At 39.7% G+C, this 72,089-nt stretch overlaps 1 protein-coding gene across 8 annotated transcripts; it reads left to right on the top strand.

The window, feature by feature from the left end:
- Window positions 1-2,306: 2,306 nt before the first annotated feature.
- Window positions 2,307-58,764, top strand: Cdc27 (cell division cycle 27). 8 transcript variants are annotated; one of them, XM_038327614.2, is made up of 19 exons: window positions 2,307-2,463; window positions 17,425-17,500; window positions 19,123-19,270; window positions 19,967-20,092; window positions 23,821-23,918; window positions 24,777-24,931; window positions 25,034-25,245; window positions 26,318-26,432; window positions 27,015-27,148; window positions 33,412-33,511; window positions 34,575-34,782; window positions 35,744-35,916; window positions 38,816-38,968; window positions 39,447-39,655; window positions 49,523-49,640; window positions 51,650-51,778; window positions 53,949-54,023; window positions 54,639-54,795; window positions 55,866-58,764. In XM_038327614.2, the coding sequence occupies exons 1-19, from the start codon at window positions 2,437-2,439 to the stop codon at window positions 55,946-55,948; spliced, it is 2,496 nt and encodes an 831-aa protein (XP_038183542.1). In that variant the 5' UTR covers window positions 2,307-2,436; the 3' UTR covers window positions 55,949-58,764. The 8 variants fall into 8 exon arrangements, with proteins under 8 accessions (XP_038183542.1, XP_038183543.1, XP_038183544.1 ...); XM_038327615.2 differs by having other exon boundaries at window positions 35,747-35,916; XM_038327616.2 differs by having other exon boundaries at window positions 27,033-27,148.
- Window positions 58,765-72,089: the final 13,325 nt, after the last annotated feature.

Below are 72,089 nucleotides of genomic sequence, written 5' to 3' on the forward strand. Positions count from 1 at the left end.
AATGCTCTTAACCTCTGAGCCATCTCTCCAGCCCCCAGACTCTTTCATCTTATACCTGATATGGCAGACCATTTCCAAGGATGGCCTGAGCTGAGGATGTACCTCAGTGGTAGTGCTTGCCTTATATTTGCAAAGCTATGAGTCTGAACCAGGATCTGGGGAAGAAGTCAAAGATGACCCAACAACCCCTCCCATAGAGCGAACCTTTTGCCACTCCCTCCCTAAGAGATGGAGCTTGTTTTCCTCCTAGTGAATCAGGCTGATCCTGTGTCTTAAAGTGACCAACAAGAAACAATAGATTTGACTTATATACATCTAGGCTTGAAGGGGCCTGACAGCTTCTATTTTCGTGGTCTTGCTTGACAGCCACAAAATCAAACTAGAATAGCCCACCAACTGGTGAGCGATCACTGTATGAGAGAAAGGTTTTGTAGGGGAGAATTGAGAGGCTCAGATACAGCGAGACCAAGGCCTTAGACCCACGGGTAAAGTTGTCCTCCAGCTCTAGCTATGTCAGTCATGATTTTGGGATGTGACTATTATCTGAAGAATTTCATGTGATTTAAACTGAACTTTAAATAGCTAGAGACTATTCTATAGGTCAGCACAGATGTCTATTCCCACTCTAATTCATCCAACACAATCCCACTAAAATAACAGTGCATGGCCGGGCAGTGATAGCGCACGCCTTTTATCCCAGCACTTGGGAGGCAGAGACAGGCAGATCTTTGTGAGTTTGAGGCCAACTGGTCTACAGAGCAAGTTCCAAGTTCCAGGACAGGCTCCAAAGGTACAGAGAAACCCTGTCTCGAAAAACATAAACAAAAGAACAGGACATGGGGCAGCTGAAAATTGACTTAGCACCTGTCTCCATGGGACTCCAAGTATGTAGGCAATGTCTAGAGATGGTTGGTGGAGAAGGATAAAGATCTATTAGAAGGAAAGGAGGAAGAGGAAAAAGATGATGGCACCATTAGATGACTTCCCTCCAGCATCACCCAAAGGACAAGAGGAACACATGCTAATAACTTCATCATCAGTACACAATGTAGAAATGAAGGGTTGGGGGATTGAGATTGATTGATTTTCAGAGCTAGGCCTGGTGCCAGCAGTAGTCTGAGAGGCTAAGGCAGGATTTAAAAGTTTAAAAACAGCCTGGGTATCTCCAATACTTTAAAAGAAAAAGAAAAAAAGGTACAAAGAGGCCTGGGGATGTAGCTCAGTGGTTGATCACTTGCTCAGTATGCACCGCAGTGAGAGGTTAGAGCCCCAGTTATCAAGGGGAGAAAGGAGATTTCCAGTTTCACATCCAACTTAAAGAATTCCAAACAGAAAGTTAACTTTCAAAAGTTTTTCTTGTCTGATGAAAAGTGAGATTTTAATAGTTCCTTATTTTATTCTGAGGATGTGGCAAAAAGGTAGACGTTAAACGCATTAAGCCTTTGTGTCTGTATCTACATCCGTAATTTTAATCCCTACTTATTTCCCTCTTCTCTGAGGTTGAAGGTTTACATCATCCATAACAGATAACACATAACGTAGCTCTCAGTTACACAGATTTTTTTTTCCTTTAGGAGCCAGGGTGTCATGTAGCCCAGGCTTGCCTCGAACTCGCTATCTAGTTTGTTAATTATCCTGTACTCTAGATCCTTCTGCATCCACCTCCCAAGGCAGGCGTGTAATGTCAAAACATGTCGGATTTAGGTGGTACTGGCGATCCACCCCTACGGCTTCGTGCACGCTAGGCAAGTGCGCAGCCTAGTCGTTTTTCTTTGCAGCACACCGTAATCTCTGTACAGGAGTCCTATGTGTTTGGGGAATGGCAATGTTCCAAATATCCCTCTATTTTCCTCAGAGGCTTGAGTAGAAATTTCCAGGAGTGGATAATGATCAAAACTCCAAAGACTTTATTAAATTCAACCCCAAACTAGTATTTTACCCTTCGCTTAATCTACCATGCACAAGGCAGAAGGACAGAAGCGCGAAGCCAGACCTCAGCTCCGTCCGTGTAACGCGGGGCTCCCGGATCCCTCCCTCCAGACCCAGCCTACTGGATGCTCTTTGGGCGTGGCCCAGTTAGCGTGGCTGACTGGGCGTGGCGTCTGTGAGCGAAGGCGTGGCTGAGAAGAGGAACTTCCGATTGGATCCAACCCAACAATTTCCGGTAGCACTCGACAATTTCCGGCCACGGGCTCCGCCTCCGCCGACGCACCTCGGGTATTTCCGCCCTCTCTCGGGTTTTTCCGTCTCTCCCTCGTTTAGCACTCTCCACTTCGGCTATTTCCGTGTCGCGCTCGGAGGAACTCGGCAGCCACTCGGCCTCCCCCGTCCCCCGGTAACGGTCGCTGGTGAGTTTAAATGAGCCGGGGCTGGCCGGGCCGGAGCCGCTACGGGGGGGGCCTGAGGCACTGCAGAAAGTGGGCCTGAGCCTCAAGGATGACGGTGCTGCAGGAACCTGTCCAGGTAATGCTAGCGCCTGCTCCGAGGCCTGGCGCCATGCCTGGGTCGCAGGCAGCGAACAGCCACTTCGCGGCCTGCTGAGGCCTAGGCCCGGCTTCTCCCGCCTCCCTTTCGGCGAGCCCTACCTGTCTTTCGTCAGTGCCGAGGCCTGGCCCGCGGCCTCAGCCGAGGTTTGCCCCGGTCCCGCACTACTTCTCGCCTCTTGTGCGAGCGCGGTTCGGCGGGAATCACTCGTTTTCCGTCGGCCCTGGCGTCCGGCCATTCCCCTCCTGGTAGTCGGGGGCCCTGCCAGCGGTGGGAGACGAGGGGCCGGGATGGTGCCCCGGGTGCTCGGCGCCCCGGGGGCCGACACAGGAGCGCTTTTGAACCGAGCTGGTGGGATTTCACACTGGTGGGGCAAGTTTCCTGGTGTTTTCTTTTACGTGAGCTGGTCGAGGGAAGAAGGTAAAATTAACCGTATTTTTGATACTAGTTTTTGTTTCGGTGGCGGACTTTCCTGTCCACGTTACCGTTCTCGCTCAGTGGATTTCCCACCGGACAATGACGGTCCGAGGAGGGAACTCTCAGGCCCGGTGCTGCGGTGCAAACACTCAGCCAAGCAGGGGAGTGGGCGACAGGGCAGGACTGCGTTTTTCCATGACCTAGCATTGGGTATCGAGAGGCATTTTATCGTGCATATTTAGAAGGTGTTTAAGAAATTAGAGATAATTGCTTTCCCGTCCATTTCACTCTTCGTCCATTCCTTAACCACACCAAGGTATGCTTTGACGCACACGCTGCTGTTGTCGAAGTGTGATGCCTTTGCCAAGTCATTTCCCCCCCTGCCACATCTGAAACCTTTTGTCCCTTGGTGATGGACCAGGTTTGGGAGATTTGTTGTTCCTCCGTGTGATCTTTGACATGACCAGAGTTGGCCTCCATTAAATTATTGCCATTAAGCCATAAACTTTATTTTGAAGTTATAAAGCAAACCGATTTTAGAAATTGCTGCGAATTGCCTGAGCTCAGACTGACAACAAATGGCAAATATTTTAATGCGTCAGAAAGGCATTTCCTTACCTTCCCATCGCAGCAGCAGTTTTCATGGTTAGCCTCATCGCCTGCGTTTACATGGTGACAGCTATTAGTATTTGAATTATTGTAATTCTGGGTTATATCTTTGCAACTGTACGTGTCGCCGTACGTTGTATCAGTTCTTCCAAAGCTGCGTTTCTTACCAAATTTCTCTTCCTAGTGTAGAGTCCCTTGTAAGACCCTTTTGAGGCCTAACATGCAGTTAATTCGGATAATTAATTTTTTTAATTTTATACTGTAGTTTTGCTGATCCTTTTGCTTTTCTGGACCCAAAAGGCTTCTAAAGTGATATGGTAGTTGCATTGATAGCAATTTTAATTTATATTAAAGTGTACAAGAGTAGACTATATTGTTTATGGGAGACAGAATCCAGCAGGTTTCCAGTTCGTCTTTAAAGTCCTGCTAGCAATAGTACACTTACATCCCATTATTTTCCTCCATAACTTTGTTCATTAGAGTGTAGGATAATGGGAAGAAGTTTTAGGGGGTGAGAGGGTGAGAATTTGGGTTTTCATTTATAGATATAGAGGCAGGAGGTCAGGAGTTCAAGGTTATCCTCAGCTACTGAGTAAATTCAAGGCCAACATGGGCTGCCTGAGACAGTCTAAAAAAAAAAACAAACAAAACCCCAAGCTAACAACAAAAGGGCAGTTAAAGGGGGTCTCAGACAGAGGGAAAAATGAGCTAACTTGGAGCAGGAATGCTGTTAAGATGAGAAAGGCCTGGTATCAAAGAATGAAGGGAAGCAATATTAAGATAAGCGTTTTAAAAATTACTCATTCCATATATTGGGATAAAAATAGTGTTGAAAACATTTTCTTTGTTTTGCTCCTGGTGATCTAGGCACAGGACAAAGTTGACACAAATAATGTTCAACTGTTTGTTCCTACTTTTCCCCCCTTTTTAAAGATTTTACATGGACTACTGAGCAGAATGTGCCAAATAGACTTAAATATAAGCCCCTCCCCAAGTTAATGCTCATAGAAAAAGTATTACTTTGTATTTGAGTCCTTACCAAAAAAAAAAAAAAAAACTTTTCATATTTCAAAGCAAAATTTTCTTTTGTGGCAGGTCTCACTGTATAGCGTGACTGGGATTAAAGGCATTCACCACAGTATTAATTTGGATGCTTGTTAAAAGTTCACTTGATAAAATTGGTGGGTTTTTGTCGGTAGGGTGTTTTGTTTGTGTCAGTCTTGGTGGCAAGAATCTTTACCCTCTGAGCCTTCTCACTACTCTGTGTGGCTTTAAGAGGGAGGCATTTTATATAATGTATCAATTGATAAAGCTGTATCAATTGTTTCTGTAAGTGAAGCTTCACAGAAGTATCGGATGAAATTGTCAACAAGCCTTTTGAAAATGATGTTAATATAAAATAGAGTAACTGGATATAAAAACCCTGCATATTAGCCTGCTTCTGAAACTCCAACTAGAAGCAGTAAGATGCTGAGTTCAAGTTCAGCCTGAGCTACATAAGACCGTCTTAAAAAACAAAACAAAATAAAGTAATTTGGGTACTATTTATATACATATTCTTTTGGAGTTTTATTAAATAGTAAAGAAGTACTTTGGGGGCTGGAGAGATGGCTCAGAGGTTAAGAGCATTGCCTGCTCTTCCAAAGGTCCTGAGTTCAATTCCCGGCAACCACATGGTGGCTCACAACCATCTATAATGGGGTCTGGTGCCCTCTTCTGGCCTGCAGAAGAGTATTGTATACATAATAAATAAATAAATATTATAAAAACAACAACAAAAACCTTTTGGCTTGGGGTAAGATGTCCCCAAGTGTTATCTAAGATTGATTGAAAGAGTACCCTATTCTGTCTCCTCTGTGAGAGGTACTGTGATCAGGAGTAAGCCAGCAGTCTTAGAGTCAGAGGGATCTAAAGTAGCAGTGGAGCGGGAAAGTAGGTAAAGGGCTGTAGAGGTAGAAACACATTGAGGAAATAACCTGGGAAGTAGAACCGTTGAAACATGGGGTTGGGGCTTCCTGGAGTTGGTATAAAAAAATGACTGCCTGAATTTTATTTTGGTGATACTATTTTAACAATGAAAAATCCAGCTGGATGTTGTGGCTCATGCCTTTGATCTCAGCATTTGTGAAACTTGTGAGATCGAGGCAAGTAAATCTCTGTTAGTTGAAGGCCAGCCTGGTCTACATAGTCAGGGCTGCATCATGAGACTCTTTCTCAAACAAAACACAATTCAAAACTTCCCAAAGCTAAAACTAATCCCTTAGGGGGAAAATGCTTTTCTGCCTCTTAGGATTGGGGGAGGATTCAAAAGGACATTTAAGAATTTGATTAGAAGAGAAGTCAGAGATAATTTGTGAGACTACTGACTATAAAGACGTAATCCCTAATCTCAGGTTCCAGTCCTATGAACGTGAAGAATGAAGCAGGAAAAATTGGATGTTAAGTATCCATTTGATTATACAGATACTAATACAGGAATTCAGGAAAGAGAGATCTTTGTAGGTCGGGGGGAAAAAAAGCAAATACTTGCTTTTAAGCAAGTAGAATTTGAAACCTAAGAAATTGGAAAGGAGGAGGAGTATTCTTGGCATGAAATGGCATGAGCAAAAGCCCAAAGATGAGAGTGTTATTTAGGGAGAAACAGTAAAATATTGTATTCTTAAATAGAATAGAAGCTGAAAACAGAAGGGTTTGAATAGCCAGAATCAGATTACAGGAGACTTCGCATTTAAGTTGAAAGGTTTAGATTTAGTGTATTAATAGTGAATCTTGGACTGACTTTGTACCCTCTTTGTAGCCCAGGCTGGCCTATAACTTACTATGCTCTTCTCTTTGCCTCTGGAGTGCTGGGATTATGAACTTGTACCACTACCCCTGGCTCCAAGACAGCTTTAATAGAGCTGTGTAATGAGAGCAGTGTGTTGGGACCAGGAGGAAAAGACAAGTTAGATACATAGACTGGAAGGACGGCCCACTACCTGGTAATGTGGACCAGGGTTTTTAATTTTGGCAGGATTGACATTTTGGAGAAAGTAGAGTGGGTTATGTGTGTGTTAAGGAGTGTTTTACTGCATCTCTGTTTATTTACCAGATGCCACCTCCGTTTTGAGGCCAAAAATGCCCCTCCCCCCACCAGACATGGCTAAATGTGGGGTCAGAAAACCACCTAGATACAGAACCATTTTACAGAGCTGGGTATGATGGCAACGTGCCTGTAATCCCAGCACTTGGGAGGTAGAGGCAAAAGGATCAAGGGATTCAAGGCCTGCCTTAGCTGTGTCGTTAAGTGTGAGACCAGCCTGGGCAAAATGAGACCCTGTCTCAAAGCAGAAACATAAAAAATAACCTATCGGATAGGTAAAAACTAGAGTTACAGAAATTAGATTCTAATGTATGAGATAAATTCTACAATTTGTGACTTTTTTTGTTAGGGTTTTTCCCTTTCTTCCTCCCTCCCATCCCCTCTCCCTTCTTTTCTCATACCTTACTTTTTATGAAGCTTTTCTTGTTGTTTTTCTGGCCTTAAAACAACTTTTTCTTTTGTCAAATATAAGACCAAACAATTCATAGCAGTCACATTTAAATCTAAGTACAGTTTACATTTAAGATACTTGAGCTGGGTGTGGTGGTGCATTTTTGGAATCTCAGGACTTGGAAAATGGATGCAGGACCATGAATTTAAAGCTAGCCTAAGTTACATAGTGAAAACCTTTCTTAAACTATACAAATAAAATTTTATTTCAGCGAGTTGTGACAATGTAAGCCTGTAATCCTAGCACTTGAGACACAAAGGCAAGCAAATAAGGAGTTCAAAGGCATTCTCTATTACATAACAACTTAGAGGAAAGTTTGTGCAATGGGGCTCCGTTTTTCTTTTGTTTTTCAACAAAAAACTCACTTTTGGGTTTCTTCCTTAGCTTACTAGCCCACTTTTATTCTTGGGAATGCTTTTTCTTCTCTCTCTCTCTCTTTTTTTTTTTTTTTTTTTTTTTTTTGGTTTTTCAAGACAAGATTTTTCTGTAGCTTTGGAGCCTGTTCTGGATCTCGCTCAATAGACCAGGCTAGCCTTGAATTCACAGAGACCAGCCTAACTCTGCCTCCTGAGTGCTGGGATTAAAGGTGTGTGCCACCACCATCCAGCTGCTTTTCCTTTTCTTAGGGTTTGTGTGTTTATATATGAACATGCCCCTACATGCTTGCAGGTGCCCTTGGAAGCCAGAAGAGAGCCTTGGATTACATGTAACTTAATCCAAAAGGTAGTTGTGATTAAGTAGTGTGCGACTCCATGTGGGCCTTGTAAACTAAACTCAGTTCCTTAGGAAGAGCAGCAAGCCATCTCTCCAGCTTCCCTGTTCTTTCCTTAGTAAGTTATCTATTTCTTTTTTTAAAGATTTATTTAGTTTACAGTATTCTGTCTGCATGTATGCCTACAGGCCAGAAGAGGGCACCAATTTCATTACAGGTGGTTGTGAGCCACCATGTGGTTGCTGGGATTTGAACTCAGGACCTCTGGAAGAACAATCAGTGCTCTTAATCTCTGAGCCATCTCTCTAGCCCAAGTTGTCTATTTCTGTTCCATACTTAACATAGAAGACACAACATTTCTCCATCTCTCCTTGTGGTAGCTGTGAGAATCTTCACCTAACCTGTACTTTTTTTTTTTTTCTTAAACTGCTTAGTACAAGTTATCCTCAAGCTTCAGAAACAAGACCCCTCCCCTCCAAAAAGAACCCAGTTTGATATTATCAGAATAGATGGTAGGACTAGGAGAGGCCTCAGTCAGCAGAGGATTGCTGCACAAGCGCGGACCTGAGATTGGATTGCTAGCAAACATGCAGAAAGTCATTTGGCTTAGCTACCTACCTCAGCCTCAACAAGTTCCAGGCTTATCAGAGGGACTCTGTCTCAAAAGGATAAGGCAGAACAGGATGGAGATGGACACCAGATGTCTTCCTCTGGCCTCTGCACACGTGTGCGCATGTGTATACAGTGTACAGCTAAAAGTTACTCATTTTTTTTTGTTTGTTTGTTTTGTTTTTCGAGACAGGGTTTCCCTGTAGTTTCTAGAGCCTGTCCTGGAACTAGCTCTTGTAGACCAGGCTGGCCTCGAACTCAGAGATCCGCCTGTCTCTGCCTCCCGAGTGCTGGGATTAAAGGCGTGCGCCACCACTGCCTGGCAAAGTTACTCGTTTTTAAAGGTGAAGAACAAATGAGGAAGACACCTGATATCAACCTCTGGCAATGCTCAAGCACATGAATGCATGTACATACAGTGTACACAAAGAATACATAGCAAATAAGGATTTACACCTTTATGCTGTTGGTTCATCTTTTATCTGAATATACCCAGGACTAGATAGTTAATTTCCTCAGTGGAATGTCTCCTACACATTTTGTTGGAAAGGAAGGAAAGAACGCTGCTCTGTTTGGCTTCCTAACTTTGTTTAGCAACTTCTCACCCATCTGGCTTTTAATCTGTAAAAATGGTGCCCTGGGTGCTGTTTTAGGAGAGGCCTACACCATCTGTCGGACAGGGTGCTGAGTTTAGCTCTTGATTCATCATCAGCTCTTAATTTGTAATGCTAGAGAACAGTCCATTCCACATCCCCTTCCCTCAGTGAGTGGCTTATCACCCAGGCATCAATACCTGAGCACAGATTTGGAGTGGCCCATCTCTTGATGCTAAGAAAGGATTGATGTTCTGAGTAAATCTTCATTTTTTTTTTTTTATTTCTTTATTTTGGGACAAGATCTTACTATTCGCCCAAGGCTTTCCTGGTTCTATTTAGCCCATGTACTTAAGGCTCAGAAGTGATTTGTTCTGATTAATGTCAGAGGAATCATCTTTATCTACCTGAATTTGGCTATGAGATTGTAGTAAACATTAAGAAATAATTGCTAAGTTGAGTTAGAATTAATTTCTTCTGTCTTGTTGTTTTCTTTTTTTTTTTTTTTGGTTTTTCGAGACAGGGTTTCTCTGTGGCTTTGGAGCCTGTCCTGGAACTACTGGAACTAACTCTTGTAGACCAGGCTGGTCTCGAACTCACAGAGATCCGCCTGCCTCTGCCTCCCTGTCTTGTTGTTTTCTGAGTGACTCTTTGGTAGATTGTTACAGAATCCAAAATACTGAAGTTCTCAAAGGAGAATATCTGAAGTGTATCACATATTTTAATCTTAGTATCAGATATATTTTATATTATGTTCTGTTTACCCCCAAACCCAAAAACTCCATGACAGAATTAGTAATTAGAAAAAAAATTGCTTCTTGTCCTCTCATAACTAGTATCCATTGCCCGCTTTCAGCCCTTCCTCATCTCCTTACATTTTGCCTATTGTTCTTTTCTTCATATAATGCTATAACTACATGAACATTTGTTTATGTGCATACATGTATTGTTGACTAGAAAAGATTTTTTCTGAGATTGTGTAAACTCAGTATTATATATTTTAGAATAATGTTAGGTAAATAAATAGTGATAGTTTAGAATAATACTTAGGTCCATCCATTTTCCTGCAATTTAAAAAAAATTTAGAGTGGAGTAGTATTCCATGTTTTATATATACCAGATTTTCATTATCTGTTCATTCATTGATGGACAACCAGGTTGGTTCTAGTAATTTTTTTATATTGAATAAAGCAACAGTAAACTGGGCTGCAAATATCCCTGTGGAAGGAAGGGTATAGGGCTCTCTGGGCATAGCCCAGGAGTGAGGTAGCTGAGTCTACAGTGACTATTAATTTGCGGCTCCACCAACAGTGGATAAAGGTTCCTTTCTCGCCACATCTCCCTGACATTTGTTGTCAAGGTTTGTCAGTGATGGATAGCCTTTCTGACTTTTGAAAACTGCCTCTTCGGTTCATTTGTCCATTTGTTAATGGGTAGTTTTATAGTATTTAATTTCTGTAATTCTTTGTAAATTCTAGATGATAGCCCCTCATCTGACATGTGGTTGGTAAAGATTTTCTCTTATTCTGTGGGCTGTTAACTCTACTGATTGTATTCTTTGCTGTATAGAAACTTGAATTTTCATGTAGGTTCATAATACTTGAGAGTTAGTTCCTTTGCTGTTGATATTATATTTTAAAAGCTCTTGCCTACCCCAGTATATTGAAGGGTATTCTGTTTTCTTCTAAAAGCTCCTGGGGTGGGTTGCTTGGTTGGTTGGTTTTTCCAAGACAGGGTTTCTTTCTGTAGCTCTGACTGTTATTGGAACTCACTCTGTAGACAGGCTGTCCAGGAACTCACAGGGCTCTGTCTGCCTCTGCCTCCTGGGTGCTGGGATTAAAGGCGTGTGCTACCACTGCTTGGCAAATTGTGATGCCTGAAACAGGGACATGAATTAGGTTTTAAGGTCAATTTAAAAATGATTTTTAAGTTGACGTTTGTGCAGTTGAAAGCTGTAAATGCAGTTTCCCCCGCCTGCAGAGAGAAGTCAGTCGTGTCCCCACCATTTGTCTACAAAGGTGCTTTCGCCTCCTTCCTCAAAAAGTAAACCTGCTACTTTATTTCCAAACGTAAGTTAGATAGCAATGATTCTGTAAATAGAATAAATGAGTTTGGGAATGTATTTGTTTTAACAGGGAATTTACTAAGATCCTCCTGTCTCTGCCTTCTGAGTGCTGGGATTAAAAGTGTGCCTCATGACCACCTGGCTAGTCAGTAGCATATTAAACATCTGCCCTGGAGTTCATGTTTACCAACCCATATTTTTGATTTTTAAGATTTAGCTTCCAGCCAGGCAGTGATGGTGCACGCCTTCAATCCTAGCACCCTGGAGGCAGAGGCAGCCAGATCTCTAAATTCAAGGCCAGCCTGGTCCACAGAGTGAGTTCCTTCCAGGACAGGCTCCAAAGCTACACAAAGAAACCCTGTCTCGAAAAACAAACAAACAAAAGGATTAAGTTTCCAAACTACCTGATTTAAGAATAACAAAATCAACCAGGCGGTGGTGGCGCACGCCTTTAATCCCAGCACTCCAGAGGCAGAGACAGGTGGATCTGGAGGCCAGCCTGATCTACAGACCAAGTTCCAGTACAGGTTCCAAAGATACAGAGAAACCCTGTCTCGATAAAAAAAAAAAAAAAAAAAAAAAAAAAAGAAAGAAAGAAAAAAAAACCAAAATCACCCGATGACAATGACCAAACCTTTTGAAGAAGCTTATTCATAATTTCTTATTGCTAGTGGAAATTTGAATATCGCAGATATTGCAGTTGATAAACAAAATAAAGAACTTTAAGTTGGCTAGCTATCTTTTATTTGTGTGTGTATTTTTGAGTGTGCATGAGCATGCATATGGGGAGTCAGGACAGCTTTCTGAAGTTGGTTCTCTCCTTCCATCATGGGATCTAGAGACCAACTTAGGTCATCAGCCTTAGTGCTTTTATCTGCTGAATTTTATATTGTTATGCAAAGTCAGAATCATGTGCCCATTAAGATAGGTATGCTGTCTGTTACATTTAATAGATGAATGATGTTTCCAAAAGCAGTAAGCAGAATAAGTGTGCTGAATGATGTGAAGGTACATGCGATACTCTAGACCAGAGAGCCCTGGACTGTCTTCCAGGTATGTATGGACCAACCACTATAGTAGGCTAGGCTGACCTGACTGTCCATGAATCCCTGGAATCTCCTAGCTTCTGCCTGTCCAACCTTGGAATTAGTGGTGGCTGTGCCCATCAGACTCAAGTCCCTGTGTTTACCAGGCAAGCACTTCACCAGCTAACCCATCTTTCCAGCGCTGCAGGGTTTCTTGTTTGTTTGAGACAGACCCTTACATAGCCTAGGCTAGTCTTGAATTCCTGATCTTCCTGCCTTCTGCCAAGTTCTTGGGTTACAGCATAAGCTACCACATGGCTACAAAAAGTTTGAAGAGCCGGGCGGCGGTGGCGCACGCCTTTAATCCCAGCACTCGGGAGGCAGAGGCAGGCGGATCTCTGTGAGTTCGAGACCAGCCTGGTCTACAAGAGCTAGTTCCAGGACAGGCTCCAAAGCCACAGAGAAACCCTGTCTCGAAAAACCAAAAAAAAAAAAAAAAAAAAAAAGAGCTAGTTCCAGGACAGGCTCCAAAGCTACAGAGAAACCCTGTCTCGAAAAACCAAAAAAAAAAAGTTTGAAGAATGGAAATACATTGAATTTTTAGTGAATGGTACAAAATTTTTCTAACTTTAGACAATAGAGCTGAAAATTGCTTTTAAAAGACGATTAAAACAAAATTGATTTGAATATCTAGAAAGAATTTGCTTTATTCTGTAGACACTAATTTCATAAGCTTTGTGTAGCTTTCTGAGGAGAATAATTTGATGAGGGAAGAAAGATAACAGTGACAGCAGCTAAGCTGTTCTGCATGGTCACCAGATACGTGCCAGGTATTCCCGGACTTCGCTGGGGTTTTGTTTTATCTAGTAAGTTCTTAGTTGGGAGACTGTGTGATCATGTGAGTATAGGTGCCTATGGGAAGCAGAAATGTCATAGCCTCTAAAGCTGGAGTTGCAAGTGGCTGTGAGCTTCGATGTGGGTGCTGGGAATTTTAACTCCAGTCCTTAACTCTTAAACTGTATCTGTAGTCCTTGAGTCTTATATTTTAAATGAAGAGACACACTTAAGCACAGTGGGGGAAAAACCACATGTGTGTATGTGTACATAATATATAGACAGCATTTAATCCCAGAACTCAGAAGGTAGAGTTCAAGACCAGCATGGTCTACAGAATGAGTTCCAGGACAGCTAGAACTGTTACACAGAGAAACCCTGTGTCGGGGGTGGAGGAATGAATTTTGAAGGGTTGGAGAGATGACTTAGGAGTTAAGAACACTTTTGTTGCTTTTATAGAGAACCGGGGTTCATTTCCCACCACTTATATAGACTCACAACCTTCAATAACTTCCAGTTCCAGGGTTTCTAGTGCCCCCCTTCTGACCTCTTGGTTACTAGACATACACATGGTGGACATACGTACATGTAAGCAAACCACTCATACACATAAAATAAAGGTAATCTATTTTTTTAAGGTACTGGGGAAATGGCTTTGTTGGTAAGGTGTTTCCCACACAAACCTGAGAGCTTTTTAATTTCTGTAATCCATGTGAAAAGTCAGGCAGCAGCACACACCTGTAATCCCAGCAATAGGAAAGAAAAGATGATTGATCCCTCTGGTTTGCTGGCCAGCCAGTTTAGTGCGGTCAGGCCACTCTAGGTCTGAGAAACCTTTCTCATTAACTAAGGTGGAGAGTCAGTCTTTGACCTCTGTTTATAACACACAAGAATGGACTTTGAGGACTGATGGTGTCACTTGATTGGTAGTGTGCTTGCCTAGTATCCACAGTCTTTGGTTCAGTTCCAGCACTGTATAACCAGTAGGGGTGGTGCATGTGTGTGTCTGTAATCCTGCTCTTAGGAGGGTGGATGCAGGAGGATCAAAAGTTCTAGTCATCCTTGATGTGTGGGATGTCCCTTCTGTATATGTGTTACTTCTATTGGCTAATGAATAAAGCTGTTTCGGCCTAGCAGAGTTAAGCCAGGTAAGAAATCTTAACAGATATAGAGTAGGCGGGGTCAAAGAGATGCCATGTAGCTACCGAAGGAGACAGACACTGGAATCAAACAACAGCTGAAAAGCAAATCCATCCCACTTCATAATAGATTTCAATTAAAATTGGTGATAAAATTGGATAAAATTCCAAGAGGAGGCCTTTTTGAAAATAAGAAGTTGCATGAGATAGCTTGTGTATATTAGACTATAGCTTGTGTATATTAGACTATAGCTTGTGTATATGATATTAGACTATAGCTTGTGTATATGATATTAGACTACATTTATATCCATTGTGTCGCTGCTGTCTCACTGTGTCAAGCTGGAAAGAAATGTTGCCTGGTCTGCCCAGCTCCCTGTCTTATTAGGAGCCTCATTTTTCTCTTTGTTTTCATGCTTTGAACTAGTAGGTTGGCTCAGTAAAAAATATGTGGAAATTTTAGGGGAAATGGTTTTGTTTTGTTTTTCTCTGTAGCTTTGGAGCCTATCCTAGAACTAGCTCGTGTAGACCAGGCTGGCCTTGAACTCACAGAGATCCACTTGCCTCTGCGTCCTGAGTGCTGGGATTAAAGGCACATGTCATTATCGCCCGGTTTAGGGGGAAATTATTAAGGAAAGAAAATTCTGTTATGGACTAAGGTTTTTATTTTGAGATAGGGTTTTTTTGTGTTTTTGTTTGTTTGTTTGTTTGTTTTTTGTCCTGGCTGGCCTAGACCCCACAGAGATTTTCCTACCTTCCAATTCCTGGGATCAATGGCATGTACTCTGGCATAGATCTCTTTCTTTAGGATTGGTTCTGCAAATTATGATTACATTCGCTAACCAGCCAATTAAAACCTTTCTGATCTGGAATGAACTTGATTGAAGCACTAGTGCAATCATTCACTTGTATACTTAGCCAACACCTGTGACTTTGTATGATTAAAAGCCATTTCCTTCCTGTTCTTAGCACCTGTGTGATTTTTTTTTAAGACGCTAATAATATAGTAGTCTTCAAAATATGAAAGAGAAAGGGCTGGACAGGAGCAGTTGTTCTTGCAGAAGACCTGGTCCATCCAAAACTCCAGTTGAAGGGATCTAGCACCCTGTTCTGACCTCCTTGGGTCATGTGGTATACAGATATACATGCAAGTAAAACCCCTTGCACATAAATAATCTAAAAACATTTAAATCAATCCTACAAATATTTATTGAGAGTCTATTACACACACACACACACACACACACACACACACACACACTAGGTTCCTATCAGCTATATCAATGCTTCTTATAGGACGAGAGTATTTATGAGTCTCAGAATGTATGCAGCTTTCAGTATATATTTAAATTATAACAAACCTCAGATATACACCAGGTTTTCGAAACATGCAACTTTTATTATATATGCCTTTATCTGGGAAGCTCTGTAGTTTTCACAAAAGACTTTCAAAAGAATGTATATAAGAAGTGGAAGTAAGCTGGGCAGTGGTGGCGCACGCCTTTAATCCCAGCACTCGGGGAGGCAGAGGCAGGCGGATCTCTATGAGTTCGAGGCCAGCCTGGTCTACAAGAGCTAGCTCCAGGACAGGCTCCAAAGCCACAGAGAAACCCTGTCTCGAAAAAACCGGGGGGGGGGAGGGGCGGGGGGAGAAGTGGAAGTCATACTTAGTGCAATGTGGAATTTACTATGGGTGTTGCAGTTTTAACACTTAAATTAGTAATTCTGAGCTAGAAAGATGGCTCACGTGGTAAGTGCACACCTATAATCCCAGGCAGAGGCAGATTCAGGTTATGCTATCAGTTTGAGAGCAGCCTAGTCTATATAGTGAGTTCAAGGCCAGGCAGGGCTGCGTAGTGAGACCTTGTCTTAATAAAAGGAGGGGTAGAGGGAAGAGTGGCTAAAGATGAGCAGTAGTAAATCTTGCCAGAATCTGCAAATAAAAAAATTAAAAACAGAAAATATTTGAACACCTAGTATTTATTACTGTTGTGCCCTTAAGTAGATAGTGTGTTGATATATACTACAGACATACATAAGAAGGAATAGAGTCCTTGCCTAATAGCATGTTGGTAAATTAGCAGCAAATATGGTGGAACATTTTATGAGGGTTCTAGATGTTCTGCACAGCATATGTTTGGTACTTTTTAAAATGGCTTTAGTGGTTGCAGAATCCTAGAGTAATCCAACAAACCATTTTAGCAGATCCTGTTTTTGCTTAGTGGCCTTATGATTTTTTTTCCTCATCCCATCTTTATTTCCCAAGCAGTAGAAAGCCCTCTATCGAAGTGGTTCTCACCCTTTATAGTGCTGTGACCCTTTACAGTTCCCCATGCTGTGGTGACCACCAACCATAAACTTATTTCCTTGCTACTTCATAACTACTTCAACCCACAGGTTGAGAACCACTGCTCTGGCCCTAATGAATCTCTTTAGTGTGGTCTGATATTCAGTATTGTAAATATTCCTTTTCATGAAATTGAGCATTATTGAATTGATTTGTATGAAAGTATTTTGGAATAATTGTATTTAATTGCTGACAGAGAAATATGATGCATTTAAACATGTACATACGTATATACATATAGAGCGAGAAAGCCTGGAACTCACTCTCTTTCCAGCTCCCTATTTTAAAAAAATTTTTTGAAGCTTTTTTTTCTACCATATTATTAAAAATTTAAAATCTATCTCAAAAAAGGAATGGGGTAGAAGGAAGAATGGACTAAGGTATCTTTATGGATTATTATTTTAAACTAGGTTTTGGGGATGAATAAGTTACTGGGGAAGAAAACGGATATACAGAGGTAGGAGATTGGAAGTTCATGCAAGGATTGAGAGAGTAAATGTAGATATCTTAGAAGTCATACAGCGAGAAACTTTTCTAGCACACTAGAATTTACTCTGGTTATTGCAGTTTTATCACTTAAATTGGTAAAAGTGGACAAGGAAGATGGCTCACTTGGCTAGAGCACTTGCTGCTCTCACAGAGGACCCACAGGAATCCTAGCACCTGTATGTGGTCTCATAACCACCTCCAAGGGATCTATGTCATCCCCTACCTCTGTGAGCGCCTGCACGCACATGTAAAATAAATAAATAAATAAAAATAACCAGGGCTGCTAAGATGCTGCAGCAAGTTAACAGACTTGCTGCCAAGCCAGATGACCAGATTTGATTCCTAGGGCACGAGAGAGGTTAGCCTTTGACCTCCTGTTACACCGTGCCACACACACACACACACACACACACACACACACACACACACGTCCACCCGCTACACATGTATGCACAAACAAAAATAACATAAATTACAAATAAGAACTTGAGTATTATGTTCAAGGCTGTGTGCCAAATGTTACTTACAAACTGTATGTATTTACGTGCCTTTTCCCCTCTGTTCACAGGCTGCTATATGGCAAGCACTAAACCACTATGCTTACCGAGACGCAGTTTTCCTCGCAGAGCGACTGTATGCAGAAGGTTTGTGATCTATTCATTTGTATAGAACCATAAATGAATGAAATTCCATCACTTTTTATGACTATCAAGATTAATTTATTGTCTTTAATTTTTTTCTTATTTTATTATCCCCTAGAGTTATTAATTATTAATCCCCTAGAGTTAGAGTTGTGAGCCTCCCTAAATGTGTGTGCTGGGAACCGAACCCCCGTCTTTGCCAAAATCACTGCATATTCTTAATTGCTTAGCTACCTTTCTAACTCCTCTCTGTTTTGTTTGTGTGTGTTCCTGTGTGTTTGGGTGTGTGTGCAGAAGCCATAGGACAACCTTGGGTGTTGTTTCCCTGGCATTTTTGCACTTTTTTTTTTAAACAGTCTGTTTCTGGCCTAAAGCTTTTCAAGTAGGCTAGACTGTCTAGCCAGTGAGCCCCAGAATTCTTCCTCTACCTCCTCAGTATTGGAACTACAAGCATGTACCAGCATTTTTTAGGATCCGAAGAATTGAAGTTAGGTCCTAGCATTTTGAATGTGAGCACTTTACTGACTTGAGACCTCCTAGCTGTTTTTGTTTTGAGTCAAGCTTTCCCTCCCAAGATGGCCTTGAACTCTCAACTGCCAAATCTCAACTCTCAGTCTCCCAAATTCTGGGTTTTGGTCCTGAGCCACTATGCCTGTCTTTTTTTTGTTTGTTGGTTAGTTTGTTTTTCAAGACAGGGTTTCTCTGTGTAGCAGTCCTGGCTGTCCTGGAACTCTTTCTGTAGACCAGGCTGGCCTTGAACTCACAGAGATCTCCTGCCTTTGCCTCCCATGAGCTGGGATTAAAGGTGTGCACCACAATGCCCGATATTTTTTTTTTTCTTCAGAAACTTTTTTTACTTTTTTTTAATGGGATGGCATATGCTGTGACGTATTGGAAGTCAGAAAGTATCTTCATTGAAAGTTCTTTTTCTTCTTTGTGGGTTCTAGCGATTTAATTCAGGCCCTCAGGCTTGGCAGCAACTGCACCATCTCCCAGACCCCAAACTTTGCTTTATCTTGACTATAATTTAATATTTGGTGTTAGAGAGGAATAAGTTTTTTTTAATACAGAAATATTTTGACTCTAGTAATAAGGTTTATTTTTCCCTTCCTAGTAAAATTTACCTTTTTTTTTTTTTTGTAAGAGGTCTGTTTAGAAAAATATTAGCTAAAATAAGATGCTTTCCTGGTGTCTGATGAAGGCTAAGAGTGTTTGTTTGCATTTCTTCTGTGTTTACAGAAAATGTCATTAGCTCCATTGTATCTACTACCTGGTTCTTGTGGAGAGATGATCAGGAACTAGCAAACTGACTGTTTTTTTGTTTGTTTGTTTGTTGTTGTTGTTGTTGTTGTTTTCTATTTTCTCTGTATAGCCTGACTGGCCTAGAACTTGAAGCGATTTATTTGCTTCAACCCATTGAGTGCTGAGATTACAGACAGATGTGGGCCACCAACTTTAACTTTTCTGTCAAGAATTGATTTCTCCATATCTCAGATTTGAATTAATAATTGTTTTTAATTACGTGACAGGCTTAATTTCATTTTTGCTAAATTTGTTTATTGAGTAACTACTATGTAATATGCTGATTAGTAGCTAATTTATCTTCTTTCTTTTTAATGTCTTAGTACATTCAGAAGAAGCCTTGTTTTTATTGGCAACCTGTTACTACCGCTCAGGAAAGGCATATAAAGCATATAGACTCTTGAAAGGACACAGTTGTACCACCCCACAGTGTAAATACCTGCTTGCAAAATGTTGTGTTGACCTCAGCAAGTAAGTATTATTTTTTCTTCAGCTAGTTTTGTTATATGTCTATTGAATTTTAGATAAAATTCTTCTAATAAACTCCTGACTTCCATTCCTTTCTTTTGAGTAACAATTGAAATGTTTACAACATTGATAATGGCATTAATTTGACCGTGGGAGATTTCATTATAATGGTGATAATTCTTTTCTGGTGCTAGGGATCTCTAACCCCAGGCTTCATGCAAGCATGCAAACAATGTTTGTTTTAATATAGTAATACATTTGCTGCTCAGACTAGATTTGTCCATATAGAAATTGAATTTTAATGAGTTCTGATTTTAAAGACAGGACTGAAATTATTTTAATATTCATTTATTTATTATATATACAGTATTCTGTCTACTTGTATGCCTTCAGGCCAGAAGAGGGCACCAGACCTCATTACAGATGGTTGTGAGCCACCATGTGGTTGCTGGGAATTAAATTCAGGACCTTTGGAAGAGCAGGCAATGCTCTTAACCTCTGAGCCATCTCTCCAGCCCAGGACTGAAAATTTAAGGTCATAAATTTCTAGCTTCTCAATGATTCTAAGTACATGATTGCCACTATTCTAAAAATACTGTTAACTTTTCACTATATTTGTCATTAGACTCACAATAATAATGAAAGATATCTTTATGAAGAGCTTTTATATTAATATTAAAATTAATTTATATTTTAAAGGCTTGCAGAAGGGGAACAAATCTTATCTGGTGGAGTGTTTAATAAGCAAAAAAGCCATGAAGATATTGTCAGTGAGTTTGGTGATTCAGCCTGCTTTACTCTTTCATTGTTGGGGCATGTGTATTGGTAAGTGAGAGTGATTCGGATCACCAGACAGGGTCTCGTGCATGTGCATGTAGTTCCTGACCTTTTCTCATCGTGACCTCATTAAGTCTGTTAAATAGTAGCAATGCTGATCTCATTTTGCTCTCCATGAAGCCTCAAAAACTCTTACAAGCTCTTATCTTAGGTAAAGAGAGTGCATCTGTATGTTTGATTCACTGAAAAAAAGCGAGGAAATTTTGTTTTCTTGATATTAAATATTACTACTATTCCTTTCTAGACTTTCTACTCTTTCTAGACTTAAAGGCAGGTTTTTGGTAATAGACTAAGTTTTCTATCAATATATAGTAATCTTTGAAGTGAATTTTTAGCTTGCATGAACTTAGAATTATCATTATATAATAGTAACATGAGTCTCCCTCAGTTTTTAAAAAGTACTTTAGAAGTTGAGTAGATTAATAGAAAATATTCGTAACTGCCCATGGAGTATTTTGCATGTAATAAATACTATCTGTTACAATTATGAGAGAAGTGATTAAAGCCTACTCCCACCACAAAAAAAAAAAAAAATGGCCAGTCAGTGGTGGCAAGTACCTTTACTCCCAGCACTTGGGAGGTAGAAGCAATCTAATCTAATATCTAAGAATTCAAGGCCAGCCTGGTCTGTGTTGTGACTTCTGGGCCACCCTGAGCTACGCAGTGAGACTTTTGTCTCGGAAAAAAGCTTGAAATGACTTTTTTGCAGAATAAATGATTTTGTTAAATATGGGGGTTATTTTCAGGTGTAAAAGTGTTACATCAAGTCGTTCATAACACTTAAGAACTGGAATAAGGAAAGATAATATCTTCATTTACTTAAAAATGAAGTTGGGTATTACCATGCAACTATGATTATTTTTGTCATCCATTCAAAGAAAGTTGAGGTCATTTTCTCTTTACAGCTAAACACGAGAAGTGTTTAGTCCTGGGAGTATTAAGCTCATAGTCCCCACCCTGTTTGTAATGGAGAAGGAAGAAAATAATAGATGGAAATTGATTAAAAAGTAGGCAAGATTTTGTTCAAGTGAGAACCTACTGGTTCTGCTGGTTAAGTAGAATAAAAGGCTCAGTGGCAGAGTCCTTGCCCAGCACAGTGCGACAGGCCTTGGGTTCCATCCTTGGCCCCGAGTGGGAAGGAAGGGAGTAAAATGTACAATAGAAGAGACTTGGTAGCAAAAAACTCCTTTCTTTCCATAAGGTGGCTTCTCAAGGAAAGAAGATGTTTGAGGGCAATAAACTGAAGGGACTGATTATTATGAGTTATGAGTGAGGGTTGAAAAAAGTAAAAGTCTTAAGGGAAGCAGAAATATTCTTTAAATATGATTAGGTTACATAGAAAAGTATTCTTACTTTAGAATTGCTGAAAACAAGTGTAGAAGGGATGGATAGTCACAGAAGCTTAAGTCAGCCTTCAGATATTGAGGTCTCTCTGGCTCTTTCCTTTAACATTTTTAAAAATAACTTATTTATTCTGTGTTTCCAACATGTGTGCACTGAGGCCGGAGGAGGACATTAGTTATACTGCTACATCACTCTACCTTACTTCTGTGAATCAGGGTTTCTTTCCCTGCCGAAAACTCATTCTGGCAGTCACCATACCCAACACTGGGGTTACAGACTCACTTATGGTCATACCCAGCTTTTAAACATGAGTACTGAGGATTTGAACTCAGGTCCTTGTGCTTGTTCAGTGAGCATTCTTATACCCGGAGCCAACTCCACAGCCCCTGTGTTTTTGTTTTCTTAAGCTTATGTTGAAAATATCCATGGGTTAATTTGCTACTTTTAACTTTATTGATTTCAGAAAATGGCCTTTATGTGCCTTTTCTTCATTTCTTATTTTTAAGTTATTTCTATATTCTGATAGGTGATTTAGTCAGTCTTGTGACAATTATTTTTGCTTTGTTTCATCTGAATAGTATTAGGTATGATTTTTCTGCCTCATGTTCTTCCTGTCTTTGTCCATGTTTATTGTTTTTATGAACAACACTTCCTTTTCCTCTCAGTGCTGGGCTAAGTAACTCTTTTACCTTGAGTCCCCACCCCACCCCTAGCCCGCATTCTTATCTTCTTAAATTTATGCTGTTATGTGCTCACTTGAAAACTTAGAAGTGAGACTTCTCCAAAGAGTTCTTCAAGCTTCTCTGGTGTTAGACTGATAATCTGCACGTTAAACAATGTATTTTATCCCGTAGTTTTACTTAAGGACAGTGGCTCTCAACCTTCCTAATGCTGTGACCCTCATCCCCCAACCATAAAATCATTCGTTGCTACTTCATGGCTGTAATTTTGCTGCTATTATTAATCATAATGTAAATGTCTATTTTCCGATGTTCTTAGACTACCTCTGTGAAAGGGTAGTTCAACCCCAAAGAGGTTGTGACCCGCAGGTTGAATAACCATTGCTTGAAGAGGTTCCTTTGAAAATTTTGGTTTCATACCATTTGGTCTTTTTAAAACCTTAGGGTTTTTGAGTAAAGCTGGGTGTAGTGGTGCATGCCTGTCGCCTCCCAGTATTTGGGAGGTAGAGGCTTGAGGATCAGGCATCAAGATCATCATCAGCTATATAGAATTTAAGGCCAGCTTTGTCTATAGGAGATCCTGTCTCCAAAAACAAAAGTTAGAATTGCTGTAGCTTGATCTTCCAGCCCCCATTACTCCCCTCCCTTTACCCAGTAGATAGTAAGGATTTGACCCTTGAACCAACTAGAGTTTTGTTTTGTTTTTGTGTGTTTTTTGTTTGTTTGTTTTGCTTATGTGTCTTGTTTATTTTTTAAACTGAAAGGAATCTTACCTACTGACCCCTTCTTTTCTCCATTTTAAAAGGTTAAGATGCAGTCGGGCCACTCTACTTCCCAGAGTGATCAGGGTATAATTGGTTCCCTTCAACACTAATTTTTTCTATACCTGATTAGCATCAGTCTTCCTCTTCATTACATGGCACTCACCTCTAATTTCAGGACTTGGGAGGCAGGTGGGCGGACCTCTGTGAGTTAAGCCCAGCCTGGTTTAGCTCTACAAAGTGAGTTACAGGACAATCAGGGCTATGAAAATACATACATACATACATACATACATACATACATACATACATACATAAAATTTGTCTCCACAGAGCAAGTTCCAGGATATCCAGTGCTACAAAGAGAAACCCTGTCTTGAAAACACACAAATGAAATCTGATCATTTAAATTTTTATATTCAAATCATGTAAATTGCTTTCAAAACTACCTTTGGAATATTATATATAAACAAGTAAAAAAATTGAAGCATTGGCTGTCTCTTTTCTATATTTCTTGTCGGTCACTGTGTAGCCCTTGACTGGCCTGGAATTCACTAGTAGACCAGACTGTCTTAAACTCATAAAGATCCTCCTAACTCTGCCTCCAAGTGCTGGGATTAGAAGCCTGTATGTTTCGCCATACCTGGTCTTGTCTTTTATCTGTCAACAAATTAAAAGTCTGAGAATGCAATGAGAACAGAGCACAGTAATAGAACCCTGTCATCTGAGACAGGAAGATTGGAAGATTGAATTTGAGACTAATTGGAGCTACATGACATAATCTCAGAGAGCAGGAGAAATTAAAAATTTAGGGAAGCCTTGAAAGGAATGCTGTAAGAACTTATATAAGAGTGATCTGATTTTTATATCAAAAATTATAAGAAAAGCTTTGGGGTTTATTGTTTGTTTAATTTGTTGTTTCTCTCCACAGCAAAACAGATCGGCTTGCCAAAGGATCAGAATGTTACCAAAAGAGCCTTAGTTTAAATCCTTTTCTCTGGTCTCCCTTTGAATCGTTATGTGAAATAGGTAAGCTTATGAGATGGAGGCAGGATTCCACTTTCCTCTTTCCTTTTTTTTTTTTCTCTCTTTTCAAGCAATGTTTTCCTACCAATTTTTTTTATTTGAAAACTTGTATTGTTTAGCTACAAGAAAGTATTTTGCAAGATAAGGGTCATTAAATCAAAAATAATAGGTTAAATCCCAGAGTGATAGCATATGTCTGTAATCCCAATATTAGAGATCCAGAGATGGAAACACATCTAAGTTTAAGGACAGCTTCAGCTACACTGTGCGACCAGCTCACTTGCAGGAAACCCTGTCTCAGAAAGCAGCCCTTCCTTAGAATCATTCATCTTTTCTCTGTCCAGCCTACCTTCAATGTATGTATCCTCCAGAATATATGATGCTTTGCATATAATACTAGACAAAGTCACTTTCTTTATAAGGAAAAAAATAACAAAATTTCTGCATGTGGTGTGTATATGTGAATTGGGTGCATGTGCCACATAGCACGTATGACATCTTCAGGGGTCAGATTTCTCATCATGTATGTCTTAGGGATTTCACTTGGGTTTCAGGTTGGACACCCGACCTTTAATTTAGCCTCTAAGCCATCTTACTGGCTCTGATTTATGATATTTAAAACTTGTAATTTATTTTCCAAATTTACATCTTTAAGGGTTAACTTCCACAATAAATTAATGTTTGTGCTTTGGAGGGGTAAGATTGATTAACTTAAATGGACAGGAGAATCTTGAAACTCTAAATAAGGCTTTATTTCTGTCTAATTATGCATACTTGAAAAGAGATTATACCTCAGAGGCAAATTTTTGTTTTTTTTTTCTTTGTTGTTGTTGTTTTGTTTTTGTCTCTTGGTCTTCACAGGTGAAAAGCCAGATCCTGACCAAACATTTAAATTAACATCTATACAGAATTTTAGCAGCTGTTTGCCCAACACTTGTACAACTCTAGTATCTAACCACAGTTTATCTCACAGACAGCCTGAGACAGTCCTTACAGAAACACCCCAGGACACAATCGTAAGTGTATCCTTCTCATGTTCAGAATATTCTGAAACCCAGCAGAATGATGAGAACTGAACAGCGCATCATAAATGACATGGGTGAAAATTTCTGTTTCAGGAATTAAACAGACTGAACTTAGAATCTTCCAATTCAAAATACTCCTTGAATACAGATTCCTCCATGTCTTACATTGATTCAGCTGTAATTTCACCAGATAACGTCCCCCTTGGAACGGGTACTTCCATATTATCTAAACAGGTTCAAAATAAACCAAAAACTGGTCGAAGTTTATTAGGAGGACCAACTGCTCTTAGCCCATTAACCCCGAGGTAAGTCACACAAGATATTTTAAAATGTATTCTAATATAAATAATCTTTGAATTATAATGCAAGTTAATATAAACAGCATTTTACCTAAAATCAGTGTGAGAAAGTGGCATTCTGAAGAAATACATATATAAAATTTTTTAATTAAATATGAGGGCTGATATTATAGCTCAGTTGGTAGATTGCTTGTATAGTGGACACAAAGCTTTGGGTTTGATCCTCACTGTGTAAGTGGACAAGGCTTCAATGCCATGTAATCCTAGTTAGTACTTGGGAGGTGGAAGCAGGAAAATCAGAAGTTCAGAGTTTTCTTCAGCTACAACTTAGAAGCCTATGGCATATAATGACCTTTCTCAAAATAAAGCAGAGGTAAAAGGTGTTTAAAATATGACCCAATTAGTATATGTATTGAAAGATACTATTTATGGCTGTGCATCTGCAGATAGCAGTAAAAATTGAAATATTGTTTATGATATAGTTATGGCAATGTTATCAGTTCATTTTTTCTAAAACTTAGAAGAAGATTGACACCTATCATTTTAAAATATGTTGTCAAAATTATTAACTATATGGTATATGTATTTATACAGTAGCCTGTCACAAAGGCTACATATTGAGAACTATGAAACAAAACTCACAAAAGAATAGACTATAGATGAGTCTCAAGGCCAGGAGGTATTGAAATAGCATGACTAGGAGAATGATTACAGCATCTACAGAGACCAGCGGATAACTATATTGATAGTTATTAGGTAATTACCAGTAATTTCTAGGACATTGTCTCCATTGTTCCAAGAATTGGAATTTATTTTTGTCGTTTGGATCTTGGCTTTCATAAAGGCAGTCCATTTCTAAGATCAGTAGCTATTGTTCAGTTAGGTCCTTGTCCTTTTTGAGTTCTGGTGGGTGGGGTACTCTACATTCACAGCTCATTTTTAAATCTGCCCCTCAGATCCTCACTGCCCCAAGACTGATTTGCCATTCTCTTCCTTTTAGACCTTCTAATTTAAGTATACTGCTGCTTTATATATGCCTTGATGACTTTTTGACACCTTGATTTCAACCTCTTCTCAGTTTTGGGATTTTGCCATTAGAAACCCCAAGTCCTGGAGATGGATCCTATTTACAAAACTACACTAACACACCTTCTGTAATTGACGTGCCATCCACCGGAGCCCCTACAAAAAAGGTATTTTCTGTGTAAAATGTAGTTTGGGTAAAGAAACTTACTTAAAATTCCAGTCTCTATTTCAGAGAGAATCCAACTTTATATAATTATTCTTTCCTTAGAGTTACCAAACTATAAAAGAATGTTATTGTCACAGCATTCCAGATACATCAGACACATGCATCTAGTTCATTTTTTAACTATGTTAAGATTTGTTTCTATCACATTGCACAATTAATGTCAGACAAAGCAGAGACCTTTTTCTTCCCCTTCCAAGCAAGCAGAAATCAGTAAGTGAAGCATTAGAGAAGCTAGAAAGAAACGGTGAAGCAAAAGAGCAGTGTCTATCTCCTCAGACTCCTATTTAACTCTGTTACTAAATACAAAAGGAAAAGTATAAATCTTGTTGTATCATTTTCTTTAGGAATTAATTTGCTATATATAAATATTAAGACAAATAGCTGTCTTTTAACACAATGTAGTGATAGTAGTGATTGTTTTAAGATGACACATATCCTGAGCTGTTTTCATTGAGAAGATGCAGATAGGAATATATCATAGTCTTTTGTCGCTTACAGTGCAATCTATAATCACAAACCTTAGACTTTTTGTGTTTTACAGTCTGTTGCCAGAATGGGTCAAACTGGAACGAAGTCTGTCTTCTCACAGAGTGGAAATAGTCGAGAGGTCACTCCAATTCTTGTCGCACAAACGCAAAGTTCTGGCCCACAAACAAGGTATTTATTATGGTGTCTATTTCTTTAAAGTTTTGCTTGTTTTGTTTTTAAGACAGAGTCTCTATATTCTTTACTCCTTGGCTGTCCTGGAATTCAGTATGTAGACCAGGCTGAGATCTGGCTACCTCTGCCTCCCAAGTTCTGGGTAAAGATGTCTGCCACCACGCATGGCAAATCAGATTTTATTCTCCTCCCATTATTTATTTCAGTACATGGGTCATAAAGTCAAACTTTAGACTGTCACTGATTACAGTCTTGACTATCTAAAAGAAATCACTATCCCTGTAACGTTAGAGTGGTGCTTATAATCAGGAGTACCAACTTGCAGACTGCGGTTGCCAGGGTTCCTGTTATAAGAATTATTTGAGTGGTGGGATTTGGGTTTTTTTATTTTGTAGGGCAGGCAGTTTTTACTGGCTTTTGCTTGTTGTTTGGTTTTTCCCTTTTTGTTTTTTGATATGTGACCCTAGATGGTCAGAAACTCACGGTGAATCCCACACTGGCTTCAAACTGGCAGCAGACCTCCTGCCTCAGCCTCCTGAGTCCAGTAGTGAAGCCCTGATCTGAGAATCCAAACTTCTCTAAAATACAAGACCTTGAACACCAGTGTTACATAAAAGGCTTCAGATTTTGGAGTAGTTCAGATATTATCATTTTGAATCAGGAATGCTTAACTAGTAAGGATTTTTATACAAATATTTCAAAATCCAAACTAGCTGAAATCTGAAATACTTGTCATCTAAAGCATTTTGACCAGGTGTTACTCACTCTGTTTCTCAAACTGGGTATCTTAAACCAAATTTATTCTCTTCCTTTTTCCTTTTCTTTTTCCTGCTTCCCATGTTGCTAACAATCTCTCCAGCTTTAAAACGTGTAAGTTTGAAATCAGGTATTGGGAGGAACATTTCCCCTCCAAAGTCTATAGGGAGGATCTTTCCTTACTCAGACCATCCTTGGATCGTGACAGCATAGTTCATGTCTTCCTTTGTCTTGACAAGGCCATGTCTGTATCTAGATTTCCCTTCCTGTAAGGACATCAATCATACTGGATGGGTCAATACCCACCTTTATGACCTCATCTTCACTTGATTACAGCTGTGGAGACCCCATTTTCCAGATAACCAGTCACAGATGGGTTCTGGGCATTAAGAGAAACTCAATTGACTACTGCCATATTAACAACCAAGCATTTCTTAGTAGTTTTCTCTTTTCAAAGACACCTTTATGGTGTATATTTTAATGTATCAAATGTGCCTTTGTATGGTGAACCCTTACAAAGTACATTTTGATGCTCTCAGGGAATATTATAACTGTTTTGTGTGTGTATCATTGTTTAAACATTTTATATATATATATATATATATCATTGTTTAAACATTAAAAAAGTCATCTCATCCCCTGTAATGTGTCACAATAATGAATTTTTCCTCTTCTGCATATCAGAAAAAAAAAGCTGTTTCATCTTTTTTTTTAATATTTATTTATTTCACATTCTGACCGCAGTTTCCTCTCTGGAAGTCTTTCTGTTTTCTAGGCTAGCCTCACTAGGCTCAAGTAATCATCTTACCTCAGCCTTCCAAGTAGCTGGAATGATAAGCGCGTATCACAGTACCTAGATGTCATTGTTTTTAAAGGAGATTTTACTGAGTGGGGCGCAGCTGAGGAGATAGCGCAGCAGACACAGGTTCTTACTGTGAAAGCAAAGGGGCCTGGGTTCAAATTGATTCCCGGCACCACATAGAAGTTGGGTGTCCGCATGCATGCGCTTGTAACCCTAATGTTGGGTAGAGACAGGCAGGTCCTGGAACCTCTCCTGTCAGTCAGCCAAACCAAAACTGTGAACTTCAGGTTTAGTAGAGACTGTCTTTAAAAAGTAAGGTGGATGACTGGAGAGGTAGCGCAGTCCTGAGTGCTTGCTTGTGAGACATGAGTACCTGGGCATGACCAGCACTAAGAGAGAGAGGCAGGAGGATCCAGAGAGCTCACTGCCAGCCAGCCTAGCAGAAAAATTAGCTTCTGGTTCAGTGCAGGACTGATTTATGAAAATAAGGTAAAGAACCATAGAGGAGGCTGTCTGAGGCCCTTTTCTAACCTCTGCTTACACACTTAGGGTGGGAATGTGTGTGTGCATCCTTATATTTATTATTTATTTATATTAACTATATGTTTTTTGGTTTGGTTTTGGTTTTTCAAGATAGGATTTCTCTGTAGCTTTGGGGCCTATACTAGTTCTTACTCTATAGACCAGATTGGCCTTGAACTCACAGAGATCCACCTGCCTCTATCTTCCTAGTGCTGGGATTCAAGGCGTACACCACCACTGTCTGGTGCTGTATGTATATATTTTAATTTTATGTGCATTGTTATTTTTGCCATGAGTGTTGGGTCTCCTGGAAATGGAGTTATAGAAAGTTATGAGCTGCCATGAGGTGTTGGAAATTGAACCTGGGTCCTCTAGAGAGCAGTCTGTGCTCTTAACCACTGAACCATCTCTCCAGCCCCTTGAAATTATTTTGTTACCATGCATATGAAGGATTTCCCAGCATGGCCAGCCCCACCATTTTCTTTACGTAAATTACCCTCTAAGATTCATTTGTGTGAATTTCCCAAGGTATTTGTTGGTAACTCCCAGGACATTTTATTTTATGTGTATGGATATTTCAGCTGTGTGTATGCCTGTGCACTATGTACATGCCTGGTGCCTGAGAAGGCCAGAGGAGGGCATTGATCCCCTGGAACTGGAGTTATACTGGAGCCATCTCTTCCGCTTCCCCCTCCCGATCATATTTTAAAACTTTAAAACAGTGATGCTAGTTATACCTTTTTTCTTTTAATGTTGGGACTGGATAGATGACTGCTCTTTCAAAGGAACGAGGTTTGTCTCCCAGCACCCACATGGTGACTCACAACCTTCTATAACACTACTACCAGAGGAACTAATGCCTTCTGACCAATACACATAAAATATTTTTTCAAAAAAAAAATAAATGTTATTGTAATTGACATATGATCACATATGCCAAGCACCTTTTATTGTCAGGTTCCGAGTTAACCAAAAACAAACTTAAAATTCAGACACTGTTCACATTATATGAAATAAATATATATTTTCTGATTCCTTGGACTTTGGGGGAAATCTCCACTTACATCAAGTGAGTCTTTAGAACCAGCAGAACCTTAACAAAAACATAGAAAAGTTTCTGTCCTAACCTCTAGTCTAAAAAAAACTGCCGTAGCTTTCTTTTTCTTTGATGGAGAATTGTGACACCCTTATGCAGTCTTCTAAGTCAGTCTTAAAACTGTTCCTAGATTTGTCCTCCCTATAAACTACCCTGCATTATAAAATTATTCCTTTCTACTTCTTGTCATAATTCTTTTTTTATGAGTAATCACGTTGATTTCTTATTGTACTATAAACGAGAGTTGTTCCTGGAGAGATGGCTCAGTGGTTAGGAATGTTAGCTGCTCTTGCAGAGGACTGGGGTTTGGTTCCCACATGGTGGGCTCCAACTTCAGTGCATCTGATGCCCTCTTCTGGCCTCTGCAGGCTACTACATGCATGTGGTGCACATAAACTTATAAAGGCAAACACACAAACATGAAATAAAAAATAAATAAATTTAAATAAATTATATATATATATAGTAGGTAATAAATAAAGCTTTTAAAAGAGTGGGTTGATTCCCCCCCAAATTTTCCTACTAGGTAAAATTTACTACTAGGTAAATTTTCCTTCACTGAACTGTGTCTAGGATGGATTAAAGGTAGCTCTAAACAGGTTTTACTTACTAATTGGTTTCTTATTTTTAGAACTTTCTGACCAAGACAGGTGATATGAGGGTTGATTTAATTCCTTAAGTTGTGGCAGGGTCTGGAATCACCAAGGAAGGGTCTGTTGGTGAGGGATTGTCTAGATCAGGTTGGCTGGCCTGTGGGCATGTCTGAGAGGTTTTCCAAATAGGGTTAGTTGAGGTGGAAAGACTCTACCTGAGTATGGATGGCACCATTTTATGATCTGGGCTCTGGTCAGAACCAGAGAGAAAGAACTCAGCGTAACTCTCTTCTTCTTAACCCTTTGTCTCTTATGTTGCTTTTGCCAAGAATATTTGGAAACCAAGATGAACAACCAATAATAATTACCCATAAATTATGAAGTGTTTAGATTTACTTAGTCCGTAAGCTGTCTGTCTCCCCTCCCCCATTTTATACAGGGTCTCATGTATCCTAGAATGGTTGCAGACTTGCTGTATATCTGAAAATAACCTTAAACTAATTGCTCACCTGCCTGCACCTCCAGGGTGCTAGGATTACAAGCCCTTTAGCAGTATATCAAGTTTATGTGATGCTAGAGGCCAAACCCAGGGCTTTGTGCAATGCTAAGGAGTTGTGTCCTCACACCTGTTGCCTACTCTTTTGGTTTTTTGAGACAGGGTTTCTCTGCAGCTTTAGAGCCTGTCCTGGAGCTAGCTCTTGTAGACCAGGCTGGTCTCGAACTCACAGAGATCCGCCTGCCTCTGCCTCCCGAGTGCTGGGATTAAAGGCGTGCGCCACCACCGCCCGGCTTGCCTACTCTTTTTGTTGCTCTTTGAAACAGATCTCACTATACCCTTACTCAGTCTTAATTAGATCATTTTAGCTTTTTTTTTTTTTCTTTTTTTGAGACAGGGTTTCTCTGCAGCCTTTTTAGAGCCTGTCCTGGAACTAGCTCTTGTAGACCAGGCTGGCCTCGAACTCACAGAGATCCGCCTGCCTCTGCCTCCCGAGTGCTGGGATTAAAGGCGTGCGCCACCACCGCCCGGCTCATTTTAGCTTTTAAGTTTGTTTGTTTGCTCTTTTTTTTTTTTTTTTTTTTTTTTTTTTTTTTTTTTTTTTTTTTTTTTTTTTTTTTTGAGACAGGGTCTCATTCTGTAGCCCAGACTGGCCTTGAATTAAAAACCTGTCTCAGCTTCCTTTATTATAGAGATTATCAGCATTATTATACCCTGCCTAACTAAGTTATAATTGAATTCAAAGAAAAGAATTTTTTTAAAGATTATGTTCTGCCTGCATATGTGCCTGAATGCCAGAAGAGGGCACCAGTTATCAATGTCTGTGAGCCACCATGTGACTGCTGGGAATTGAACTCAGGGCCCCTGAAAGAGCAATCAGTTCTCTTAACCTAGGACCATCTCCAGCCCAGCAGTTAAGAGCTTGGTGTTGTTGCAGAGAACCTAGCTTCACTTCCCACCACCTATTTGGGTGGTTTACAACTGCCTGTGACTCCAGTTTTAGGGAATGTGCTGCCCTCTTCTAGCCGTGCATACCCCTGGTGCATGTGTACATGCAGGCACTGGTGTGTATGCATGATATAAAAAGTAGCTGGGTGTAGAAATACATGTCTTTATTCACAACACTTGAGAGGCTGAGTGTGAGGCCAGCCTGCTCTACATAGTGAATTCCAGAACAACCAGAGTTGCATAGTTAGATTCTGTGTCAAAGAAAATAAAATAAACCAAATCTTTAAAGGGGGGAATTCATTTTTAGCTGAGCAAGAGATAGGCAGATTTCTGTGAATTCAAGGTCTTATTGATATACATAGAGAGTTCTAGGCCAACCAGAGAATACAACAAGTAAGACCTTGTGTGTGTGTGGGGGGGGGGGGTCAGACAGATGGCTCAACAGATAGAGCTCTTTGTGTTCTTTTGAGGACCACCATTCAGTTCAAAGTAGAATTCTTTTGTCTTATAGTTTCCCTTTCAAGTAGACCTGTATAAAGTGATGATCATACTCTTTTTAGCTAAGTAAAAGAAACCTTTGATTTATTCTAGTGACATTTGTTTACTAGCAAATACTAGACATTAAAATTATTCATGCCCAACTTTTCCTTTTACTTAACATTTTGTACATGCCAGTGGGTGCCCCAATTTTTTGTAGATGTATTTGTTGTTTATTCACTCAGAAGTTATTTTTTAGATTGTTTTAAGTAAAAATGTCTAATTTCAGTTAGTGAAGATTGTTACTGTACTCCCACTCTATAATAACTTAATTGGGTTGGGGGGTTGTCCTGTGCATACTGGTACATGCTATGCACTCAGGCCAAAGGAGATTATAGCATCCCCTGGAACAAGACTTAACTGGCAGCTGTGAGTCATACAGAGTGGGCATTAGGAACAAAGCTTGGATCCTTTTGGAGAGTATCAAGTACTCTTAAAGTAGAATTGTGACAATAGCTAATGATCATAAGCTGAGTAAATGTTTTAAAATGTCGGTTTTGTTTGTTTTAGTACAACACCTCAGGTATTGAGCCCCACCATTACATCTCCCCCAAACGCATTGCCTCGGAGAAGTTCCCGCCTTTTCACTAGTGACAGCTCTACAACCAAGGTAAAGGTCACAGTCACTGCTTCCTGCGCTAAGATTTCTGTGCATCGCTGACCCCATCTCAAACAAGGAAAGACTTTTGTTTTTAATTTTGTTTAAAATTATATAGCTCAGGCTGGTCTGGAAATTGCTCTCCTCCTGCTTTAACTTCTAGGGTGCTAGGATTATAGGGATGCAACACCATGCTGAACTAAATAATTTATTATTTGGTGAACTAGGTATAATTTTTGTGACTCTCCTTAGTCCTTGGGTAAATGTGTCATTCTTGAAATGACCAATTTATAATAAAAATGTCAGTGGCTTATCGGGAAATAAGGCTGGAGGGAAGATGCAGCTATTCAAATGTAGTACAAATGGGTTTGTTCTGAAAGAATAATCCTGTATCATAACTGTTGTGGTTAGTTGCACTAATGCCTTTGTTTGATAAAATGACACAAAACTCTATACACATGCAAAAGAATTCATTAAGTACTAGGAAATTTTCATGGGGTCTCTGGTTTACATGTTATCACTGAGGAAAGAAGGAGTGGAAATTCAATCATGTTATTTTAAAGGTTAAAAGCAAAAGATGAGGGAATGTTTTATTTCTTGATCTGCTGACTGACATTAATAATTTACTTTTGACATGATATATACAGTGGTTTTTGCCATTGGTTATAGTGCTTTGATGTAATTAGTATTGCATTTTCCAATTTTTAAATAGTGAATGAGATTATGATACACTTTTAGAAAAGAGCTACCCTTAGTGCAGACTGTGTTCAGTTATTATTAACTTATTGTATTTAAAATCAAATGACTATCAGGGCTGCTCATTCCTGTGATTTCAATACTTGGGAGGCTAAAACAGGATTGCTTCAAGTTCCAGGTCAGCATGAGCCAAAAAGTAAGAACCTGTTTCAAAACAAACAAAAAATAGTTTTTGAAAACTTGTTTTTAAAATTTCAGGTTAAACAAAAAGACTAATGAGGATTACGCAATTCTCATATGTGTAGTACTCGAGAAAATGTCAATGAAAAAATCTAAAATAATGAGTGTGATAAGCATGACAATTTATCCCTTTTTACAGGAGAATAGCAAAAAGTTAAAAATGAAGTTTCCACCTAAAATCCCAAACAGAAAAACAAAAAGTAAAACTAATAAAGGAGGAATAACCCAACCCAGCATAAATGACAGTCTGGAAATTACAAAGTTGGACTCTTCTATCATTTCAGAAGGGAAAATATCCACAATCACACCTCAGATCCAGGCGTTTAACCTACAAAAGGCAGCCGCAGGTCTGTTATAAATGCTTTCTGTAGTCCTTGTGCTTTTTTTTACTTTATTATACACTTATTTTAGCTAAGTTTCTTCACGCCTTCCTTGTTTTTAGATAAATACTGGCATTAAAAATGTTTTATTGTTTATTTTTATGTTTTTAAATTTGTATTTCTGTGCATGGATGTATGCCCACAGAAGCCAGAATAGGTTGTGAATCCCATGGAACTGGAATTATAGATGATTGTGAGCTGCTGGGTGGATGCTGGGAACTGTAGCATGACTGATAAAAACCCAGAGACAGAAATTGGGTTCAACCTGAAGGTCAGAAAAGCAAAACAGCCAGTCACTAGCTCTGACCTCTACCTCAGTCTGAAAATAGCGATCCTGCCTCCAGGAATCTCAGAATGAGACTGTGTCTGAGAGCTGTCTCCTCCCATCTTGTATTCCTCTCTAGGGCTGGGATTAAAGACGTGCACCACTACCACCAGTTTCTGTGGCAAACTAGGGGGCTACTGGGATTAAAGGTGTGTTGTCACCATTGCCAGGTCTGTAAGGCTGATCGGTGCAGCTATTTCATTCTCTGAACTTCAGGCAAGCTTTATTTATTAAAATATAAATAAAATATTTCTACAGGTTCGGAACTGGACACAAAATGCACTTAAAAACTGAGCCCCCCCCCAAAACATTTTTAATTTGATTACATTTCCCTCTTAAATTTTTTTTTTATTGCATTTATTTGAGAGTGTGTGTGTGTTAGGTTACAGGACCGTTTGTAGGAGTTAGTTCTTAGCATGCATCGTTTGGAGTCCCAGGGATCAAACTTGGGTCATCAGGCTTGGTGGCAAGATGCTTTAACCACCAAGCAATCTTGCCATTCAGATACTGGAACTTTTTTTTAAAGGAGTAATCTGTGGTTAGCTTTTTTAGAAAACCAAAGTTGTATTTTTCTCCTTTGTTTATTGTATTTTTTTCTCCTAGAAGGTTTGATGAGTCTTCTTCGTGAAATGGGAAAAGGTTATTTAGCTTTGTGTTCATACAACTGCAAAGAAGCTATAAATATTTTGAGCCACCTACCTTCTCACCACTACAGTACTGGTTGGGTATTGTGCCAAATTGGACGGGCTTATTTTGAACTTTCAGAATACATGCAGGTAAGTATGCAAAGATATACCTATGTATATATCCCTTGGTATGTATAATAGTTAGGGTTACTGTTGATGTGTTGAAACACCATGACTAAAAGCAACTTGGAGAGGAAATGATTTATTTATTTTACTGGTAGCTCCGTATAAAGCAGCGAGGTCAAAATTCATGCAAGACAGGGACCTGGAGCAGGAACTGATGCAGAAGGTATGAGGGATGCTGCCTACTGGCTTGCTCCTCAGGGCCTTTGCTCAGCCAGCTTTCTTAAAGAATTTAGGGCCACCAGCCCAGGAGCCCTACACCAGGATCTTGTGAAGGCATTTTCTCCATTGAGGTTCCTTCCTTTCAGATAACTCTAGCATATGTAAGGTTGACATAAAATTAGCTAGTATAATAATTTATAAATAAAATTATTTCTTGCATTAAGAGATTATTTGAATTTAGTGGACTTGTAAAGGATTTATAGAGAAGTCATCAAGTTATGTGAAATATTTGTATTCTCAGTTGAATATGAGAATAGATATTTACCATGTAATCAATATTTATAATGTAAATTCTTTCTACAAAATATACAGAATTATATACTGAGCTGAATGTTTATTATTTAACATGTTTTATAAACTTAATGCTGTTGCCAGGTGTGATGGTGTACATCTTTAGTCCCAGCACAAAAACAAACCTGCTTACTATATCTGTGAAGATGATTTATGTTTAATTGAAGACATAATGTCCTTATAATAGGTTTTTTGTTTTCTTTTGAGGCAGGATCTTTTACTTGATACCCCTGGCTACACATACACACACACACACACACACACACACACACACACACACACACACACACACACCGATGCTGGTATTTAAAGGCATGCACCACCACGCCTAGCTTGTTTTGTTTTTGAGACGAGGTCTAATGTAGCTCAGACTGGCCTCCGGCTCTGTATAAACCAGAATGACCTAGAATTCCTGATCCTCTTGCCCCTTCCTCCTTAGATATTGGCATTATAGGGATGTACTATCATCCCCAATTTATGAATACACATATAGGTTGACTCCAGGCATCAGCCCTTCAACTTTTTTTAGTTAGTATTTTTTTTCCGTCTTCCTGTTTGCATAATTGATAATCACTTGTTTTTTGTTTGTTTTGTGTGTGTAGCTAGCTAATGCTTGTTTGAATTCACTGTATTCATTCTGCTAGCCTTGAAATCACAGGTATGTGCCATCATACCTGAATTGCTTTCCTTTTTTATTTTTGGGAGACAAAGTCTTGCTGTGTGATTCACGCTCATCTTGAATTCATTGTGTAGCTCAGGCTGGTCTCAAACTTGCCACAGTCCTCTTGCTTTAGCATGCTTCATTCCTAGCTAATAATCACTTCTGGAAGGCCACAGTCGTTTCTGAAAACTTTGAAAGCAAAAGGTATTTCTGTGTGGCAAATTGCTGTGTCTATCTTATAGCCTGTGTCCTTTGGAAGAACTTAACGCACAACCTTTTAACAGATTTGAGGGAACTTAAAAAACATCAAACTATTTCTGGATGCCAGATCAACATGTTTTGGGCAAAAGTTCCCAGTTTTATCAGTGTGCTTTCCTGGAACTGAAGAATGGCTCAACAACGAAGAGCACTTGCTATACTTACAGAGGCCCAGTTCGCAGCACCACGTCAGCTCACAGCCGTCTGTAACTCCATCCCTGGGGGTTTGACACCCTTTTCTGACATTAGGTACTCCCATGTATGTGGCATACATACACAGAAGTAAATATTTAAAACAGAAATTCTTCCCTTATTTTCTGTCATCTTCATTTTGAACTTACTAAAGTGATAAAACTAGGGGATTTGTTGGATTTATAAAGTTGTTTTGTTTTTGTTTTTTTAATAAAGTTTTTTGTTTGGTTTGGCTTGGTTTTTTTCTTTTTTCTTTTTTTTTGGTTTTTCGAGACAGGGCTTCTCTGCAGCTTTTTTAGAGCCTATCCTGGAACTAGCTCTTGTAGACCAGGCTGGCCTCGAACTCACAGAGATCCGCCTGCCTCTGCCTCCCGAGTGCTGGGATTAAAGGCGTGCGCCACCACCGCCCGGCTTAGCTTGGTTTTTTGAGAGGCTTTCTTTGTGTAGTTCTGGAGCCTGTCCTGGAACTCGCTCTGTTGACCAGGCTGGCCTCATACTCACAGAGATCCATGTGCCTCTGCCTCCTGAGTGCTGGGATTAAAGCTGTGTGCCATCAGCGAACAGTAGTAGGATTTCTAAAGTTTTTATTTAAAACAAGATGCACAGTTCCAGAAATAGTGAATATTTTGAGGAAAGAGGGGAACCAGAGAGACCTTAGGAAAGGGCAGTTGGGACCCAGCGGTTCCATGCAGGTCATGGTTCAACTTCCAGTGTGCCCTAGAGGGGGCAGCCATCTGACCTTGTTTATACCGCAAAGGTTTAAACTCAGCCTTTCAGTAGATTCTCCCTACCCCTCTCTTTCAAATTTTATTTTGTATGTGTACCAAACATGTGCCTGGTGCCAGAAGAGTGTGTTAGATCCTCTGAAACTGCAGTTTGAGAAAGTTGTGAGCCATCATGTGAATGCTGGGAAACAAAAGCCAGTTCCTCTGCGGAGCTGCTGGCGCTCTTAACTCCTGAGCTGCTCTCCGGCCCCTCTCTTTCTATTTTAGAGAAATTTCTTTTCAAGTTTCATGTCTTTTTAAAATGCAAAAAGCGGGCTAAATGTGAATGATTGCTTCAGTATTTGACTTCCTACAGCTGATTCGTTCAGTTATCCTTGTTGCTAATTCACATAAAGAATAATCTTTGCAGAATTTAGGTCCTGTGAAGACTTTGACCAGCATTGCCCTGTGTATGTAAACTGTAGCAACGTCTTTGCCCTTACTCTTTTCTTCTCTTTGCTTTGCTTTTCTATTTCAGGCTGAAAGAATATTCTCAGAAGTTAGAAGGATTGAGAATTACAGAGTTGAAGGTATGGAGATCTACTCTACAACACTTTGGCATCTTCAGAAAGATGTTGCTCTTTCAGTTCTTTCAAAAGATTTAACAGACATGGATAAGAATTCACCAGAGGTATGGTTACAATTTGTTTAATAATAGTCACTTTTCCTTTATTTGTTTAATGAAGTGTTTATTTAATTATTCTTTATCAGTAAAAAGTCAGGAGTCAGGTAACAGGGTAAGAACCTGAATGGTCAGAGAAGCTGCAGAAAAGCCTCCTCCATTCATCCTTGCTTGTAGAAGCTAGGCACAGTGTGAATTGCTGTGATCCCAGCACCTCTTCAGGGAGGAGACGGAACTAGGCAAACCCCTAAAAGCTTGCAGGCAGCTAGCCTTTTGCACACAACAGAACAACATAGACCCTGTCTCAAACAAGGTGGAAAGTGAGGAACAATATCCACACACTTAAATGTGTGCACATACGTTTCCTAAGGTCAAAATTAAGTTTAGATACAAGAGAAATTAGAAACTAATTTTCTAAATATGATAACTTTTTTTTTAAGAAGAAAGTATAAAATACTGTAACTGTTGTTTGTTTCCATTTTACCAGGCCTGGTGTGCTGCTGGAAATTGTTTCAGTCTGCAACGGGAACATGATATTGCAATTAAATTCTTCCAAAGAGCTATCCAGGTTGATCCAAATTATGCTTATGCCTATACTCTATTAGGACATGAGTTTGTGTTAACTGAGGAACTAGACAAAGCCTTAGCATGTTTTCGAAATGCTATAAGAGTAAACCCCAGACATTATAATGCATGGTAAGTGTAAAGACAAAGTCTCAGTGAATCATTTTTATTTCATTTGTTTGCATGTGTGTGTATATGTATGCAGTGTGTGTGCTGCAGCAGACATGTGGAGGTTAGAACATAATATCCAAGAGTTGGTTTTCTTCTTCCACTGTGTGGATCAGGCTCAGCAGCAAGCACATTGCCAGCCCTTAGTGGCTTTTTTCTCTTATATGTATGCATGTTATGCTTGTATGAGTTTTTTGTATTATGTGCAACGGACCAGCTTAGCTGGGGCCCTGACAGAAGGGACAGGGTCTCAGGAAGAGGTGGGTAAGAAGTCGGCAAATGACAGACAGACAGATGACTCAAAGGAATTGCATCTGAATGTGTCTTTACTGGGTGTGAGGCTCATCCTTTATACAGAAAAGATTGCTGAACTGCATGTAATGTTTTTTCATGCAGTACAGATTATTATTAGAATCATTATTAGATATATGAGGATAGATTTTCATCAGACAGATGTCCCTGGTGTGAATCTATGGGTTGGTCATGCTAGACATGGCTTGGCATTAGTTTCGATGTAAATCTTTATCTAGCCTAGGAGTTCGTGGCATTTTGAGCTAAGGGTAAGCGGTTGTGGTTAACAGTCACACAGTCTACGGTCTTTTTATATTTCTGCAATCTATGCAGAAGAACTTCTTCTTTCCTCCTCCTTCTCCATATTTCTAACTCCTTTTCAATCCTTCCCCAAAACCAATCTCAAGACGTTACAGGCATTTATCTCTCTCTTCTATCCTTATCTCATTTTTGCTCAATCTGTCTTAATTGCTTAATTAACTTTGCCTTTTGTTCATTATTTACTAAGCACCAGATTAAACCTGGAAACCTTTTTGCCTTTAATGTTAGCCCATCTTCCTCCATTAGCATCATATCCTCCTGTATATGGCGATGTCTCATCAGTAGACTCTGGGAACTTAAACATACTGTCTTCCCTTCCAGAAGAAACCAGACTGCATTCCTTAGAACATAAGCAGGTAATGCCAAAGGTGCAAGGGCTCCAATGCAGGAAGCACAGCGCACACACCTTCTCTGCAGGCTCTCTTCCTTGAAGCGTGTGCCACAGCCTAAGTGAGAAATCACACAGACTCCGCAGGACCCTGGAGCGGAAGAGATACTTGCTGCTTTTACAGAGGACCTGAGTTCTGTTCCCAGAACCTACATGATGGTTCATAACCTTCTGTAGCTGTAGTTCCAGGGGATCCGATGATCTTTTCTAATTTTTCTGTACACAAGGAATACTCTTGGTGTACATATGAACATTCAGGCAAACACTCAAAACACATAAAATACAAATAAATAAATCACTGGGAGGAGGCATTTAACATAGCCAAGAGTGATGGTGCATAGTCTTATCCTCAGTACTCAGGGAAGAGCAGACAGATCTCTGAGTTTAATGCCAGCCTGGCTTGTCTAGTAAATTCTAGGCCAGTCAAGGCTGCATGGTGAAACCTTGTTTCAAAAGAGAGGGGGAAATACAACAGAGTACCAACAAGACGGCTCTGTGGCTCAGGTGCTGCCACACAGCGTAGTGACCTAAAGTCCATTCCTGGACCCACATGATGGAAGGAGTCTTCTAATCCTCACATGTGTCCCTTGGCACATGCACATAGACACAATATTGAAATGTTTTGTTTTACTCTGCTTTACTTTTTAAAAAGTTAATTAAAACTTGGTTATGGTGGTAGCGTGTACCTGGCTACAACTTAGCTTTTTCTGCATAGGAAATTCCAGACTAGCCAGAGCTACATAGCATGACTCTGTCTCAAAATAAAGTCAGGGAGGGGAGATAAAATTTAACCCACTTATATAAAATGCTTGTCTTCAATGCACAAAGCCCTGGGTTCTGTTTCCAGAACTATATATATACCGGGCCTTGTGGCTCATGCTTTAATCCCAGTACTGATGAGGTGGAAATGAAGTTCAGGATTATCCTTGGCAACATGAATTGGAGGCCACCCTGCAATACATGAGGTACTCTCAAAAATAAATAAATATAAAATAGTATATAGATGAAGCATTTACAAATAATAAAGCATAAAGAAATCATAATATCCTAGCCTAAACTATATTATATATGTAAACATGTAAGCGTGGATAAAGTCTAAAAATTAAGAAAGGAGATCACGAGGTGATGAAAAAACAGACAAAATATAGGCAGAAGGAAACATGAGTCACGGAAGCAGATATAACACTTAAATTGTTTTTTATTTTCAACTTCATTTAAGGTTGGGGGGTGTCTTGCACGAGTTCTGATTGATCTTAAGAATAAAAACCTGGAGCCAGATATCAGAACAAATGCTGAGAGATAAGAGAGAGAAAAGAGCAAGCCACAGCCAATTCTTAGCTTGCTAACTCCTTAGACGAAAGAGGGACCAAGCTCCTGTCTCTTCCCACCTTATATTCCTCTCTCTGCCCAGCCATATCACTTCCTGTCAGTACAGACTTCCAGACTTCTGTTATTAACTAGTGGCTAGCTCTGCCCTTTGGTCTTTAGGCAAGCTTTGTTAGAGTAAAAACACATTTCCCGTTTTGTCTAAAAAAATTTTCTTAAGATTTATTTTTTTATCGTGTATGCAGTGTTTTGTCACATGTATGCTTGCACACCAGAAGAGGGCACCAGATCTCATTGTAGATGGTTGGGAGCCACCATGTGGTTGCTGGGAATTGAACTCAGGTCCTCTGGAAGAGCAGCCAGTGCTCTTAACCACTGAGCCATCTCTCCATCTCCCTTTTGTCTAACATTTTAAAAAAGGTCATAACTAATATAAGAAAAATTATATGCAATAAGTACAACAACTATATTTAATATACAGGTGATAAATACATCAACAATGTCTAGTCCTTTAGCAATTGAAAAATTCAGACAAAATACTTCATATCCTATCTTAGTAGCCCAAAATGTTGTACCTAATTCATTCTATCCTAACTTGGATTACCAACCTAACAGTAAACTTTTATGTCTCAACGCCTTATACATATTACACCCCTTTAGTGGATTTCTTTTCAGAATCTTGTAACAAGGATAACTTATAACTGTGACATCTTCAACTTCATTAGAGACCCACGAAGGTAATAATATTACCCAAATAAACAGGAAGTGCAAACAAGTGACTTCCAAAAAATGTGAGAAATGGCAGAAACAGCTGGCTGCCTGGACAATCTCCCAAGGTTCCTCTACAACATTGAGACATCTGTCTTTGGCCTACAGACCTAGCATATCTGACAGACTTTTCTGTGAAGCAGGACATTCTGCAGGGCTGTCCCTCCTTGTCTTGTCAGAGGTCAGCAGTCCTTTCCTTTGTGTCCTCCTTGTCCAGTTAGGACAGTGTTCTGTCAGCCGTCGAGGCAAGGGCACTTTCTAGCCTGGTGGCTTACTTTTGCCACACGGAAAGTAAACTCCAGGGGCTGGAGAGATGGCTCAGCAGTTAAGAGCGCTGGCTGTTCTTCCAGAGGCCCTGAGTTCAGTTCCCAGCAACCACATGGTGGTTCACACCCATCTCTAATGAGATCTGGTGCCCTCTTCTGGCTTGCAGGCATACATGCAGACACTGTATACATAATAAATAAATTAAACAAAAGTAAACTTCATATGGAGTTTCTTCGATAACCCATCATTTTCTCTGAAATAGTTTGGAGCTGCCAGGAACAGACATGTCTCATGGTCATAAAATTAAAAAAAAAAAAAAAACCTATATTATTAAACATCTTAAACATCTTAAATGCCATATTCTACAGATCTTTGAAATATTTGAAGATGACCTGTCTATATATCTGTCTCATCTTGAAACATACCTGATATAAGTTCGATTGTAATAGGTGACTAATTACTAATCTGCATTTCCTTATTATCCTACATAGTTGGTAATAACTTTTAAGGACTAGAAATTTGTATTACCTTGTTAATTGAGCTATACAGGTTCGATACCTTGAACAAGATTAGAAATGTATGTACAGTATGTTCTAACAAAAATAACCTTAATTTGTATCAGTATACAATAATCCATATAAATGTATTTAAAACTAGTGATAGTTTTTGTGATGTGAAAATAGATTCAATAATCAACCTTTTTATTCTATTTCTATATCTTCCCTTTTTCTTTTCAGAGTAGACTCAGTAATCTACCCTTATATCCTATCATATCTATATCCCCATTTTTTTTCTTTTTAAAACAAGAACTCTAAATCTAAACTCCTTTGTTCACCTTTTTTCCTGACCATTAGCAATAACAACTTGTAACCAATGCCCCCAAACAATGATTAATATCCATAACCCAATTAAAGATCAAAAACCACCCACCCCACCTCTTGGGAATGTGGGTGCCATGTTCTTAAAATTACTTCCTGCTGTCTGGGGGCAGTGGCATCTTTAGAGGATCCTGAAAAGAAAAATTTGTGTTATTTGTCAAGTCCTGGGAGAGGTAGCTGTTTCATTTGTTGTCCAGTCCTGCATAGTGGGAAACTGCAGGGCTTGTCTGAAGTCCTGGCAAGAGTAGTCTGTGAGACTGAATCATCTCAGCTAGCCACCTCAATATTGTCCTGAGCAATTTGTAATTTAAAGCCAATCTTTAGGTGATGTTTGTCAGCTTAGCAGTATTATAGTCCTTGTAGAATCATTGTTGAGTATAGCATATAATTCTGATTTTTAGACAGAATCATAAGGGCTTTGATCACTCAAATTTTTGATTTGTAACCTGCCTTTCCTGATTACTTTGCATTAGTTTAGAATGTAGGGGCTTCTAATGTTGGTATTCCCCATACGGTGCGAGGAAGGATCTAGCTAGTTCTCTTCTTTTTTTTTTTTTTTTTTTTTTTTTTTTTTTGGTGTTTTGAGACAGGGTTTCTCTGCAGCTTTAGAGCCTGTCCTGGAGCTAGCTCTTGTAGACCAGGCTGGTCTCGAACTCACAGAGATCCGCCTGCCTCTGCCTCCCGAGTGCTGGGATTAAAGGCGTGCGCCACCACCGCCCGGCCACTAGTTCTTTTTATAAGTTTAGTTCTCTTGCTTTTTTGATATTGTTGTTAATCTCTCTGAAAAAAATTACTGCGAACTCTTTCCTAAGGTTCACTTTCTGACCATAATTTGTCAATTTCATCATTATTCAAAGGTACTATAATTTCTCCTGGGTCTATTACTGCTAATGGACAATGTCTCAGTTTTCCTTTTAGAATCAATTCAGAGACATATCCCACATAAGTTTTTAATTTTTTACTCTGTTTATGTGATAAAAAGATTCATTCTAAGATATCCTCCCTCTGCATTAATGTTTCTGTAAGAGAATGCTTAGAGGGTAAAATAAGCAAAATGCAATCAGGCTTTGGATCCAGCCTATCTGCATGTGCATTCTATGATGTTTTTTCCACCAGAGCCAATTCTCCATCAGCTTCAGCTGATAGTTAATTCTCTTGGACTCTTGAAGTCCTTATCACTGTCTAAGGTTTTGAACAAATTACTCAGTTTATCAGGATTTACCCCAATAGTAGGCTGTAAATAGGAAACGTCTCCTAGCAATCTTCAATTGATCTGAATTTGGACCTTATAGGGTCTAAGTTTTTGTAGACCTATTTTATGTCCTAAATAATTAATAGAATCTTCTCTTTGTAAGCTCCAGCAAGGCAAAATTTTCTTCTTCAAACATTCTTTCCAAAATACCTACATTTCAACCAGCTAGTAAAATGTCATCCATGTAATGGCAATCTATAGGTTGAGGAAATTGCTTACATATCGTTTCCAGTTGCTGACATACAAAATATTGGCACAGGGTGGTGCTATTTAACATTCCCTGTGGGAGAATCTTCTATTGATATCTCCTAGCAGACTGAGAATTACTATAAGTAGGCACCATGAAGACAAATTTTCTGTCTTTTTCTTATAAACATATAGTGAAGAAATAATCTTTTAAATCAATAAGAGGCCATTCTTTAGGTATTAAAGAAGGCAAAGGAATGCCAGACTGTGGAGAGCCCATTGGCTGGATTACCTTAGTAACAGCTCTTAGATCTGTTACCCTTCTCCATTTCCCAGATTACTTTTTAACAACAAATACAGGAGAATTCCAAGGGCTGGCTGATTCTTCAATATGCTGAGCATCTAGTTGCTCCATTACCAGCTGTTCTAAAGCCTGCAGTTTCTCTGTTGTTAGAGGCCATTGTGCAATCTATACAGGTTTGTCTGGCGAGCATTTTAAAGACAGGGCTGTGTTGGTATCTTTGTTCGATCAGCAGCTGTTGTGCCCACTTGTATAGCCTATGGTCGGTGACTGTTTATAATACCTTCTAATATTTTTCCCAGAAATATTTGTTAGTTTACGGTTAGCTTCTGAGATTAGAGGAATGTTAATCTGAGCATTCCATTAATGTAACAAATCACATCCCCATAAATTCATTGCTATGTTAGCAACATACGGCATAATTTTCCTCTTTGTCCTTCTGGCCCTATATATTCAACATATCTTGTGCCTTTTACCTGAGGTAAAGTTCCAGTTCCTAAAAGCTGAACATTCACTTCCTGAAGAGGCCAATTTTGATGCTAAGATTCTGATGAAATTATTGTTACATCCACACCTATGTCTACAAGACCTTCAATGACAATTTCTTTTATTCATATTTGTAATTTTGGTCTTTGTTCACTTATAGAAGTTTTCCAGGGTATTTGCTTTATGGTTTCTCCTAAATTTTTTGTTCTCTCTTTTCCAGTTGTTCTATCATTCAAAGCAGTATGGTTTCTTATATTAGGGCAGTAGGTTCTTTCATTGCTCTGGGAAAGAGTTTCCTTCACAGTTACAGAAAATAACTCAACTGAATTTGGTTGATTCAATATTGATTATATCCCGGGTTCATTACTCTAAGGGTGCTGATCTTGCCTTTAATGGCCTAATTACCCTTTTGCATTGTGCATTAGTATTTTCAAAAGCCAGAGATTCAATTATTATTTGTCGACCTTCTGAATTCTGTATCATTCTATTTAATGTTGAGGTCAGCCATTGTAAGAAATCTGTGAAGGTTTCCTTTGGGTCCTTTATAACCTTAGTAAATGACTCAATTTTCTTTCCTATTTTTTTTTTTTTTCAGTTCTGTCCCAAACATTCAAAGCTAGTGTGGCCATCATATAGAGATTGTCTTTGTACATCCGCATAATATCCCTCTCCAAGAAGTTGGTCTTGGAATATTTCCATACCTCTAGCCCTACTTCTTTGTTCAATAGTCTTAGCCTCATCTTTCCACCAAGTCCCCCATGTCTCTCCAGTCTTGAACAATGTGTGCTTCATAAAAGGTAAATGCATGCCACATGAGACTGTTGTTTCCTTGAGTCTCCTTAAATACAACATTTTCACAGGAGTCCATTCAACTCTTACATAGTCTTGGGGATATCTGTCATTTGGCAGTTGTTCCTGTAAGGTAACTGGATAAATTAAAGATGTTTTTATCTTATGACGCAGCATAATTAATTAATTATTTCACTAAATTAATTCACTAAATTCCTCTGTCTGAATCTGAATATCTCTATGATCTGTTTTAATAAGTTTTTCTAAGGCCTGTATCTTGGCACTGATGTCAACCAACATTTTTAGAGAATTATCAGACCAACAATAAAGATTATCAAAATGATAATTAACATGTCAATCTCAGTTAAACTGATTAGCTCTTCATTTAGTTGTTCTAATTTTAAACCATCCATTTTGTGGTCATACAGGGGCCTAACTCCATCCTAATGGTGTTTTCCATTTTTTAACATGGGAAAAAACTTAAAAAAAAAAAAAAAAAACTAATTTTCCCCTTTAAGAAATCCCAGCCGGGCGGTGGTGGCGCACGCCTTTAATCCCAGCACTCGGGAGGCAGAGGCAGGCGGATCTCTGTGAGTTCGAGACCAGCCTGGTCTACAAGAGCTAGTTCCAGGACAGGCTCCAAAGCCACAGAGAAACCCTGTCTCGAAAAAAAAAAAAAAAAAAAAAAAAAAAAAAGAAAGAAATCCCAATTGACATCAGGGGGTGGTGGCACATGCCTTTAATTCCAGCAGAGGCAGGCAGATCTCTGAGCAACATAGTAAAACCATGTCTTGGAAAAAAAGAAATCCTTTTTGTCTCACCAAATCTGATGACGATGTCAGTGACATGTGAGGCTTAGCGTGTCTGATCAGACAATACAGTGCGTGAACAGCTTGCCTGAGGACAGCTGCAGCTGCTAGCATATAGTATGAGCTGTGTAGCAGTTGCAACAATCTGAGCAGGTGTCAAGGCAGCTACCTAGTGTGGCAACAGCTTGAGGAAGAAGTTCAGGGGAAGCCCACACCCCATGTGGGAGAGGGAGCCACTGTCTGAAAAGGCGCACGTGGAATTGTGCTGAAGAAGCATGTGTGGCAAGAGCTGCCTGAGGCAGAGCCAGCCAAGAAATATCCCAAGATACAATGCTGTGACTAAAGGCGTGTGCCACGTCCTCCTGGTGTCAATTGGAATTTTTTTTAAAGGGGGAAATTAGTTTTTAAGTTTTTTTCCATGTTAAAAAATGGAAAACACTTATGAGATGGAGAATTAAGTCTCTGTATGATTACACAATGGATAAGTCTTGTGGCATTTGGAGCCCGGTGCTTCTGGAGTTTGGGTGGCAGCTGGAGACTCTTGTAGAGAGGCAACAATAGGAAAATCCCAAACTTGGTCACAGCCTTAGGGAAAAAAGAAAAGAAAACCTAGCCAGCAGGGTGGTGACTGGTGGAAGCTTCTGCTTGTGCCAGTGACTACAGAGACAACAGGCAAGTGGCTTTTTCACGAATTTGTGCTATAAAGTTGGGCACCAATTGTTGCACAAATTCTAATTAGTCTTAATAATAAAAACCCAGAGCCAGATATTGAGGCAGATGCTAAAAGATTAGAGAAAGGAGCAAGCCACACCCAACCTTGTTAACTCCTGTCTCCTGCCTCACATTCCTCTCTGCCCAGTCATGTCACTTCCTGTCTGTATAGACATCCAGACCTCTAAGGTTAACTCGTGGCTAGCTTCACCCTCTGATCATACGGAAGCTACATTTGTTAGAGTACATCACCACAGATGTGTGAGTTCAACTTTTTTTGCACTGATATACTAAGAATCATTTTTACATTTCAAAAGAATCCAACATGTGTTATTCCTTCATGACAGTGATTATGCAAACTTGGTCTTTCTTTTTTGAACTCCTGTTCTGGAAGAAAGGCTTTTCTAACTTGCAGTTTTCCCTCCACTTTTTTCTTCTGTTTAAATCATTCTATTAAAGTATTGCTTAATATGTAAATTGTATTGTTATATAAACAGTTGTTACACATATAAAATGTGGTTTAGAGAAAGGAAGTTGAATTTACTAGAACCATACATGGTGACGCATGCAGTTATTTCCCAGCTGCTTGGGAGGCTAAGACAGGAAGATTACTTGAGCCAGGAATTCAAGGCGAGTACCTAAAAAGGATAATTTAGGTGGTGGTGCACACCTTTAATCCCAGCACTAGGGAAACTGAGGATCTCTGAGTTCAAAACCAGCCTCGTCTACATAGTAAGTTCCAGAACAGCCAGGGCCACACACATCTTGCTGCAGGAATTAATGGTTGAGTCAAGATTAGAGTAGTAAGTGTAAGGATACAGCTTACTTTTCCTCCGTGATCATAGTTCTATCTGTTGGGTTAATTTATTATTAAAATATGTCTTCTAAAAGGCTTCAGTGACTTTTATTATGACTAATACTTTTTGTCTCTCCATAAAACTTAACATTATTTTTCCATTGTGTATTAAAATGTCAGGTACCATGTGTTCTGTTGGTAGTTGAATTAATAAACTAGCCAAAAATTATGTTTTTTAAATTGTACTTTTTTACAATTTCAGGTATGGTTTAGGAATGATTTATTACAAGCAAGAGAAGTTCAGCCTTGCAGAAATGCACTTCCAGAAAGCACTTGATATCAACCCTCAGAGTTCAGTCTTACTTTGCCACATTGGAGTAGTAAGTAACCTTGTAAACATAGCTGTTACCTCCCTTTTAAAATTCTTTAAGTGACTTAATAATGGTTATTATGAAAACTGGGCTTTTTTTTGTTCATGAATCAGCATCTCAGTCTTTTATACCTATAACTCACCTTTTAATCTTCATGAATAAATGCTTTGTGGGCCTGAGGGTATAGCTCGGGTGCTATAGATTTGGTCTCTAGCACTGAAAAAAGCTGAGCATGGCTCACATATAGAATCTTAACACTTACTGGAGGTAGAAACAGATGGATCACAAGTTCAAAGTCATTCTCAGCTATGAATGAGGTTCAAGGCCAGCTTGGACTATCTCCAGAAAGGAAGGGTTTGGGGTGGGGTAATCCCTGTGTTTGTATACTTTTTCTGTTTTGTTTTTTATATATTTGTGACTCAAGTGATGTTTTTTGATGTTGTTGTTTAAAAGTTACTTTATTTTTAGCCAGGCAGTGGTGGCATGTGTCTTTAATCTTAGCACATGGCAGGCAGAGGCAGGTGTTCAAGGCCACCCTGGTCTACAGAGCTAGTTCCAGGACAGCTAGGGCTAAACCCCATCTCAAAAAAAAAAAAAAAAAAAAAAAAAAAGGATTTTTTTTTTTTTTATGTGTATTATCAGATATGTCTGCTTATCTGCAAATGCCCAGAGAAACCAAAGAAAGTCTTCAGATCTCCTGACACTGAAGTTATAGGCAGTTGTAGACTTCCTGACATGGATACTGGGAAGCGAACAAACTGCACCTAGACAAGAGCACTTTTAACTATTAAGCCATATCTCCAGATTTTGTTTCTTCTGAGACAGTTTTATGTAGCCCAGACTATAAGGTATAATTGAGTGACACGGGACTTTGGAACAGGTTCTTTGAACATAGCTTAATCTTTATAAAAGATCATAATAAGCCTTTAGAAATGTTGCCTGTATAAATGATAAATGCTTTTCTTGTAAAGGGTAAAACCAAGTTATACTTCCTTTTAGACTTTGTGGTAATTATCTGCTGTAAAGTTCAAATCATTGGTCTGGAGAAGTGGCTCAGTGGTTATGCAGAGGACCCGAGTTTGGTACCTAGCATCCGCTTTGTGCAGCCTACAACCACCTGTAATTCCAGCTCCAGAGAATCTGCGGGTCCCTGACTTCTGCAGGCACCAGCACTCATGTGCATGTGCACATATACATACACACATGTATGCATAATTCAAAATAAATCTTTTTTAAGATACTGAATTATAATTATTATCATAGGCACACCGTGGTAGGTTTAGGGGTCTGAGAACCTAGGTTTTTATCTTATAGAGTATTATTTAATAACTCTGGAGTTCAGGGTGCTTTTTAAAAAATTGTTGTTGTTACTGGGAGGGAGTTATAGGACAGTAGAATTGGTTCATCTTTTACCTTACATGAGTATGTGGGTTCTGGGGATTGAACTAGGATCAAGGTCTTTACCAAGCAGTCAGTTTTGCTGGCCCTCAGTGTGCTATCTTTATAATAGAGCAATCGGTGGACTTAGAAAAGAATTAGAGATATCTGTTAATCATTCAGTGTCTTAGTTATTTTTCTGTGGCTGTGGTACAACATCATGACCACGGCAACTTTGAAAGCACTTAATTTGGCTTACAGTTTCAGAGGGCTAAAGTTCATGATGGTGGGGCAAAGGAACAAGGGAACACTGGGAATGATGTGGGCTTTTAAAACCTCAGAACCTGCCCTTAGTGATGACGCACCTCCTTCAGCAAGACCATGCCTCCTAATCCTATCCAAACAGCCTGCCAACTAGGTAGGGACCAAGTATTCAAACATATGAGCCTCTGGGGGTCATCCTCATTCCAACTACCACAGTTAGTAATGAGTTACTTAGTCTATTTAAACCCAGCAGACAGTCTAATTAGACTATAGCCTAATATTATCATCTCTAATAGTTTTATTCTTGATAATGCTTTGAATTATGTTATGTTATTTGCTTCTTACCTTTCTTTTTTACTGATCTTTATTCCTTATAGGTTCAGCATGCACTCAAAAAATCGGAGAAGGCTTTGGATACCCTAAACAAAGCCATTGTTATTGATCCCAAGAACCCTCTATGCAAATTTCACAGAGCCTCAGTTTTATTTGCAAATGAAAAATACAAGGTAAAATTTATATCTGTTTCTTCTACATTTTATTGTATTTCTTTAAAAAACAAACAAAAACAAACAACGAAACAAAACAAAAACTACAAAGCCAACCTGGCCTGTATGCTAAGTTCCAGGATAGGCCAGAGGTGCACAGAGAGACATTGCCTCAATCAGTCAATCAACAATAAACATTTTTAAGAGTCTAGGTGTTATTGATGATTTGATTTTTTTAAAACTGTTTTATCTGTTTTTAAAAGCTGTTGAGGGGTTCTTAGTTTCATATTATTATTGCATAAACTATTTCTAGTACTTAGGAGAACTGCCACTAGCTCTACTGTAGCTATTGAGTATTGCAGTACATTTTAAGCTACAGAAAGAAATTCTGTCTCAGAAAAAAAAAAGAAGTAGAAATACCTCTAGATTCAGAAATGTGTTAGAATTCTATGTCTAGAAAGGCTCTTTGTGCATCAAGGGATTATCTTAAAAGAGAGATCTGGAACACCCACCCCCTTTTAGGACTGAGGGGAGGGTGAGTGGCTGGTGAATGACTGGGGCTGTGAACAGAGTGCAGGGGCCTGGGTGGAATCTACCTCTTCAAAGGGGAGGGGAAAAAATAGGTATTGACTACCTGCTGCCTTTCTAGGAAAACAGTGGTAAATAATGCAATCACATTGTCTGCCTTAGGGACTTCCAACTTAGTACCCTTAGAAGTATGGGAAGATAAATATCAGGAAAACTAAGAGAGAAAAGAGACATATGAAGTGAGATGAAATTTTTTTCTGAAAAAAATTCTTCAATCATAATGATGATAGCTATATATATTGCATATTGTTCTACAACTTGTGTTTTTCACTTAATCCTCTGTTAATATGTATATTAACAGAACCAGTTATGGTGGGATACTACTGAATCCTAGTACTCTCAAGAGTGAAAGGCAGGAGGAGGGTCAGGAGTTCAGCTGTATATATAGAGAGTGATGCCAGCCTGAACTACGTAAGGCTTTGTCTCAAAAAAAAAAAAATAATAAACTATTTCCCCTGCAATGTTTTTTAACTTAAGTTATATTTTGTTTTGGCACAAAGAGGGCTTTAAAAAAAAAAAAAGAATCCTCTTGAACGTTGTACAATTTTTTAAATTATGTGCAGGGGTCTATATCTGTATGTGGGTATATGCTCTGGAATGTAGGTGTCCTCAGAGACCAAAGATGTCCAGTTCTCTGGAGCTGGCTACTCCCAGCTTTTAATTTTAAGCAAGGTCTTGCTAACAACTCAGGCTGGCCTCAAACTCAGATTCCTCATGCCTCTGACTTCTGACTACTGGGATTGTAGGAGTATACCATGATGCTAACTTTTTCCTTTTTTTTTTTTTTTTTTTTTTTTTTTTTTTTTAGCAGAAGCATATCCATTGTTCATAGAGAATGGGTGATACTTTTATTTAACTAGGTTTTACTTAGATGCCCTGATTGTTTCTACTGTTTACAGTAGAGTCTGTCTTAACACACCCCACCCCCACAAAACACACAAAGCCCATCTCTTCAGTGTTGGGAATTAAACCTTGGGTCTCCCCAAGATGGACACAGGCTTTACCACTGAGCTGTATCCCAGGCAGGGCTGTCTGTTATAAAGATGACTTAATAAGTACTTTTTAAAAAATTTAGAGCCTCTTGGTGGCACACCTTTAATCCCAGCACTTGGGAGGCAGAGGCAGGCGGATCTCTGTGAGTTCAAGGCCAACCTGGTTTACAGAGCCAGTTCCAGGACAGCCAAAGTTACAGAGAAGCCATCTTGAGGGGGAGGATTCACATTTACTTGTCATTTATTTATATGAGGGAGGGGAGTGTGTACACGTGGAGGTCTGGGAACAACTTAAGCATTGTGTTCACAGTACTTTTCCATGTTTCAGACATTATGTGATTATTTCTTCTTTCAGAAGCCAGGGTTATCAGCACTCGCATCTCTAAGCAGTGTGTATATGTAGGTTTCTGATTTTGTCTGATGAATGCCTGCCATCTGTTAGTCTCATATAACTTTTATGCATTTTATTTTTACCACAGTGAGAAATTAATGCAACACAAAGTATGTTGATGATGTGCTTGTACACTCTTAGGATTAGGAATCTGACTACACTTGGTCAGTCAGCTCTGTAGAACTTTGCTCCTCTTAAGTTTTCTCTTTGTTCTTTTCAGTCTGCTTTACAAGAACTTGAAGAACTGAAACAGATTGTCCCCAAAGAATCCCTCGTTTACTTCTTAATAGGAAAGGTAAAAATTGGGGCTTTGGTCTTATGCTGCAACATTGTAACAGACACTAAATTCCTTTTCTTTCCTTTTTTTAAAAATAGGATTTTTTTGCCAGGTGATAGTGGTGGTACATGCCTTTCATCCCAGCACTGGGGAGACAGACAGATCTCTGAGTTTGAGGTCAGCCTGGTATACAGCGCGAGTTTCAAGACTGCCAGAGCCTGTTACGTAGAGAAACCCTATTTCGAAAAACCAATAAAAATAGATGATATTCTAGGTGGGCATGGTGCTGCAATCCCAGCAGTTGGGTGCTATAGCCGAGGACTACTCCAGTTCAAAGCCAGCCAGGGCTATCTGTGGACAGACATCGTGTCTCGGAACACCAGACATGGAGCTCTTGTAGTTTTCCTTCCAGTTGTTAATGTTCCGCTCTTCCCTCCATGAGAAACAGAGGCAAGGAATTCTGAACATAATATCTGATGATATAAGGAAAAGCACTTAGATGCTAATGTGAAGTCGTCTGTGGGATTAAAGCATCCTCCCCACCTGAATGTACTTGGAGTTCAGATGTCAGGAGCTTAATTTATGTTTTCATAAATTTCAGTTGAGACATGAAGTGCCACTGTCTCTTTGTAGGTTTACAAGAAGTTGGGTCAAACTCACCTTGCCTTGATGAATTTCTCTTGGGCTATGGATTTAGATCCTAAAGGAGCTAATAACCAGATTAAAGAGGCAATTGACAAACGCTACCTTCCAGATGATGAGGAACCAATAACCCAAGAGGAACAGATCAGTGAGTATCATACGTAAGCTCCGTAGTATTCAGAAAGTTACCCTGTGCAGAACCTGTGGGCTGCTTTTTTATTTTCCTAATGGCAGCATTTTCTTTATAGAAAAAGAAATTTGGGGGAAATTAATTATGATGGTGTAATACCAGAGTATGTTTGCTGTCAAGTAATTAATTCTTAGATTAGTGACTTTGAACATCAGCTCTATAGTAGCAGTCCTAGGCAAATCAAAAAAAATCTAGATGTGTAATATAGTGCATATTTACAAATATATATGTGTTTTAATAGAAAGAGAATTGGAAATTTCTTGAGATAAAACTTAGTGAACATCTTTAAGAAAAATTTTACTATCCCAGTACCACTCTTGTAAACTGAAGGTTCTACTCCATGTTTCTGTGTGCTATCAGGGATTGTCCATAAAGTTAGTCAGTTAGGAGTTAGCAGGGATGTTAGCTTGTTTTGATGTTGCTGTTATGTTGGGGGAAGCTGCTCATTCATTTCCCAGCCACCCAAACTCCCAAAATAATCACACGGAAACTATATTGCAGTACTGTTTAGCCAATAGCTTAAGCATATTTCTAACTCCTGGGGTAGGAATACAGGGGTAATTGGAAAGTGGGGGGAGGCTGGAAAGTTGTTCTGTTAGTCGAGTTCTTGTCTGTAGTATGGACAAGGCTCTGGGTTTGATCCCAGAACTTTATAAAGCCCATATTGCGCTGCTCATGTATATAATCCTAGCATAGCAGGTGAATGCAGGAGGAGCATCAGAATTGGAAAGTCACCCCTGGCTACATAAAGTTCAAGTTGAGCCCAAAGAACAATTAATCATTATTTAAAAAGGTTAAATACAGTAGTTTTAACTTCCAGGCATGCCATACAATATAGAGCTTGAAGCTGGGCCTAGTGGTGCACATCCTTAATCTCAGCACTGGGGAGGCAGAAGCAGGTGGGTCTCTTGAGTTCAAGGCCAGCTTGATCTACAGAGTGAGTTCCAGGACAGCCAGGACTACACAGAAGAACCAGGGGTGTGTGTCTGTGTTTTGTCCCACACCTTGTTTTTGTTCTGCTTTTATAGTGGGAACAGATGAGTCCCAGGAGAGCAGCATGACAGACGCAGATGACACCCAGCTTCATGCAGCTGAAAGTGATGAATTTTAAGTTCTGGAAATGAGACTTTAGTGTTGGATGGATGGGCAACTGCTGACACGTCTCTTGTCCCTCCGTATACTGAGTCTTAACTCTCGAGCCGGCATTGTCATCGTTCTTCATCAGACCATGAGTGTGCCGCTTTCATTGGACCCTGACTACACAGAATGAAAGGCAGTGCAATATTTAGCTGCTAACAAGACTGGCTCTTTTACCAGTATGAATGACAATTTGGGGGGAAGGGTGGGAACTTTTTCTTTTTTTTCTTTAGTCTCCCTTAGTTGAGAAGCTATCATGGAAGGAAGAGTTATGTTTTATCTTGAAGGAACCATTAGATATGGAAATGGTGATGAACCAGAACTTCTGGTCATTTTTCCAAAATTCTGTTTTTTATTTGGTTCTGTTCCTGATAAACAGAGTGACTGACCTTCACTTTTAGGTTCTTCGAGAATGGTGTTAGCAAGTGCCAGATGGAACAATAAAAGACATTGCCTATAACAGAGTAAGTTCATTGCCAAGGAACATTACTTACCTTAAGCTTGGAGTGTCTCCTATAAGCAAATGTAATGGGCCTATTGGGACTCGTATGTAGGAGTCAAATATCCCTCCATACAGTGTACACTTATTCTTGGCAAGAATGCTTTAATGTCTAACCAAGAATTCTAATTTATTCATCTTCAAAGTGTTGATCATTGTTGTCTTGGTATTGCAAACTTTTAAAGTTGGTCTTAAGATACTGCCTCTTCTCTTTGAGCTCTGTGGGATCGCCTTTAACATTCACAGATGATGGAGTGGTTCCCTGCTGAAAAGCCAAAACCAGGCCCTTAACCACTTAGGTTTATTAGAAGAATCAGTATGAGAACAGCAGAGAGACTGGAGATGGTGGTAGAGAAGCCTTAATTGGAGTTGTACCTAACGTGAGTCTGCGTCTTCTCTCGGGATGAAAATAGAGTGCAGGAATGTGTGGTGGCCTTTGTGAGGGCAGTTGCATTCTTTTCAGCTCTCGCTTCATGTCGTTGTCAGTAGTGTGAGTCACCAGAAGCTGTAATCTAGGGAAAGTTTCGTAAGAACGAGACAGATTCTTTCCTGAGTTCATCATAATGTGGGTTGTTGTGTTTGGGGAATGACCACAGTTTTAAAGATCTAATTATGCATATAAAATGGGAATTATTGGAATTTCACAGTAACAGATTTAAGAAGTCTTAAATTGTGTATCTCCTTTATTGTAATGTATTGAAAATTTTAGAGAAACCTTAGTTAACATTTTATTAAGTGCCAATGTCAGAATATAACAAATTATAGTTTCTTATGAGTTGCAGGCCTATACTTATTATTTTGGATAATTTGATGAAGGAACCTTAGCCCACTGGTTACTTGTGGTTGGTAGTCGAGCTGTGAAGTAAGGTGGATTACAACAGATGTGAACGAAATGTTTCAGCCGTAGACTCGGGCATTTCCTACCAGTCACGTGATCTTCTCATCCAAATGTGAGTTAGATACCATTATTAATTCAAGTCAAAGTCTTGGATTAGGTATTCGGTGCCAGAGGAGCCTTTAAGATAATTTCCTGCCTGAATCTATGTGTGTGTACTGTCTACAAAGAAATAATTTATGAGGAAAAAGGAAAAGTTGGGAATGAGTGAATACCATTAAAAATTCCCAAAGGCTAGCACTTCCATTCTAACATATTATTCATTAGTTATGTAAAGTTTAATTTTCATTTATTTTTTTAATTAGCAAATCATAAACCAGCTATATACATAAATATATTACATTATCAGATCTAGCATTCCATAGAAAATTTTCCCGAGTTCTGTTGCAGACCTAGAAAAAGCTAAGTACAGAACTTAATTTGCTGAAGTGTAATTACCTTGTTTTTAGTGGGAACTTCAGTCCTGTGCCAGAGGACTTTCTGGTACTGAATTTTGAGACAAAGGATGGGGGGCCAGTTGTGACAGTGGCTGGCTCAAGAGACAGTGGCAGACGCTTTAGCAGCTTGCATGGTTCCTCACCTGCTTTAACATTTCAGTGTCAAAGCCCTTATTCTCACACAGTAGCCACTTCTTTTCTTAGGGCTCTTTTTCTTTCTGTCTTTTCCTGGATTGTTTAATTTTGTTTTTCTTCTTTTCTTTTCAAAGAATGGGGATCAAACAACCAGAAACACACTTTGGTAAGCCAGATGTTTGTTTCAAATTTCAGACAGTGCGTTGAAGGGAATTAAGAATACTAAGTGCTTCGCTGTCATTTCTTCACACCTACACATATGTACACATATAAATCCACACTCTTGCCCAAAGTATATTAGAGCATTGGATTTCATTTTCCTGTGGAAATGGTTATCACACCAGGATTTTAGAAGGTTAAAATATTTTTTCAGAACAGATGGTACTCAAAACAATGAAAGGTGGTCTCTTAACTCTTTCTGTATTTCCTTAAAATTTTTTATTTTATCCAAGAACTGCAAGTAACATTGAACCATGCTGCTGTTGTACCTTAAACAAAAACTCAGTGGTGACCAGTGTTTAGTCTATTAAAACACTCTCTATATATATAAAAAAAAAAGTTTGAAAGTCTCTGATTAGCCAGAGTACGGTATAGGTCTTCGCTGAAACAGATAATGGACCGCCCATTTTCTTTGGGAAATGCAAGTGTGGGTGTGATGTGTGTGTTCTGTTTGCATTGAAACAATGTACTTTTGTGTCTCCTTTTTGCTTTTCCTGACTTATTTCAGAAATTGTATAGTCTTTGGGGGGAAAGTCTTTTCTGTTAATATATTTACAGTTTATTAAAGGATATGGAAAGTCCAAATAAATTACTTTTGAAAGCAATTTATAATCAAAGTGTTAAAGCTGTGTAAAAGCTATGCCATCCGCATCTGACCCTGAGTCACAGCGGTGCAGTGACGAAAGTCGGTGTCATGTTCTGCCAGAGCTGGGACGATGTTTCTCTAGTTTTTACTTACACTCTTTTTAATATATAAATATATATATATATATTAAAGTTCGTACCCTTTTTAGTATTATTTGGAATTTCAAAATAAATATTATGACAAAAACAGTGGTAATTTTTTAGAATATATTATTTTCAAACTGCAGAACCTCTCTATTAGCAGCTGCAACCTTGCAAATTATTCTCCAGAGATGTCATTTCTGAAGTCCCCTTGGGACACAGAGCATTGTGTTACAATTTAAAGTCTGAAGCTGGGCATGGTGGCTCACATGTAATCTCAGTGCTTGGAGACTGAGGCAGGAGCTGTGCTCAAAGCTAGCCTGGGCTACAGAGTAACACTGTCTTAAATTTAAGGTATGTTTGGGGTAGGGGGGTTGGTTCAATTGGTAAAGTTGAAGCTAAGTTTAGATCTGCAGCTAGAGCTGGGCAAGATGTCACATGACTGTAATTCCAGCACTGTGGAAGCCGGTGGGAGGATCCTGGCCAGCCCGTCAGTCCAGCCCATTCAATGAACTCCAATTTCAAAGAAATACTATCTTATAAAATGGAGCTTGAAGAAAGTATATCCTGATACTGACCTCCAGCCTCCACCAGCAGAGAGAGAGAGAGAGAGAGAGAGAGAGGTGTCAAGATTTGGGCTGAAGATATAGCTCAGTGGTAGAGCTCTTGCCTAATTTGCCTTCATAGAGCCCCAAGTTCTCAGTACTGCCAAAAATAAATAGTCTAGGGACATATGCCTATCTCCAAAGGCCTGGATTGAGTCCCCAACACTGAGTAAACTAGTCCTGATGTATGTACCTATAAGGTACTCACTGGCCGTGATGTATTGTATGTACCTGTAAGGTGCTCAGGAGCTAGAGACAAGGTCAGAAATTCAAGATGATTTTAGCTACATAGTAAGTACCCTGTGTAAATGTACATGAAAATTAAGACCTGGGGAAAGTAGAATACGCAAAATTAAGTTTTACACTAGTTTGCAAACTTATTTATTCAGCTTATCTCAGAGAAAGGGAAAATGGAAAGGTCTTTTCAGACTTGGAGGAAGAAGAACAACACAGAAAGCACAGAAAACGTTGAGATTGACTTCTGGGAAACCCCGCTTTCTGTCACCTAAACACAGTGAAGGACAGACGCAAAGTGCTGTCTTTTGCCTAGAAAACAAGTACTTTCTTAGAGACAGGTCTCACTGTGTTGTCCAAAAGCCAGGAACTAACTTCTGGATTCAAGCTGAGTGTACAGATATGTATTTCCTTCAAGGCTGAGTTGGAGAGAGGATCGTGTGTGTGTGTGTGTGTGTGTGTGTGTGTGTCTGTCTGATTGTGTACTGGGGACTAAATCCAGGGCTTTGTATATTTGTATATGTTAAGCAAGTGCTCTACCATTGAGCTGTATTGTTTTTTTTCAGTGATGGTGGTTGGTTGGTTTGGAGTGTTTCCTCTTTTATCTGTTTTGTTTTAAACAAGGTCTCAATTTTGTAGCCCTCCCTAGATGTCATGGAGCTAGCTCACTGTGTAGCCCAGGCTAGCCATGAGTTTACAGAGATCTGCCTGCCACTGCTTACTAAGTAGAACCCTGTTTTTGCAGTGAATTGCTGTTTTGCCTGCATGAGTGTCTGTGTGAGGAGTTGAATTCCCTGGAACTGGAGTTAGACAGTTGTGAGCTGCCATGTGGGTGCTGGGAATTGAACCCTGGTCCTCTGCAAGAGTTATCAGTGCTCTTGACTGCAGAGCCATCTCTCTGGCCCCACAACTCTGTTGTTTTGTTTTGTTTTGTGGGGTTTTTTTTAATTCAGTTTGATACAGACTGGCTGAGTTACCCAGGCTGACCAGTAACCCATGGGCCTTGAACCTTGTGATTCTCTTCCTACCGCATCCCATGTAGCTTGACTTCCAGGCTGCATAACCCTAAGTTTTGTTTGGTTGACTGTTATTTTTCTGTTTTGTTTTGTTTGCTTTGCGGGGGGGGGGGGGGTGATTTTGGTTCTTCTGTTTGGGTTTTTTGAGACAGCATCTGCTATATATAGCCCATGCTGGCCTCAAACTCACTGTCCCTCCTACTTCAGTCTCTCAGATGCTGGAATTAGACATTGCTACCTAATCTGAAGCAGTATCTTTTCTTATTTTGTGTGTGTATGTAGTATATGCGCATAGGTACATACCACAGCATGTGTGTGGAGGCTAGAGGACAACTTACTAGAGTTTGTTCTCTTTCTGCCATGTTCATCCCATGGATGGAAGTTAAATCATCAGGCTTGGCACCAAGTACCTTTTCTCACTGCTGAGCCATCTCCACAGCCTTGGAACCCCATATGTTCTGAAGGCACTAAACTAGTATCTAAAAATATAGGTCTTAAGCTTCACTAACTGAGTGATCTTGAACAATTCACTTTAATGATTTATGAACCTTTTTCTCATTGGTACAAAGAAGATGAAATCTGTCCTTAGCAACCTGACAGGACTTCAAGTAGTGCTTAGTAAAACTAAAGCCATTGCAGATACTCTGTGGCATTAATTAAATGGAGATGATGCAGAAACTGGTGAGGCATCCCCAAACACTTCCTCTACGTCTGTAGAGAACAGTGAACGTGTGACCTGGAGTGGCTGTCAGTTGCTGCCAATTTTCTTATCTTGTTTACATAGATGTAAAAAGCTGTGCTCATCTGTTTACATGCCATCATGACTGTTTTCCTCTGGTCACTGCACAGGGTTGTGGGGTTTGGTGTTCGGGTCAGGTTCTTTGTTTTTCTTTTTGTATGACTTCAAAACTTTATTACTGTATGTGTATGGATGCTTTGCCTACATATATGTCTGGGTATCAGGTACATGCCTGGCTCCCCCTGAGTTCAGAAAAAGGTGTTAGATTCCCTGGAACTGGAATTACAGTTATGAGCTGCCATGCCAGTGCTGGAAGCCCAGTCCTGGTTCTCTTCCAGTGCAGCCAGTACCCCATCCTCAGTGCCTTCTAACCTGTTTGCTTGTCTGTCTGTCTGTTTTGGGGTGCTTTTCATTACTGTCTTAAGACAAGTTCTAATGGAGCCTAGGATGCCTTGAATTCTTGATTCCTCTGCTTTTACCTCCCAAATGCTGGATTATAGGTGTGTACCTCCATGCCTGATATTTATAATAATCCTTTTATAGAGAAAGTTTTGTAACCCCTAATCTAGAACTTATAGCTGGATTGGTGTGACCTCTTCAAGACACCCAAAGAACATAAATAAGGTGCTAGATTTTCTTCTTCAGTACTTTCTCAGTTGAGATATCTCTAAGCAAGGAGACATGTGAAGCAACTTGACAGTACAGACAATGGTTCTGTTCTTATTTTTTTTTTATGTGTATTGGTGTTTTGCCATGGGTGTCAGGTCCTCTGGAAACTGTAATTGCAGACAGTTGTGAGCTGCCATGTGGATGTTGGGAATTGAACCCAGGTCCTCTGGAAGAGCTGTCAGTGCTCTTAACCGCTGAGCCATCTCTCCAGCCCCAACAGTAGTTCCTCGTTTCTTTTTCTTTTGTGTTAGGTGTTTGGCGTGTCTTTGTGTATAGGCCATATGAGTGTAGTTTGCATAGAGGCCACAAGATGGTGTTAAATCTGGAGCTGGAATTCACGCAGTTGCCAACCTTCTGCCGTGGGTACTGGAAAATAGACTCAGGTCCTCTGTAAGAGGAGCAAAAGCTCTTTCTTATTGCTGAGCCGTATCTTCAGACCCCAATAATTTTTCTCTTTCAATGGAATGTCCTGTAAATTCACTAACATTTCAGTGTGTTTCCTTTGATTATCCCGATTCGTAACATTCAATTACACTTCAGCTGCCTTCAGAACCACTGACTTGCTCTTGGGAATTTTCAGTAGCTTCCATTATGACTCAGTTCTGAAATGCATCTGTATTAAGAAAAAGAGAAACATTAGGTGCCAGCAAAATGGCTCGCCAGGTATAAGAACCTACCGCCAAACCTGACAGCCTGACTTCAGTTCCAGGATCCAGAAGAAAAAGCAGTTCCTGCAAGTCATCCTTACTGCTGTGTGTGCGCCCATACGCATACACAAATAATAAACTAATAAATGTAGTTGCATTCTCTTTAAATTTTTTAAAAATATTTTTATTTTGTGTGCAATGATGTTTTATAAGCAAGTATGTCTGTATGAGGACATCGGATCCCCTGGAATGAGTTACAAATGTCTGTGAGCTGTCATGTGGGTGGTGGGAATTGAACCTGGGTCCCCTGGAAGAAAGAACAGCTAGTGCTCTTAACTGCTGAGCCATCTACCCAGCACCCTCTCTAAAACTTATTTATTTTTATTTTGTGTGGGTATTTTGCCTGTATGTACGTATGTCCTCCACTACTGATGCCAGAAGAGGCCATCAGATCTGCATCTGTAAAACAGTGGTGAGCTGTCATGTGAGTGCTGAGAATCGAACCTGGGTCCTCCAGAAGAGCAGCCGTTGCTCATAATCACTAAGCCATCTCTACAGCCAATTATATTTTTTGAAAAAGAAAGAGGGAACTGGAGAGATGGCTGAGTATTTTTATTTTAAAAAAAGTATAATTTATCAAAGAAAAGCATGTTGAGACCTCTGGGGGTGTCAGTAACAGCAGTAGTCTGGTTGTGAATCTCATCCTCCAATAATCCAAGACTAGAACAGCGTATAAACTGACCTGCAGTGGGAGGGGGGTCGAAGAGTAATGTGGCACATGGCTGGAATACATGGTATATATACATGAAGTCAAAGAATAAAGTTAAAATCAGAATCAAATACTATGAAAACTTAACAGTCGCTGAGACGTCAGTCATCTTCAGTGGTGGAAAGCATTGCCAGCCTTAACGATGTCCCCATAAGCCTGTGTGTGTGGTGGGCAATGGAGCAGAACTGTCCAGTGGAACACAGCAGAATGGAACAGAAAAGTTGAAGGAAGCAGAGTCTCCGGGAAAAGTGGAAAACCCAAAGGCGCAAGCCTGACTGGACTTCACTGCCCTTACGCCTCAGCTCCAGGGAAAGGGCCTAAAAATGTGTGGGATTAGAAGTGGTGACCTCAAACCGGGCGGTGATGGTGCATGCTTTTAATCCCAGCACTCGGGAGGCAGAGAAAGGCAGTTTGATGCCAGCCTGTTCTAGAGTGAGTTCCTGGACAGCCAGGTTTACACAAATAAACCATGGGGGGCGGGGCAGGCATTCATCACGAGAGGGACCTTGGCAGCAGGTGAGAACCCACATCATGTGGGGGACAGGCAAATAAGCAGACAGAGCTTAAATGCTTAGGTGAATTATTGAGATAGAGGGCGTGGGGAGGGAAGAGACCTCTGGGGACAGGAGCTGGAAGAGATGAAGAAGAAAGAAGGTAGGCAGCGTTTCTCACCTTTTTAAAGAGACAGACTACTGGTGGCATACTGTCAAGTTCTCCTACCCCACTGACAAAATCTTTTTTTTTTTTTCTTTTTTCTTTTTTTGTTTTTTTTTTTTTTTTTTTGGTTTTTTGAGACAGGGTTTTTCTGTAAGCTAGCTCTTGTAGACCAGGCTGGCCTCAAACTCAGAGATCCACCTGCCTCTGCCTCCTGAGTGCTGGGATCAAAGGCGTGCGCCGCCACCACCCGGCTATTTTTTTTAATGATTTAACTTTATTTTATGTGCATTTTTGTGAAGGTGTCAGATCTACTGGGGCTGGACTCTCAGACAGCTAAGAGCTGCCATATGGGTGCTGGGAATTGAACCCGGATCTGTCTTAAATTGGTTAGGAGGGAAATGTATTGGAGTTGTCCAACAACTCATATAATAAAGCCATATTTAGAGAAAGGGGATTCATTAGAATGAGTTCCAAATGTGGTCCAGCTGTAAATCAATGGTTGCCTGTGAACGGAAGGGTCCAAGAATTGTTGAAAGGAGAGGCTACTTGTTCATCATGGCCTTGCGGCTAGCTTAGCCCTGAGATAACCACACAGAAACTGTATTAATTAAATCACCACTTGGCCCATTAGCTCTAGTTTCTTATTGGCTAACTCATATTAATTTAACCCATTTCTATTAATTTGTATATCGCCACGTAGCAGTGGCTTACCCGCAAAGATTCTAACAGGCGTCTGCCTCAGGCGGAGGATCCATGGCGTCTCTCCTATTCTACTTTCTTTCTTGCAGCTTTCAGTTCTGTCTTCCCTGTCTACCTAAGTTCTGCCCTATTAACAGGCCCAAAGCAGTTTCTTTATTAACCAATGAAAGCAACACAAAGAAGGACCTACACCAAAGAATTCAGTAGTTAAATGGTCTACGAGGCTGGATGTCTCAACTGTCTTCAGTATATGCCAGAATCTCAGAGAAGTAGGCTCTAATCCACTAGCTAGGGAGAGCAAGCTTCCTTCTTCCTTGTTCTTTTTTTTGTTTTTGTTTTTGTTTGGTTTTTTTTTTTGTTTTTGTTTTTGTTTTTCTAGACAGAGTTTCTCTGTGGCTTTGGAGCCTGTCCTGGAACTAGCTCTTGTAGACCAGGCTGGCCTCGAACTCACAGAGATCCGTCTGCCTCTGCCTCCCGAGTGCTGGGATTAAAGGCATGCGCCACCACCGCCCGGCCTTCCTTGTTCTTATATAGGCTTCCAGCAGAAGGCTTAGTCCAGATTAGAGGTGGATTTTCCCAACCCAAAAGATCTGGATTAAAAGTGTGCTTTCTTACCTCAAAGGTTAGGATTAGAAGTAGATCCTCCCACTTCAAATTAAGCAAAAATACCTCACAGGTGTGTACCTCTATGGAGGTTTTAGTTAATTCCAGATGTAGTCAAGTTGGCAACCAAGAATAGACATCACAGACAAGGGGGATGGGGTGTTGGGAGCAGTGAAACCCCAGATCTTGAATTTCTTGTAATCCCCTGATCTGAGTGCCTACAGCTGCTCTGAGCACGAGACCTTCAGGAGTTACTGATGGCAGGAGAGTGGTTTCTGGTGGGTTTGGTTGGGGTGTAGCTATCTCTATATAATCTGCCCCTGAACACAATAAAAGGGGCATTCTTGGGGAATTCAAGGATGACCTGTGTCATTGTCTCTTTGTCTGTGTGAGTCTTTGTGTATTTTAACCTCCTGCACCTTGCCCGAAGCTCGGGAACTGATTATCACGCATAGAGCGCAGACACGGGGGTACGGTGCGTGGCAGTTGGAGGTTCCCACCTCCCACCGAGATATTGGCAGTGGGGGACCATGAGTTGAATCAGCCAGTAAAGGCAATTGCTGCTGACTCCCCAAAATTGTCCACATGCATACCCATCATACACACAGACATGCACGCATTCATGCCCATGCACATAGACATGTACCTACATACATGAATGAATGAATGAATAAACGAATAATGTTAAAACTAAAAAGACTCACTAGATGAGGGTAATTAAATCAGAATTCTACCATGGAATAATTTGGAATAAAACCTTCATTTACATAAAACTACCATCTACCCTTGTAGAACATTGCTGAGCCTCACACACTTGTTAGATGGAGACAGAAGGATCAAGAGTTCAAGGTCACCTTCACTGACAGTCTCAAGGCCATCAGAAGCTATACATGACCTTGTCTCACAAACACAAACCAGGCGGTGGTGGTGCACGCCTTTAATCCCAGCACCAAAGCTACAGAGAAACCCTGTCTCAAAAAACAAAAAAAAAAAAAAATCTGATAGCTGAGCTGGGGAATGGCTCAATAAGTGTTTGCCTGGCAAATGTAAGAACAAGGTATATAGTAGCATTTCATTTGTAAATAAAACTTGCCTGAGGATCAGAAAAGGAAACCGCTACATTGGCCAGTCTTACAGACCAGGCAACGATGACAAACACCTTTAATCCCAGTAGCCACACTAGCTTGCCATAGAAACGAGGCCGTAGAGGTGCATGCCTTTAATCCCAGAACAAGAGAGGATTATAAAATGGGAGAAGACCACTTTCAGGCTCAGTCTCATTTTGAGATTCCTGGAGGCAGGATCATTATTTTTCAGACTGAGGTCGAGATAAGAGCCAGTGGCTGGGTGCTTTGCTTTTCTGGTCTTCAGGTTGAACCCCAATTCTGTCTCTTGAGTCTTTATTAATCACCCTTCAAAGGTATGGTGTCACATTCCTTTATTTAATTCAGTCCCACTAGGAGACAGGTACCTATGATTGTGAGGCCAGCCTGGACTACACTGAAGAGAGCTCAGAACGAAGTCAGGCTTGGTGGTGAACATAATCCTGCCAATGGGGGTAGGGGGGCTATTCTGCCTACTAGACAAGCATCCGGCCAGGGCTGGAGTGATGGCTCAGCAGTTATGAGCGCTGATTGATTTTCTAGAAGACCCAGGTTGGATTCCCAACACCTACTCACAACTGTTGTAACACCAGTATTGGGGATCCAGTGCCCTCTCTGGTCTATGGGCACCTCATGCCCATAATATACCGACTATGTTGGAGGAGGCCCCTTGTTGATTCCCGGCTGCTCAGACCCCTAAATAATCAGACAGAAACTATATTATTTTACATCATTGCTTGGCCCATTAGCTCTAGGTTCTTATTGGCTAGCTTTTACATCTTAATTTAACCCACCTCCATTAATCTGTGCATCACCACGAGATCGTGGCCTACCAGTAAAGTTTAAACACGTCTATCTCCAGCAGCAGCTCCATGGCTTCCCCTTACTCCACCTCCTTTCTCCCAGGATTCAACTTAGTTTTTCCTACCTAGCTCTGTTCCCCTATAGCTATGCTATAGGCCCAAAGCAGTTCCTTTATTTATCAATGGTAATCACAGCATACAGAAGAAAATCCCACAAAGGTTAAAAAGTTTTTTTTTTATTTTTAAAAATCCAGGTGGTAGTAGTGCACCCTTTTAATCCCAGCACTAAAGAGGCAGAGGCAGGAAGATCTCTGTGATTTCAAGGCCAGCCTGGTCTATGGAGCTAGTTCAAGGACAGCCAGAGTTACACAGAAAAACTCTTGTCTTGAAAAAAATTACTTTAAATAAAAAGAAGATGGGTGGCAGCTGAGGAAGGTTATTCTCCAGCCTCCACACACAGGAAGGCCCTCATACACATGAGCATATATGAGCCATCACACGACAAAAACTTCCTATGGAAAGTAAAAATAAAAAATAAAAATAATAAATAAAAACTGAATTAAAATTTTTTGCTGATAAGAACCTCACAAAGCTGAAGAAATATTCTTTTATATATTTTGTTTGTTTTGTTTCTCAAAGCAGTGTTTCTCTGTGTAACCCTTGCTGTCCTGGAACTTGCTCTGTAGGCCAGGCTGGCCTCAAACTCAGTGAAATCTGCCTGCCTCTGCCTCCTAGTGCTGGGATTAAAAGTGTGTGGTGCCATCACCCAGCCAAGATCCATATTTTTAAATTATTTTTATTTTATTATTTTATATGTATGGGTGTTTTGCCTGCATGACTGTCTGGACTCCCTGGAACTGAAGTTAATAGACAGTTGTGAGCTGCCGTGTGGGTGCTGGGAATTGAGCCTGGGTCCTCCAGGAGAGCAGCCAGTGCTCTTAATCACTCAGTCAACTCTCCAGTCCCCGTTATGGTTTTGTTGGTTTTGGTTTTGGTTTTTTGAGACCCTGTCTATTAAAAAAAATGAGATTAACAGTTGCTTTTTAGTTTAAAAGTAGATTTAATAATCTACCCTTTTATCCTATCTTTCCTATACCTTCCCCCTTTTTTCTTTTTTTAATCCCTCACTCCCTACATTTTTCCAACTCTTGAAGAAAGAAAGAGGGGGGTAAGGAGGGAGGGAGGGAGGAAGGGAGGGAGGGAAGGAGGGAGGGAGGGAAGGAGGGGAAGGAAAGAAAAATGAAGAAAGAAATCCCTTACTCTAACTTTGTTTAATTTCCTCCTTCACCGTGACCAATAACAACTTGCAAAGCCACCTAAACAAGACAGTTACCTATAACCTACTAAACAACCAAAACCCCACCACCCCACCTCTCAGGAATGTGAGCATTGAGTTCCTTAAAATTGCTTCCTGTTGTCTGGGGGGTCATGGCCTCTTTAGGGGACTCTGAGAAAATTGAGGTAAAGGTCAAGTCCTGGCAGAGCCAGCTGTATCATCTGTTGTCCCATCTCTGTGTGGTGGGAAAGCGCAGGGCTTATCTGAAGGCCTGGCTGGAGCAGTCTGAGAGTCTGGACCATCTCTGCTAACCACTCTGAAGCTGTCCTGAGCAGTTTGTAATTCGAAGCTGAAGTTGGGTGGGGGGGGGGTGTTTGTCAGTGTAGTGGAGTTACCACAATCCAGGTAGATTTGTTGTTGCTGGGCCTTGTGACCTTCTTGGACCTCAGAGGTCTCTGCTCTGAATGGCCATGGTTCATCACGGGAAACTTAAACAGTTTAAATGGCATATTCAGCAAATCTCTGAAAGGTTAGAGGACCACAATCTATTAAGTACATCCGGGGAACACAAATTTAGTTCCTAGTTACCTGCTTCAGACTCAAACCCAAAAACACATACAGGAAGATAGATGAAGTTTATTTCTAGAATTAGCTAGTACTCTATATGACTACTAATATCAGGACAGAAAGTTTATATGTATATAATAATATTACAGATTTTGAGATAATATTGATACTCTAAGAAAAATTTTAAAGAGTCGAAACAAAGCCAAAGAGTTGTGAGATTAGTGGCAATAGAATAGTCCCTTAATTCTGCTTTTCTTCTGTCCCACACCTGGTGGCTCTTCTGACGTGAGACAGAGGTTTTGAATTTTCCTTTAACAAGCATGCTTGGATTTAGAGAAGGAGAGAAGCTATGCTCCAGCTCCAAAATCAGCTTTAATTTTACTTGAACTGGGACCACGGAAAGATCAAGTGTCACTTACGTCTGTAGAGGCCGCAGAAACAGGCATTTGGGAAGATCTATGATGTTCTACCCTGTTGGAGGTGCACTACACCATTAGGTTAATTACTCTTTCTCCTGGGACATTTTCTCTTGATGACCCGTTCTTCTTCAAATGTCTCATTTGTCCAGTGGTCTCCGGTTTCCTTACGTGGATGCTTTTATTCTCCTGGAAAGACAAAAACAAAGCCCTGCCCCACCCCTAGCTTTGGCGAGTTCCTTTCTTTGGCAGGTTATATCTTTACTAAGGCAAAATGTTTTGGGGGGAGCATAAAAAAATGATCTTTTAATTAAATTTTTTTGAAATTTTGAAATAAGCATGCCTTGGTATATGTGGATAAATATACCTATATTCCCCGTTCTATTTCTGTATATAAATTCAAGCTTAAAGTGTACTTATTTGTAGGTCATAAGGGAAATTCATTTCAAATTATAGTCTTTCTTTCTAGTAATCCTGTACGGAGTTTTTATAATAATCTGTAAGTATGGCATATGGTTTTTCTAGTATGCAAACATACCAAACAGTAGGTATATGTGAATTTTGTCTCTGGGTGGGGGGCTTAAAGGCATGTACCACCACCACCTTGTTCACTGTAACTCAAGAATTTAGAAAACAACTAAGTCAGATCTGTCCATCTCTACTGGGATTAAAGGCATGGGCTATCACTGCCCTGATCAAATGTTTTATCTTAGCTCTAAGTCACTTCAACGCTTAGAGATTTAGAAAACAAGCTTGAACTGTAGTACTCTTTGAATTTGCTTAAAACATCTTACATGTCTTAACTGGATTTAAAAATTTATATCCAAGATGGTGTGGGCCACATGGTAATCTACAGTCTAACATTCTAACATGGAATTAAGACACGTAGTTTAAGAGAACCCATTTCTCCTTTCATGCCAGTAAGTACCTTTGGTAAATTATCATTAAAAAATAATATTTTTATTTTTTCATATGTGATCAAATAAAAGGCATTTATTAGTCTTTATAAGTTCAGGAGGACTCTCCTGTTCACAACTAATCCTTCTGTATCTTGATGGTATCCACAGCTTTTCCACTCCTGTGGAAATCAAAGCAAAATCTCTCTAAAATACCACACATATCCTGGTTTCCATTCTGAGGTCTGCACATCTTTAAAATATAAAATATACAGGCTTATTTAATCCAGCATGTTTTTTTTCTACTATCCAATATCTCTCTGCAAGTGTTGTTCCTTGTAAAGTTAATGAGGCACGGTGTAAATCTATCTCTTTTTTGTTTCCTTTTGTTTTTCCAGACAGGGTTTCTCTGTGTAGCCCCAGCTGTCCTGAAACTTGCTTTGTAGACCAGGCTGGCCTCAAACTCACAGAACTCCATCAGCCTCTGCCTCCTGAGTGATGGGATTAAAGGTGTGCACCACAATGCCAGGCTTGTGTGATCTATCTCTATGGGTCTTTATTACCACTTTCTGTTTATTAAGTATATCTTTTAAAGTGCAATTATATCTTTCTATAACTGCTTGTCCTGTAGGATTGTGTAGTATGCCTGTAATATGCTTTATGTTATAATATGCAAAAAACATTTCACTTCACTAGAGACATATGCTAGAGCATTGTCAGCCCTAATTTACACAGGTTTACCCATAATGGCCATAACTTCAAATAAATGTGTAATTACAAAATCAACATTTTCAGAGCTTAAAGCAGTTGCCCTTTGAAAACCTGATTATATGAATATATATATATATATATATACACATACATACATACAGATGTGTATATATGTATGTATGTGTATATATTCAGGTATGGTGCACATTCTTTAATTTTCCAAACTCTGCAAAATAAAACAAATCCATTTGCCAAATTTCATTTCTTGGAGTACCTCTTGGGTTACTTTCTGCAAGTAATGGAGTTGGGTTTTACAAAAAACAAGTAGGACATTTCTTTATAATTTTCTTGGCTTGTTGACAAGTAATGGAAAAAATATTTCCTTTGCTGTTATGAAATTCTGAGTCTTCTAGAATGTTTCCTATTAATATTTATCAATTTCATCATTACTTTGTGCTAGAGGGCCTGGTAGACCCATATGAAATCTGATGTGTGTTATATACAATGGATGATTTCTATTTCTGTTTCCATGTTGTAATTGAATAAATAACAAGGTTAATTCTAAATCATCTGGAATAAGTTCAGCAGTTTCGATATGTAGGACAGCTCCTTCTGCATACTGAGAGTCAGTAACTATATTAAGAGATTCAGAAAAATATAATAATACTGTAAGAATGACATACAACTCTGATTTTTGTATTGAATCATAAGGCCCTTGGGCCACTTTACTTATTTTTCCAGACTTATAACCTGCCTTTTCTCATTTATTGGCATCAGTATAGAATGTAAGGGCT

This window comes from Arvicola amphibius, chromosome 4 (assembly GCF_903992535.2).
Source record: "Arvicola amphibius chromosome 4, mArvAmp1.2, whole genome shotgun sequence".
Classification (NCBI taxonomy): domain Eukaryota; kingdom Metazoa; phylum Chordata; class Mammalia; order Rodentia; family Cricetidae; genus Arvicola; species Arvicola amphibius.

Bases quoted from the DNA above. Each gene is read 5' to 3' on its own strand.
- Cdc27 (XM_038327614.2), top strand. From the start codon at position 2,437: ATGACGGTGCTGCAGGAACCTGTCCAG. The intron at 2,464-17,424 runs GTAATGCTAGCG...CTCTGTTCACAG, and splicing joins TGCTGCAGGAACCTGTCCAG to GCTGCTATATGGCAAGCACT. The intron at 34,783-35,743 runs GTCTGTTATAAA...TTTTTCTCCTAG, and splicing joins CCTACAAAAGGCAGCCGCAG to AAGGTTTGATGAGTCTTCTT.